Source organism: Carassius gibelio, chromosome B1, assembly GCF_023724105.1.
Source record: "Carassius gibelio isolate Cgi1373 ecotype wild population from Czech Republic chromosome B1, carGib1.2-hapl.c, whole genome shotgun sequence".
Classification (NCBI taxonomy): Eukaryota; Metazoa; Chordata; class Actinopteri; order Cypriniformes; family Cyprinidae; genus Carassius; species Carassius gibelio.
In genome coordinates, this window is record NC_068396.1 from 29,930,472 (window position 1) to 30,002,560 (window position 72,089).

General features: G+C 35.3%; 3 protein-coding genes across 8 annotated transcripts in view; 2 read left to right on the forward strand and 1 right to left on the reverse strand.

Annotated features, from left to right (window-relative positions):
• Nucleotides 1-1,603: 1,603 nt before the first annotated feature.
• On the forward strand, nt 1,604-6,022 carry srd5a2a (steroid-5-alpha-reductase, alpha polypeptide 2a). 2 transcript variants are annotated; one of them, XM_052545938.1, is made up of 5 exons: nt 1,604-1,945; nt 3,880-4,043; nt 4,162-4,263; nt 4,912-5,101; nt 5,668-6,022. In XM_052545938.1, the coding sequence occupies exons 1-4, from the start codon at nt 1,671-1,673 to the stop codon at nt 5,067-5,069; spliced, it is 699 nt and encodes a 232-aa protein (XP_052401898.1). In that variant the 5' UTR covers nt 1,604-1,670; the 3' UTR covers nt 5,070-5,101; nt 5,668-6,022. The 2 variants fall into 2 exon arrangements, with proteins under 2 accessions (XP_052401898.1, XP_052401897.1); XM_052545937.1 differs by having other exon boundaries at nt 1,611-1,945; nt 4,912-5,062.
• A 13,264-nt stretch (nt 6,023-19,286) lies between these two features.
• jag1a (jagged canonical Notch ligand 1a) lies at nt 19,287-47,377 on the reverse strand. Of its 2 annotated transcripts, none has more exons than XM_052545915.1 (26): nt 47,074-47,377; nt 46,282-46,590; nt 41,775-41,832; nt 40,095-40,352; nt 38,784-38,844; nt 37,727-37,857; nt 37,529-37,648; nt 35,045-35,158; nt 34,633-34,746; nt 34,258-34,371; nt 33,676-33,722; nt 31,842-32,015; nt 31,584-31,734; nt 28,990-29,154; nt 28,784-28,897; nt 28,594-28,707; nt 27,422-27,535; nt 27,222-27,338; nt 26,707-26,734; nt 25,841-25,926; nt 25,640-25,753; nt 24,524-24,633; nt 24,216-24,428; nt 23,970-24,101; nt 22,942-23,095; nt 19,287-21,892 (listed from the first exon to the last, which is right to left on the reverse strand). In XM_052545915.1, the coding sequence occupies exons 1-26, from the start codon at nt 47,218-47,220 to the stop codon at nt 21,342-21,344; spliced, it is 3,810 nt and encodes a 1,269-aa protein (XP_052401875.1). In that variant the 5' UTR covers nt 47,221-47,377; the 3' UTR covers nt 19,287-21,341. The 2 variants fall into 2 exon arrangements, with proteins under 2 accessions (XP_052401875.1, XP_052401874.1); XM_052545914.1 differs by having other exon boundaries at nt 19,287-21,895.
• A 21,662-nt stretch (nt 47,378-69,039) lies between these two features.
• The window catches only part of btbd3a (BTB (POZ) domain containing 3a), a 6,119-nt gene continuing 3,069 nt past the window's right edge, over nt 69,040-72,089 (forward strand). For 2 of the 4 annotated variants that reach the window (XR_008152225.1, XM_052545925.1), the window contains exons 1-5: nt 69,102-69,212; nt 69,822-70,019; nt 70,132-70,222; nt 70,419-70,537; nt 71,115-72,089. The exon at nt 71,115-72,089 is cut by the window's right edge. Coding sequence is in view for 3 of the 4 variants with exons in the window: in XM_052545925.1 (XP_052401885.1) it covers nt 69,877-70,019; nt 70,132-70,222; nt 70,419-70,537; nt 71,115-72,089 (1,328 nt within the window). In the remaining variant the exon portion in view is untranslated. Of the gene's footprint in view, nt 69,217-69,821; nt 70,020-70,131; nt 70,223-70,418; nt 70,538-71,114 lie in introns of all 4 variants that reach the window. The other 2 variants (XM_052545926.1, XM_052545927.1) reach the window with 2 other exon arrangements.

Genomic DNA, 72,089 nt, shown 5'->3' on the forward strand with positions numbered 1-72,089 from the left:
CTTTTACATTTTGCATGGTAAATATTTAATTCATAAACAAACATTTGCAAAGTTGTATACCTAACTGTGAAGCATTCTTAAAAGAAGTAAAGTCCTTAGTGTTAATCAATAACAATTGTACCATGTATGGAGAAATTCTTTGAAAAAAAAAAAGTCCCCGCTATGATTTTCAACTCAATTTTATGCTTAATGTGTCTTACTGAAATTAAAAAAAAAATTGTTAAAATGTTGTTGTTGTTAATTTTGTTATATGTTATAATGTTGTTGTTATTGTTAATAATGTTGTTGTGTTTTTTATTATTATTTTAGTTTCTACTGTTGATATTAAATTATATATATATATATATATATATATATATATATATATATATATATATATATATATATATTTTTTTTTTTTTTTTTTTTTTTTTATGGGAAGACGTATCTAGATATTTTCAGCAGAAATCTGGATACAATATATAGATATTTTGATATAATGTTTTTATATATTATTATGAGTAAAAAAAAATGTTAAACTTTATGGTGAATCCTATGATTTCATATGGTACATATACAAAAATTACATAATCTTTATGTATTTGTACATCTGTTTGTGAAGCACTTAAAGAAAGTTAATTGGTTAAGAAAGAAAATTCTGTGGTTCTTTATCCAGCAGTGTATTTTTATGAGCGTTTGTTTTTCTGGTTACTTTTTACCCTGTCATTCTGTTATTATATTAATCATATGAAATGCAACTATTATCTTCCTCCCTGAGAGACAGAAAGAGAGAGATAATAGTGTGAGTAATCATTTATTTTAGTGTTATCAAACTTTGGTATCGCTATTATTTGGCCCAAGTAATTACAGTTAGTCCCTGAATGATAAGTTCAATACCAATGAGAACAAGGTCGTAGGTTACGTGGTTTAATATCCACAAACTACCAGGTGCTGTGAAAATATTTCACATTCGTAGATTTATCTTGATTTAGTCAATATCTTCAAATATCGTTTAGTCAGTTTCTAAGATTTTATGCTCTTACAATACATTTTATATTTTACATTTACCAGTGTTTATTATAAATAATTGTTTATAATAATAATTAGTAATTGTAGTATATCATCCATTTATTTTACCATTTTATAATCTGGGACATAAAAATTATAGAAATAAACAAATAAATTATTTATTTATCTTCAGTTTGTTCTAAATGGTCATTAGAGTCTGATTACCTTCTAGCCAGAAAGAGAGAGAGAGAGAGAGAGAGAGGTATTTTATAAACGCTATTCTGACATTTACCCTGACAATTTATGTGGACTAAATTCAGTAAGGAAGTCTGCATAATTTGTCATCTTTTAACCATTTAGAAAACCTTGGCAAACACCCATAACACCCTTCATGGCAACAACATCTTCAGAAAAGTATTTTTTTGTTTCGTTTCAGAAGTTGTTTGAAAGATTCAGGAGAATTCTAGGGAAAAATCACAGGGTCCCAATGTGTAAATGCTGTGATAGGACACCTAGGATCCTCTCACCTAGGATGGACCTTATCATTCATGCACACTGAGAGCCAATAAAAACTGCTGGGAGGAACCCAAGGGTTTTACACAAGGGTGGTTTCTTTTTCACTATAGAGGGCAGCACAGTGAGAAGGAACACTGCAGTGCATTGAGAAACAGACAGAGGCAGAGATGCTTTGCCAGGAAAACACAGTTCACTATTGTAGTTTGACTTTTGTAGTTGGTGGAGTGCTTTACCTCTTGCGGCAAATTACCACGCACATGCCGTATGGACGTTATGTGGACACAAAATCCCCCGGGATGATGGTCCCAGCCAAGGCAGGATGGTTCATTCAGGAACTGCCATCATTCCTTGTTCCTGTGCTGTTGTTTTTGATGACAGAAAGTTTGCCGGGGATAGGAAGACATTTACTGCTCTGGACCTTTTGCTTGCACTACTTTCAGAGGTAACTTCAGTGCTTTAATTAATGCATTAATGCCAAACACTAGCATTTCAAGCACACTGGCAAGGAACTTTTGTAAAAATGTTTTAGAGTGTTGTATCAGATTAACACACTAAACACTGTTTTGTTCTTGTGGTTTTGAGTTTTGCAGTAGGGAAGTAAGTGGCTCATAATGTACTGATAATTAATAATGGGTGACAATCTCATATTCAATATGCATATTCAATATGCAAAACTAAATATTATATATATATATATAGACTATGTTTGAAATATCTTGTTTTAGTCTAAAAGTGTAAACTTGGAGAAACGGAAAAATCTTTTTTAACCACACCCGGGAAGATATTAAGTCAAAAGGCTTCAAAAGGCTTCTTAAGTCAAAAGGCTTCTTCACATGCAGCCATGTACACTGTACATTTCAGGAATGGCAACCATATTTAAATATGGAGTGAATCGTATAAATGAGTGTGTACGGAACAGAACACTATTTTTTTTGTAGGTTTATTTTTGTGTATTGCTTTTTTCTAGGAGGAACCTGGTCAAGGCTCGTACTTCTTTCTTAAAATGCATCATTTTATTTGTTATTGTGATATATGTGTCACTGTACACATAATTCAATATTGCCCAATTCAATTAAACAGGACTGTGCTTGCATGCTTATTGCCTACATGAAAAATAAAAACAATAATAAAACAGCCGCCTTGGGCATTACCATAACGGCCGAAGAGTGAACTGACTTGCCAGACTCTGTACAGAATGTAACTTTGACTGCTTAATTGTCAGGTTGCTGAGATTTCAGTTCTATTTTTAGCCACATTTCTGATGAAAAATCTTGTTTTCGGAAATGCCACCACCATGTTACTGCAAGCTTATCAAATCAAGTCTCTAATCAAAACATGACATTTACTGCACACATATCCTGTACAGGTGCATCTCAGTAAATTAGAATGTCATGGAAAAGTTCATTTATTTCAGTAATTCTACTCTAGTTTCATAAATTGAGTTGAATTACTGAAATAAATGAACTTTTCCACCACATTCTAATTTATTGAGATGCACCTGTGTAAGTCTGTGGTGATGTAGCGTAAGAAAGAATACAGCGATTTGTTGACTGAAAAAGCAGCTAACACTTTTCCTTGAAATAAACATCCTGCCACGAACAAAACTGCAACGGTGCAACTGAGAAAACTGCAACTGTGGTTGCCAGGTCTTTACCACAACGTTTGAAGTTTTTCAGATTGAGCTTAAATGTACCGTAAACTAATAACAAACAAAAGTTTATATTTCAATAATTGCTATAATGATAATACACCGACCTACTGAAGTAGGCTTGCCTTTAACATACAATGACAAGCAACAAAAGCAGTGGTAATGAAAAGCGAAAACATGAATTGACCTAATTGTTCTCTCTTCCATGCAGTTACACAGTAAAAGGCGAAGGAGACAAGCTAAGCTGAGAAAAAAAAACGCATTAAACAAAGAGCATATTACAAAGCAGAAAACATATCTGAAACAACTCAAAGAAACAAGCAGCCTTCTTTGAGTAAATTGCCCTTACTGTTCTTTATAAAAAATGATAATAATAATGTACACGGATCACCATGTGCTCTCATTTCCACATTTATAACAGACAAAAGACTACACACTGTGTTACTAATAAACACGACACTTAAACAATGCAGTAAACATTCATTACAGAAAATAAGAGGGAAAAAAGCTATCACACAGAGAATTGTTTTTCATGTAAATCATAAGATTGTAAATTATAAGATGACTTGTTCTTTTTCACCTTTCAACTTAACACTAATTTTCTGTAAAATCATGGGATTATGAAGTGCACAGTTTTAAGGAAACAATGCCATCAACCAATTCTCCTTTTTAGCATAGCATTTTCACCTTTAAAATGATTTTTACAAATGCCTCTGTGGCTCCTGCAGGACTTTTGTGTACTCCCCACAGACTAAAGGCAGGCCGTCTCCTCTGTACATTGTGGTGAGCGCAGTGAGCTTCTGCTCTGTGAACGGATTTCTGCAGGGTCACTACATGCTCCACTGCTCTCAGTACCACAGCGAATGGCACAGAGACACACGTCTCATCACTGGTACTGTACATGCTGCTGATACAGCCTCAGATGCTTTTGATCAACTACATGATTCATTTGAATGGAGTCAGTGAATGCTGCTGTAAAAACACTCAGCTGAAATGAATGTCCCTTCCAGGTTTGTTGATGTTTTTCACTGGCATGGCCATCAACATCCACAGCGACTATATTTTACGAAACCTGAGGAAACCAGGAGAGGTCAGCTATAAAATCCCTAGAGGTCAGTGTTATGTAAAAAAAGGAAAATTATGTGGGGGGGAAAAGTTAATAATTACTTGACCACATAGTTATTAGATTTTAATAAATGTTAATTTTACAAATATAAATGTAGTTAGTGTAAATTAATATAAATATTTTTTTTATTTAATATATATACACACTATTCAAATGGATTTAGGAATAATTACACTAGAAAAATAAGAAGTTAATTAGAACACTTTAGAATAGAATTATGACTACATATTTATTATAATACATTTTAATTCTAAATTTGGAATTTAAGTTAGAATTATTATATGTAATGAATAAAAACATTACTAATAACATATACTAATTTATAGATTTAATTAATATGATATTAAATTAAACATTATACACATTAATAATTTTAGAAACACCTTTTTAATTAATAAAAAAAAATCATTATGGGTCTCAAAAAAAAAATAAAAAAATTCAATGAACTGTGGTGTGTTGTTCATGAACTGAGACAAAGATTTGTGAATAGAAAGGATTAAATGAGCCGTGACTTTTAGCCTGTCCAAGAGGATTTTGAAGCTGACTTATTATATAAATATGGCATATCGTTAAAAGTATTGATTTATTCCTGAATTGAGTTCTGCATTCAATATTCAGATTGTGTTCTCTTTAGGAGGAATGTTTGAGCTGGTGTCTGGTGCTAACTTCTTTGGAGAGATTGTTGAATGGTGTGGATACGCTGTGGCCAGCTGGTCCTTTCCTGCTTTCTCCTTTGCTCTATTCACTATCTGCTCCATTGGGCCTCGAGCCTACCACCATCACAGGTGCTGAACCAACTGGACTTTTCTCCAAAATCTACTGAGGTGCCTTACATCAGCACACTCAGATATGAAGGCTGTTCCAAAATACTGCCTTCTAAAGATAACTGCTTTAGATTACATTGTCTAATTATAAGCAGAACTGACTTAAAACCAGAAAATACTGATAAAAGCATGAGCTTTTAAAATCTGCCTAGAACCGTTTTATTTTAGCAGTCTAATTCAAATATAGCACTATTGTATTTTTATGTTCTGATTTTACTTTAATTTCTGTTAAACTTTACATTTTGCACGCTTTGTCACTTATATTTGTTTTTCTTATGCTTATATACTCTTATTAATTTTTATTTATTAGTTATTTTACACCACAAGTTAAACTACATAAAAATAAGAAATGTTGTCTTGACAAGTACCTGAAATGAAATAGCATTTTTTTTTTATTGTTTTATTAAATTTTTTTCTTATTAGTCTTATTCTTTTCTTTTAGTTATCTATTATAAACCTGGTCGAGAATCCAGCATCTGGCACACAGTTACCTTATGGATTATAATAAAGGGTGTATGTTTTTATCTCATGCAAACTTGGAAGTAATTACCTTGTTTTCTTCACAGGTATTACTTGGAGAGATTTAAAGATTACCCCAAATCAAGAAAGGCTGTAATCCCTTTCCTGCTGTAATAAAGTCTGAGTTTTGGAAAAACACAACCTCTCCAGCCACAGAAACAAGATTAAACACTGCGTTAATTAAGAAAGAAAGCTCAAGTGATGATCTTGTTACTACAAGTTCTGCTCACATCCACATCCCAGACAAGGAAACATTTCACAGACTAGATAAGCTGAACTAAGTACATCCCTAAACCAAACATGCTGAAGAAGACTCATGAGTTGACCATCTGTACAAACTAGGACGTGTTTATGTGTTATACTACCGTTTCAGCTATTAAAATATTTCAGTTTGTTATGAAATGGTAAAGTGTCTATTTTTCGTTAATGTTTTTGTTTTTTTATGAAGTTAAATTATTTTATGTCTATTTTTTGTTTCTTAAATGTATGTTTTTGTTTGTAAAGTAATGACCAAGCGGCCAGCGGCAGACAGTGAGCTGATCAAAGCCTTTTTTTTTAAATCATCACAACTTGCCTAAATTAAAATCTATAGATATAAAACAGTTCAAGCATATCAAAATGTTAGTTTAAATATTTAACCTAGATAAATGTGCACTATTAGGCGCATAATCGTTTGTGTGGATAGCGGAAGCTAAAGTGCGTTTTGCAGGACATGGAGGCACCAGTGCGATCACTTGCATTCCTCGTAAAAAAAGAAAGATGAAAGTGACGTGACATTCATACTCAGAATTCATGCTCTGCATTTAACCCATCAAAAGTGCACACACACACACACCGTGAAAACACACCCGGAGCAGTGGGCAGCGTCCGGGGAGCAGTTTGGGGTTATTTTATAACCTTGCTCAAGGGCACCTAAGTCATGGTATTGCCGGCCCAAGACTCAAACCCACAAGCAGTGTAAACAATTTAAAATACACTGTCATTTTTGCTCATAAAGGTAAGAGTAATACATTCAGAACCCTAAAGGGTCTCTTTTATTTGTGTGCACTCACAATATCAACATAACAATGTGCTTTTGTAAAATAAAGAAACAAACAGGGCACGCTTTCTACCATCTTGGTCTTGAACAGGAGCGCTACACAAAGATGAACCAAAACTCAGTGAATACTTGCCTCACATAAATGAGAAATATATCTATAGAAAACTCTGAATAACTACTTTAAAACAAAATAATTCTAATTGAAAACAAAAACTATTTTTTTCATTAAGTAATCCTTAAAGGTGCATTTCTTTCTAAAGTTTCGTCCAATGAGGAGATGGCTACTCAGGATTGTTAAAACCTCATTTTTGCGAAACTAACTAAAAAAACACTGCTTTATGAAATTACATTTATATTTGAATGAAGTATATACAGCAATAAACAACATGTAAACTGCAGATTTATTTGCAAGGATATCACCACATTCTCGGGAGACCAGTTGTATCTGGCAAGAAACACCAGATCTCGTGCCACAAGCTGCATCCGAAAATTGAAATATGCCGCCTTTGGAGGATGCATTTCAAGGTAGGAAGGCAACAAGGCACGTCCAAATTCAGTGTTAGCTTCAGTTCCTGTCTCCTGAGATGCCTTCATCTGGATGATTTTTAAAGGCATCATAGATGTATCCTTGGCTGCCTTTGATATCCCACAATCCTGTGCATTAAATTCTGTGACAGTTAAGACAAAAAATTAAGATTGCATCTGAAAGTTGCAGCTGGTGGTCAGTTTGTGTGTAAATGTAAGTTTTTTTTTATCAATGTTTTCCATATCCATATCATATATCAAAAAAGCTCTTTATATTTAGCTGTAGATCATTAAACCATTACTCTTTCTCAGAAGCCTGTCCAAAATCAGTTTCATGAGGTGCCTTCGTGCAAAAACGCTACCTGAAAGGTATTTGCTTGATGTGAGATCTAAGTCACCTGCCTAAGTTTTTGGATGATGCCGGGGCCCTTATCACATCCCTGGTTTATTAATAAATCATTCAAATATCTCTTTACTAAACTAAACACATGGTCTCGTGCTGTTTCCACCAGTGCTGAAAATCTTTTTCATCCCCATAACTGATGGATGTCTCAAATATTAAAATAAGGAGAAGCCTTAACCACATTCTTGTCTAATAAATGCTTAATGAAATAAAAATGGCTAGTTCCAAACGCATTTTTTCTTTTTCATTTAGCTTAATGTACTAAGATAACAAAATCTGAAATAAAAGTGAATAGAATATCAATATATTATCAATGTCAATATAATAGAATTTCTAAGATATTATACACATGAATAAAAATAAAACAACTAATTTACTAAAACTTTAAACAAAAATAATAAACTCAAATTTGGACACGTCGTGGCATTTTTCCCCCTGTCGAAATAGAGAATTGCCATCATAAAAATCATACTCTCTTCTTGGGCAGAGGAGGCAGAGGAGGTGGAGATGGAGTTCTTCAGCAGTGGACTGGATCTGACCGAATACAACCTCAGTGAACCAACCCGAGGCCAGAGCCCATAACAATCAGCACTTTATAGCTATGCCAAAAGCTCCCGAGCCTACTCATGTCCGTAGAAAAGAGATGACAAACATGGGTCCTGTGGAACAAGGGAAAGAGACGGTTCTTAGCAGTTGTCACTTTAATTATACATTTAAAGTGCTCTATTACACACTTTTATATTATACACTAATTTTGTACTTGATATACTAAAAATTATTATTTAGTACTTCTTAAAATAAACTTAAGATCATCTAAGTGTACTCAACTGCTATTTTGGGACACCATGAATATGTTTTTGCAATATACTCTCTTTGTATAAAAAAAACAAAAACATTTTTAGTCACTGTATAAAAGATGGTTCAAGTGTACTGCAAATGGAAACTTTTTTTTTTAAATATCAAGATTTAATATTAATAAGTTTAAAATTAAGAGGCTATTATAAAAGTGCAATTTAATACAGTAAATGATTTAATTCACTCTGATGATCTTAAGTTTATCTTAAAAAGTACTAAAGAACCATTTTTATAATATTAAGTACAAAATTAGTGCACGAACAAAAGAGCACTTTAAGTTTATTATTTTCACCCGTGCCCTTTACTGGAGAGTGACAACTTGCCCCGGTGTCTCTACATGTCTCTCTACTCTCTACATGTTATTTAATATTTTCATACACTTCAGAACCAGTAATATGTTGTTTACCATTTTGACAGGTTTAGACGTAAATAGGCGGCCTGACAAATGAAATCTCTGTGGTACAATACATTTTTTTAAAGGCCACTATTATTAGTATGGTAAGAGTAGGCATTTTTTCTACAAATGTAAATTCTGTCTTAATTATTTATAGTATATGATTAAGACTATTGTTTTTACATTCATGCTGACTGGATAATACATTTTGGGTGATAATGCCTGTTTATTATTCGAATAGGCGCGAACAAGTTAAAAAAAATTTATACACATTCATATTTTCCAAACAGAAAATTAATCAAATAGGCTTATTTAAATTTAAGTGAAAATGGTCACACCTATGTAGCACCAGCAGAGAGAGCTATTTACTCATGTTAAAGTTTGATTCACCAGGCATCACATTTGTGAGTGCATGCCCTTTAAAAATAATGAGCAATGTGTGGCCAAGGTATGGACATAGAGCAGGGGGTTTGGATGGATATACTGCTTACAGCATATAACGCATTATACATTACGCAAAATTATACATAATGTGTCTCAGGTTGTTGAATGAACTAAGAATTCGTTTTTAGTCGAAGCCAAAAGCTTTGATACAAAGCTAGCCGAGAACACAGATGGCTGACCGTTTTTAAGAAGAAGAACTCTGTCCGTGTCTCATTCTTGTGTAACAAGGTGTTACTGCATTTTTCTTGCTTGCATAATGTTCCAAAAACATCTATAAAATGTAATGACAGTCTCCCTGACATGGAAGAAGATGAACATTCAGTTTTACTGTGCCGTTTGTATTATAGTCTGTGACTATCTTTTATAATGCCTGGAATGTGCAGCATCTGGGTTTTATCTGTTTAAAGACACTAATGACAACCTTTGGAGCTTTTGAAGGATTTGATACTCCAACATTAAAGGCGAGATCATTCCACACAGTTCCGATCCCATGGCATGACTGTAGGAATTCCTGGAAAACTCAATTGACTGCAACTTGGAGGAGCAACAGCTTGCAAAAAGGTTCTAATAACATTTAGCTAAAATTTCCATTAAGAAATGAAAATGTTCTGTTGGCAGTTTTTTCATGTTTTTAAAACGTTTTTTTCTTGGAACATTCTATTTGATCACATTCCAAATATTATTCAAATGTTACTTCTGTATGTTCTATGAACATTCTGAATCAGGTAATAACATTCAGAAACTGTCCTGACACATTTATAACTAAGAAATTGCAGGGGGAAAAATAATTCCATGGATGCTCTGACATTTAAGCCAGTTTGTGTGCTAATGTTTCAAGAACATGATGAATGACTTTGAATGAATATTCTATCAATGTTAATGGAAGAACATTGGAGAGAACCTCATCAGAGTGTTTGCCATAGTTCTGACAATGTTCCCTGATAGATTGATGCACAACTAACAACTTGGTTTCCGGAACATTTAGAAAACGTTAGTTCTTGTTTCTTAGAATAAAACTCTTTGAAATCATTCTTTGATACTGTGTGAAGATCCTTAAAAAGTGTTAGTTGTTTTCATAGAAGAAGAAAAAAACAAGACGAGTGAGAGAAAATAATGGCCAAATTTTCATTTCTGGTTGAATGTTTCCATGAATGCAATCTTCTGTGCTCTCTGTATGAAGTGGGACTGAAATATCCTTCACAATACAGCATTCCCACTCATTTCGACACCAGGCCTCCTCTCTAATTAGCCTGTGTGGTAAACACACTGTATTTGTTAAAACAGGCCAGCGTCTCTGCAGTTCCCATGAGAATTTGTCCTCACACACACTGTTACTCCACAAGTAATCCCACCGAGAGCGTGCCAGGTTCCCCCACAGTGTGTGTGTGTGTTAAGATGACAACTATACCCAAGATTACTATAAGATGTTAAATAAAGATAAATGAGAGGGAGTGTCTGTCTCGGTTTTTTTGTTTTTAGCCTGCATTCATGTGTCAGATTCACAGTCGTAACAGATCACTACAAAGTCACTTCTCAGAAAACATGTGTCGAAGTCATTCCTGGTATTAAGGAGATTGTTTATTTCCCAAAAGTTAGCGGGGTGCTTTATTGCATTCATTTCCATCTCTCTTCAAACAGTTTCCAGTCTTACCATGCCATGAGGAGACAGAGAAAGAGAAAGGGAAGCTTTCGAAGGAATGACAGAGGGGAGTAACAATTGAAACTGGCTATATACTGGCTAGCTCAGGGCTATATGTCAGTCACCTATCACACACACACATACATGTGTAGTCAGTGTGGGAAACTAGTTTGTTACAATGACACACCTAAACTACCCCCCCCCATCCCATTCTAATCCACCAATCAGCAGCGGTTCTCTCGGGGCATGTGCAGACACAGATGTCCTGTTTACACCTGCTACTGACAACCAGATCAATTCTTCAATTTCAAAATACTTCAATACATGAAGTACTGCCAAAGCATTAATACAAACAGCTTTGGAAACCCATTTCTGCCAAATAAGGAAAAATAATAATAATAATCATACTTTGGCCAATAATAATTATGACCTAAACATTTTAAATAATGAGTAATAATTATAAGATAGTATAATTATAGTAACTAACTAACTAATAATAATGAGATAAAAAGTAAAAATTATGACATATTATGATACATAATAATTTTATATTATAATAAATATTATGATTTAATTTTAATTATTAAAACTCATAGTCATCATTTTGACTTAGTTGTAATTATGATACAATATTGACTAATTAGGTTATGCCAAAGCATGTTCTAATGTGGTGGAAATGGGCCTCCATATAAAAAGAAGTGACAAAAATAGTGTTAATGATAAAAAAAAATAAATTATAATGAATGGGTTAGATGCCGGTATAATAAAATGAAATACAATACAATACAATAAAATATAATAAAATACAAAAATTAAATATAAAAACCTGGACTTCAGGGATATTTTTGTTCTGTTTGTTTTTTTGCAGTACCATGAAATGATATGGCATATAAAAAAATCAAACTATTGTTGGAAGATTTATGTGTTACTCAAAAAGTCCCTTTGTTTCCAAGTGAGCCATTTTTGGTTGCCAGATTTTATTCCACCACACAAGATCCCATCATCACAACATGTCACATGACTATATTCAGAGTCCACTCTTGTGTGTGCAAATGCATGTGTGTGTTTGAGTGCTGGTTAGTCAGTGATGTTGCAATGTTATCATTTTGACTACCACTTTTGAAAGACAGAAGCCTCTGGCTATATATCCCCATGAAGAAATGAAGAGTGTGTTTGTGTGTTGGCAGGGTGTGTTCGAGTGTAACACCTGGTACTGCAGCTTCTCCATCATTACTTGAATAGACTGTGGGGCAATTTCCCTGATGACAGCAATGACTTACATCCATTAGTGAGAAACCTTTCTTCCTTCTCTCCCACTCTTTTCCACTTTTCTCTGTTCTTTTGCAGAAAATTTTAAAAGGGTAATGTGCCTAATTTTAATTTACCTGCAAGCAAACAAGGAAACCCCCCACCATCACACACACACACACACACACAGGTACTAAAAATAGTGAAAATACTTCTGTTTTGCATTTTGTTAAATAAACAAAAATGTTATGTTACTCACTAGAACACTACAGCAACAGCCTAGTGTAGCCTAACTGCAGACTCATCTGAATCACGATAACAGTGTGTGTGTTTGATGGACACACCTTTTTTTCCAGGAGCTTCTGGTACGTGATGTAAGAGAGGATGCTCTGATGATGTCGTCACAGGTAGTAATCGTTTGGCGGGAACAAATGAATCGCAGTCAGTCAAACACGACTCTCCGCTGTTCTAGGAAGTGAACACCACTGCTTGACTAAAACGTGACTTATCATCACCTCATTTTTGGATTTGCATTAAAATAAGAAACTTGGACGAAAACTGTTCTTCATTATGAATACCACAGAAATGATCACAGGTGTGGAGATCTGTATGAGTGTGAAAACCTTGATGCAGTGTGCGTTTGCTTGGCTGTACATCTGTGACTCTTGACTTTTGGCCACTTTGTTTTTGATCTTCAGAGGGACTGAACAGGTCAGAGTGTTGCTTTCTCTTGTGCGTGACCCACATTCACTGCAATAGCATGTGGTTTATCAACAGTTTGCACCGTAGGGTGAGATCAAATACACACAAACAGCTCAGTGGTGCTTTCAGTCCACAGAGTGAGCCGGACTCTCAGCACTATATTCTCCATCTAAAACAGGATCTGGATATATATATATGTATGTATATGTATATATTAAAATCAATTCAAGTATATTTGTACAGTGCTTTTTACGATACATATCAACGCAAAGCAACTTCACAGAAAATTAAGTTTCTACAATATTTAGAAGTAGTTTATAAGTGGTGACTACCAGTTTATGTGCATATGACGGGAATTTTCAGAAAAATTAATACAAGACATAGTCAACCAGACGATGAACACTATTAACAGCAATTATATAAATATATATATAAAATATTATATTATATTGTAGAAAACAGTATCATACATATTAAATGTAATAATTGTTGTATCCAGCAGCTTCCCATACCTTTCTTAATAATATTTAGTGCTTGTTAAATATATTTTGTTATCTTTGACTAAATTTTTCCAATTTTTTAGGTTAAATTCACAACTTTGGGTTGAAACCATTGGCTGCATCCGAAAACTTAGGCAGTTGACTTGCTGCCTCGCTGCTGTATCGGGCAATGACTGCAACTTTCAGATGCCATCTTTATTTTTTGGCTTAACTGTCACAGAATTGAATGCACAGGATTGTGGGATATCAAAGGCAACAAAGGATGCATATGCTGCTTTCAAAAATTGGACAGATAAATGCATCTCTGAATTGAATTCGGACGTGCCTTGATGCCTTCCTACCTTGGACACACCTTGTGTGAACATAAAAACTTTTAGAGAAATGTACGTGTTTTTAGTTTGCAATTTCAGTTTGTGCAATTTGAAGGGTAATGGAAAGCTACTGAGAAGACCCTAGACATGCCTCGATTAGGCCATTCGTTTATGCAACAGGGAGAAACATAAATAAATGCTCCTATAAAGAAGTCTCTGGCTTGTGAAGTAATCTGTGGTTTTCTTTTGCTGTGATATCCATGCGGCATGCACTGACTGAATTAGACATTAGATTAAACTAAACAGAACTCATACTGTAACCTCTTCTCTAATAAGCCCCATGTGAAGTATTTAAGTAGCACCATGTACTCTATGTCAAGGATATGACACCGTGGGAAATATCTACATCAGAGAAACCAATCAGACTGTTATCACTCTGACAAATGACACAGCAGTTACGCCTCTCCAGATAAGCTAATCACTAACAGTAAAGCCTTAAAATCTAGAGCGTCTTCCATCGACCGTCTGTTTCATCACACACTTCTTGAAACCAAAGATCCAGCTTTTGTTTTTAGCTCAGATAAAAGAGAATTAAAAAGCATGGCACAGAAATGTTCAAGATAAAGGCCATATTCTCTCTCTCTGTTGTTTTTATGAGCTCTCTTAAACACTCTCATGTTTCAGAGTGACTGAAGGAACTAAAGAGGAAGAAGGAGTGTATCACTGGGTTTGTGCTGCATGATCTGTGCATGGAAGTTTGTGCAATTTTATGACTTTTTTTTTTTTTTTTTACCATTTATGCATATGCTATTAGCATATGTGTTTAGGTTTATGTTGCTATGCAAACAACGAAGAAACACATGGGTCTTTTATTGATACTTGAAGTGTAAAATTAACTTTATATATGTCTTCCACCATAATGAATGGATGTTTTCACTGACCTAATATGTTATTAGCACGAAAGCATGTGCTTTTTATGTTTCTTCCCTGCTGAAAAAAAACTGCATATGCTGGTTGGGAATGTTTTGACGTTGGGATTCTGGTTTATGCTGGTCATTTGGTGGTTTATGCTTGTCCAAGGCTGGTTTATGATGGTCCTTTGCTGGTTTATGCTGGTCCTTTGGTGGATTATGCTGGTCCTATAATGGTTTATGCTGGTCATTTGGTGGTTTATGCTGGTCCTATGCTGGTTTATGCTGGTCCTATGCTGGTTTATGCTGGTCCTTTGCTGGTTTATGCCGGTCCTTTGCTGGTCCTTTGCTGGTTTATGCTGGTCCTTTGCTTGTTTATGCTGGTCCTTTGCTGGTTTATGCTGGTCCTATAATGGTTTATGATGGTCCTTTGGTGGATTATGATGGTCCTATGATGGTTTATGCAGGTCCTATAATGGTTTATGCTGGTCATTTGGTAGTTTATGCTGGTCCTATGCTGGTTTATGCTGGTCCTTTGCTGGTTTATGCTGGTCCTTTGGTGGATTATGCTTCTCCTATAATGGTTTATGCTGGTCCTTAGGTGGATTATGCTGGTCCTATAATGGTTTATGCTGGTCATTTGCTGGTTTATGCTGGTCCTTTGCTGGTTTATGCTGGTCCTTTGCTTGTTTATGCTGGTCCTATAATGGTTTATGCTGGTCCTTTGGTGGATTATGCTGGTCCTATAATGGTTTATGATGGTCCTTTGGTGGATTATGATGGTCCTTTGCTGGTTTATGCTGGTCCTATGCTGGTTTATGCTGGTCCTTTGCTGGTTTATGCTGGTCCTTTGGTGGATTATGCTGGTCCTATAATGGTTTATGCTGGTCCTTAGGTGGATTATGCTGGTCCTATAATGGTTTATGTTGGTCATTTGGTGGTTTATGCTGGTCCTATGCTGGTTTATGCTGGTCATTTGGTGGTTTATGCTGGTCCTATGCTGGTCATTTGGTGGTTTATGCTGGTCCTATGCTGGTTTATGCTGGTCCTTTGCCAGCACATGACCAGCATGAACCAACAAAGGACCAGCATGAACCAGCATCCCAGCGTCAAAAAATCCCTAATCAGCATATGCTGTAAAAAGGATTGATGACAAGTCAAGTCATTTTTAGTATAAATGTATTCAATTATCAGTTGATTTTTATATATGTTAAAGTAGATCACATGCACAGACCAGGAACATGAATTATGAAAGAAAATATAGCTAGTTGTGATTATATGTTGCACTGTGTTAATAGCCCGTAAAACAGCTTAATGTATATGTAAATCACAATCAGTATTTATTAGTCTGTCAATAATCTATCTGTCAATGCAACTGCAGTATGAATTGCTGCCTAAAGCCTAAATGGGAAGGCAGCTGCTCTTTCTGCTATTATTTCCCTGTTTTTTTCCCTCCCTCATTTTATTTTGCACATTCTTCAGTCTAAAGGAAAACTGGCATCACCATTTCTGAGTTCCCACACACTCTTGCGTCTCTGTTTCGCTGTCTCACACACACAGTTGAAGGCTGAGTCATGGTACGGAACTAATTATTGTCTCTAAAATGCGTCTGCTCCGGGTGTGGCTGCCCTGGGAAAGTCTTTCTGCAGGAATGGGCCACTGTTTCCTCAGGGTTTGTGAGTTTGTGTGTGTGTCGTCTACTGAGTTGGTGTGTCTGTGAGAGCCATTTGTTAGTCTGTGTTTAGGACGATGTGTGAGTGCACATGGCTTTTTAAGATCTGACATGTATGCTAATTTTACAATGGTTCTGTTCTAAAACCTAGTGTACTTCCTTGTTGTCTGCTTGCTACCTGATGAGGCAGCGTCCTAACAGACATGAATCTTCAAAAGTGACGATTTTGAAACACTTGGCAACAACTCAAACAAGTAGAACCATTTACATAATCTGCTCTAAAAACTTGACTCACAGTTGAGTTTGTCGTTAGCATGGTGCTAAGCAAACAGAGCCACCAAAATAGATAAAAATATGGTCTATATTTATTGATACATTATGTATGACCTTGATTTTTAATCAACATTTCTCCCGCTTCCTCCATATCTAATGATGTTTCCACTGACCCAAGCGCAATGCATTATGTGATTGCATTATCAATGAAAGCCTTACAGTTTAGCCAACATGAGGCATTATTTTGATTTCAACTATTTAAAACAGTTTTTGTTTTGGGAATGTGTCTATGCTATCTTTAAATAGCATTAGCTCTGGGTTTTGAGCCAGAGCTAATGTTTTTGTGGCTAAATTTGAGTGCAATATTCTCTTTGCAGGAAATGCTTTGTATTTTCCAATCTTCTGCTCTGGGATCACTCTCCTTACAGTGCAAACACACACAAATCGGTTTCTAATATGCTTCCAGAGAACAAATGACTATAAAAACTCCTTTAGGAAGCTCATGTTACATCACCTCAGCGCTGGCAGTTAAACGCGTCGCTGTGTTGTTCTGAAGCGAACATTGAGTTCAGCAACCGTGACAAATTTGTTAACGTGATGGAGCCATTAGTGTTGCAGAGAGTGGCCAAGTCAAGTTTCAGACTTTCCTTCAGCCTAACCCATTTCTTGGGCTTAGAAGTCAGCGAAATGGTCATAGTTGCTGTTCTGATGTCAGCATTTGCTGCAAACAGGAGACAAGGGGTCAGTTAAAGTAACAGTCCAATGTGTTTATGGATTTGTCTATATCTGGGCAACTATGGGACTTTCACAGAAAGCATTTGTTCTGCTTGCTGTACATCCATTAAAATGTAAAATGAGACACTGGGCCCAAAAAGCATTTGGACACTTATGCCACTTTTAAACATGAATGAATGTCATCGCATTCAAAATGTCAAACCAAGCATTATCTGTGCTGCTAGAGCTTTTCTCAGAACTAACTTCAGAAGCCATTGTTACATAAAAAGTGTTTTAGCAACTGGCGTCCGTTTGATTTCCAGTGGATGTATGAAGTCACATGTTCCACTGATGTTAGACAACCAGAAAGTTCTACATTTCAAACTGACAGTTTTCAATTGTCAAACATTTAAAGGTTAACCTCACAGTAGCACTCGACACTGATTACTGTCAGGCTTTCAAAATCCTTCTTCACTTGAATTAAAATTATTATAATTTCATTTTTATGCCCAGCTACCACAAAATCAGCCTTGAGCTCCTCAATATTTTTAGATCATTCTGAGGTTAAATACTATGGAGCCCTGCACATGACATGCACGAAAAAAAAAGAAAAAATCCTGGGCACGATTTACTAATTCGTTCCCTCAATGTGCTAAAACATGCACACGATTACTGTTTTGTTCCCTCGATTTGCTAAATCGTGTGCTGAAACAAATGAGTTAATTGTGTGCACAATTTATAAATCGAGGGAACGAAATAGTAAATCGTGCACACAATTTAGCCTACCATTGTTTTCCTGCATGCCATGTGCGGGGCTCCGTAAATACAGATTTAAAATCAACAAGAAGTAGCAAATATTATTACAAGAAATGTCAATCAGATGTATTTTGTAACCCTATAACTGTAAATGAATAACACTTTTTTCTTCTCTGTAGCTGTAATTGATTACAGTTACATTTATTTTGTAATTTAATAATGTAATGCTGTTACATGTAACAAGTTACTCCCAAACACTGGTTAAGATAAATGTTAAAGTATGACCCCTAAAATCACAAGTGCACCCCTCCCCCGCAGTTACCGTGGTCTAGAACTGACACTGTCTCCAAATACTTTCTGTATGTGTCAATTCAGTGGTATGATTAATTATTAGAGCATTTCGGTCATTTTAACTCCAGTTTTGCATGTTAAATGCTTTAGTGAATCAGTCCTGTTGAGAAGGGGTCACTGCTTGGTTTCAAAGAAAAGCTGATTGGAGGTAGATATCTAGAAGAAGACGTTCTTTGTGCGATGCCTTTGCAAACACGCGAGGCAAGCACGTCTCATGCCGTCTATTTTGGTGTGCATCTTCAGCTTTCCCACGACAGCAGGGAGAGACAGCGTGAGGGGCTTTCATAACCTCTCTCACATGGTCGTCCGCCCCGCTGCACTCAGCTGAGCGTCTACACTCACACAATGTGGACCCTGTTGGGATCAGTTATGGCTGTGTCCATCATGTCAGACATCAGACCCAGGGTTACATTACGGTGCATAAATAAGGAAATATTTACACTTATGCTATTTGCTACATGAGTTACATTTGATACACTTATTCTTTAAATTCCATATATCAGCATTTGAATTTTCAAAGAAGAGTTCCCGCACTTTTTGACCAATGAATTTGCATGGTCATTTCATAAGTAGCTTATGATTACTGGATAAGGATTTTTTATTTTATTTTATCATTCTAATTCATATTAATGTGAACCCAAATTAATCATTGAAGTGACTCAAAATATTACTCACTCACAAATCATACTTCTCTTTGGCTTACTTGTATAAGCAAGTTTCACCCTATTCAAGATTAATATTTATCCAAAGAAATATTTTACACAATACATTTTTATGACTCTGTCATGGAATAATGGACAGCTTATGACTAGTATTCACACCACAGAGTTTGCCTCACATTATAGATATATTATTTGATAAATGTTTTATGGATACAAAAACCCAAACTTCCTTGAACGGTTTCCAAAAAGAAATCAATTAATAATAAATTCAAAACATTCATAAAATTTTATTTGATTTAAGGAATCCTAATGTAAACAACAGAATGAAATTTAATTAAAATGTACGACAAACCCCAGGATGATCTGTTTTTTTTTTATGGTTCTGCTTTTTCATAGAAGGATCTCATAAACACAAGAAGAAAAACAAAACACAACAATTCAACGAATTAAGTGGGACTGAACTAAAAAAAAGCCCAGCAGTCCGACTCTATTGTACAATTAATAAAAGTGGCCTACTAAAGTGATTTTGATTACATTATTGTCTCGTGTATCACATTCAGTTCTGTTTTCTTCATATTTCATATTACTGTATAAACATTGCACTTCTAACACTGCTTGTTCCCTTTTTGGTTAAAGTACATTTGAATACTGCGGTTGACCAGAAAACTCTAGACAAGCGTTGTTTGATATCCTGGGCTGCCAAATTCATTTAACACAGCTATGAGAAGAACATAAGCTAAACATATTCAGGAATGGTTTTAAAGTAAAATTCTATAAAAGTGTATCTGAACAGACAAAGTGTGTATCAAAACTAGACGGAAAGCCATCTTCGTCTCAGGACATTACAAACACAAGTCATGCACATGTTTTCTGAAACAGACATTGCACATTGCATTCTGGATTTAGACACAAACAAACAAACACCCTATTCTTCAAAAAAAATAAACTATTCTTTTGGCATTTCAGAAATAAGAGACAATATTTTCCATCCAAAGATACAAAGGTTGGACACGAGCGGTCACATTCTCAAACCTAAAGAATGTATATAAATAAAAACAAACGATAGGCTGTTGATTGTTAAGTTAATAAATCAAATATACACAATGATTAATTAGAAAATATGTACAATGTCATCTATACAACAACAACAACAACATCAAATCTGACAGTGCACTTCTTCATATAGATAGTAAATCTAAGCATGACCTGTCTGCCTGTACACATGTAAAAAACGAAAAAAGGCAGAATAAATAAAAATGAACTGCTAGAAAGAGAGTGAAAATAAAATCCAGTCAAGAACCCAATAAATGGGAGTTAAATACAATCTTCGAGCACAAGATACACCAGTCATTATCGATTCACAAGCTATTTCTGGTGCATTCATTTCTACATTATGAACACTGAACACAATCTGCACATGCAGTTCAGTTCAACAATCGGATGAAACTCACAAAACTCTCAAGAACTCATTTCCATGTCTAATTTCATCCCAAAATATATATATATTTTTACAACCTTTGTTTAGCACTATAAAAGTTTTATGCAATACAAAAAAAAAGAAGAAGAAAAGCATCATTCAAGCAATTTTATTTATATAGTATCCTGATTTGCATGAGAAATCTTAGTATTACGCTATTTGTACTGGATATAAATGCAGTACTTCACTTTTGGATGGAAAAGGTGCTTAAAGGGACAGTTCGCCAAAAAATAAAAAAATCTGTCTCAGTCTTAAGTGCAGGACCTGTATGAGTTTCTTTCTTCTCATGAACACAAGATGAGATCTTTTGTAGACTGTGTGTAACTAAACAGTTGACGGCACCCATTTACTTCCATATTATTTTTTTCCATACTATGGAAGTCAATGGCTACCGTCAACTGTTTGGATACCAACATTCTTCAAATTACTTTATTTCGTGTTCTACCGAAGAATGGAACTCATACAGGTTTTGGAACAACTCGAAATGATGACGGAAATGTCATTTTTTGGGCGAACTATGCCTGTAATTGTCATTCAGATGTCAACAATGTCTATGAATTCAGGGTGAAATTTGACCTGGACATGTTTTGGTGAGATTCACACAATGAGCAGACTACTGTACATTCTGATTTAGGATAGAAGTTCAGCACAGGGTAACGTCTTCAGGTCCTCCAGATGCCATAAAACAGACCAACCCTTGGTCCGACCCCAACGTCTGAACAAACACTGTCCGGCCTTGTCCTGACACCCGACAGTCAGCGCTCTGATTTCAAAAGATGTCTTCATTCGCTTGACCTTTTGTGACATCGCGTAGCAATGATTGTTACCACCCCAAGCATCGGCCGCTATACAATATACTCCTTTTTGTGCGCGCTGTGTTGTGCATCCAGATCTCTTGGCTGTGCATCCGGAGCTCTGTGCTGTGACTCCAGGTCTCTGTTGTCTCGTTTATTAGTCCAGTGAGGATTTTTGACATCCGTGCCATTGGAGCTCAGCCTGTCGTCCCTGTCCACCAGCATGTAGGCCGGCTGACCTGGAAAGCGCACCTTCTGCAGAGGCTTGCTGGAGTCGTCCTGCACCAGTCTGGTGGATTCGGAGAGATGCGTCCTGATTTTGGCGTTGACGCTGTTCTTGTCGTCGCAGTGCAGCTCTTTTCCCGGCAGGCTGCTGTTGGACGCGTTCTTCTCGATGTGGTTCTTGATCTGGTTGAGCTGCTCGCGGGCGTTGTTCACCGTGTTGTCCTCTATGCTTCCCGTGGAGTAGGGGGCGGAGGGGTTGATGGTGGTCGGGCTGGAGCTTTGTTTGCGTCGATGCCGCACGCACCACAGGAACACCGATGCCAGCGCCAAAACCCAGATCGCCGTCACAATAGACACCAGCAGCGGCACCAAGTAATCTACTGAACGAGAGAACCCATGAATAAAAACAAGCTGGCAAAATATTACATCCCTTCATTGTGCATTTTTCATTTTATTATATTTGATGTGTTAATACAACTGAGTAGTCTTGTGTTGTAGCTGAATAGCTAAAATTAAATGCAAAAAAAAAAAAAAACTATTTATATATGAAGATTTGGGGTTGGGAAAAGTCTCTTATGCTCACCAAAGCTACAAGTATTTAACCAAAAATTCAGTAAAAACAGTAAAATGTTAATTATTTAGAAAAATTTAAATTAACCATTTTCTATTTTAATTTATTTTAAAATTATTATTTTTTCTGTGATGCAAAGCTGTATTTTCAGCAACATTACTCCAGTCTTCAGTGTCAATGATCCTTCAGAAATCAGTCTAATATACTAAAAATGTCTTATTATTATCAATATTGAAAACAGGAAATTTTTCAAGATTCTTCAAGATTAATCTAAAAAAATTTTGAACAATTTAATGCATCCTCGCTGTATTATTATTATTTTTTTAAATAAAAGAAACTCACTAACCCCAAACTTTTCATTGATAGTATATATCTCAGTTAGTTCTGTCAAACGATTACGTAATCATGATTAATTGCAACCAAAATAAAAGTTTTTTGTTTGCATAATATATGTATGTGTACTGTGTATATTTATGTTTATATATAAATACAAACACATGCATGTATATATTTCAGAAAAATGTAACATATATATATATATATATATATATATATATATATATATATATATATTAAATATATTTATATATGATATAGTTTATATGAATATAAATATATACATGCAAATATAAAAAAATATAGGCTTTATGTGTGTGTCTTTATATAGAAAAAATAAATATACACAGTACACATACATACATTATGTAAACAAAAACCTTTATTTTGGATGCGATTAATCAAAATATTTATGTATTTGCTCTGAATTTGCATAAAATGGTGATTATTTTCCATTTATTGCATCCATCATTTGTACGTATGGGGGTTTAATGTTAGGATCTTCCTGTGGTGTCTCACCGTTGGGGTTGTGCGTTTGTCTGCGCTGAACACGGACCTCAGCGATGGAGCCGATGATGGAGCTGTTCGCGCTGTGTTTGCTCACCAGATCAATGATGCTGTCCGTGATGTCTTTCACAGGAACCCGGCCGTGAATGCCATCCTCAGTCACATGCTACAAATCACAATATTTCCTTCAAAAAATAATCCTGACTTAAATAGTTTGTGTCTTTTTTTGACTGAAGCTGCAGTTATAATATTAAAGCAGAACTAAATGCATGGGGTGTTAAAATAATAACATATATAATACCTCATATAATAAAAACATGCAAAATATTTCCTTTAAAATGCATCAACTACTTTTTTTTTTGAAAGCTGAAGCTTATAAGTTATTATTAAATTACAGCAGAATCAAATAAATAGTGTTAAAATGAAAATAATAAAAATTATAATAATAAAATACAAATTAACAAAATATTTAAATTAGTGCTGTCAAACGATTAATCGCAATTAACCACATCCAAAAAGTTTTTGTTTACATAATATATGAAATATTTATTATGTACATATAAATGCATGTATACATTTCATAAAATTTTTGTTTATATAATAAATATATTAACATATAAATTATATGAATATTAATATATACATGTAAATACATGTACATATTTTCAAAATATATACTGTATGTGTGTATATTTATGAATACATAATAAATATACAAAGTACACACATTTTATTTTGGGTGGGAAAGAACTTATTTATTTATATAAAATTTACGACAGAAGCTTGTAAATTATTATTGAATTAAAGCAGAATTAAATGATTGGTTCAAATGATAGATATTATAATAAAGTATATATAAAATACATAATATAAATAAAAAAGTATCATATAATAAACAACAATAATATAAATAGATTATTCATACACCCATTAGACGATAGAAACTATAAAAATTACTTTTCCAGTCATTCTTCATTATTAAAAAGATATTATTCTAGTGATATTTCTAGCCATTGAAAAACTGCATGAATGTGACTTACGATGGCCACATGGATCTCATTACTGGCGGCAGACGAGAGCTCACAGCTCATAGAGATGGAAAACTCAGCTGAAAGGTTTTTAGCCCCATACAGATGCCTGAGCTCACGACACACCTGCTCCACCGTCACTCCCTGAGAGCCCAAACCAGTACACGTCACAAAACATTTCAATATATGTGCATTAATCCAATACATGCAGCCTGATCCCCCTAGCAGCACACTTTTAATGAGTCCCAGCGGCCTCACCTGTGGCATGGTGTCCTTGTTGAAGGTGAAGGTGATGTTGGCGCAGTCGCTCTCGGGGTGACAGTGGGCCCTCACGGCCGGCCGGTGAGCAGACCAGCACTCGCCCTGTGAGGAGCAGGGCTTCACGAAACACTGCTCGTCTCGCACCGGCACACACAGCTGACCCAGAGGACAGTCGCCTCGTCCCGAGCAAGGTTTAGGGCCACACCACAGCTGTGGAAGAGAGGAAGGAAGCCAATTCAGAAACGATAATGAACTGTTGTTCACGATTAACAACAGCTAAAACACACAGGTCCACGCCGAGATACCTTTGTACAGCTGACAATCCCCCTGTGACAGAAACAGGTGTTACAGTCTTCAGCCCACTTTGATCCATCGACAGCAATCCGACCTTCGACCACACATGGACGTCCGGTGACTGAGAGAAAAAACATGGCATTTAAAAATCATGCTACATTTACACTTCACATACTCCACTTTTGACTATTAAGATCTTGAAAAATTAAACCGATGCTTGACTGAAACTTCATTTATTGCTTGTCCCATTATTCACAGTTTGTGATGTATTTGCGAAGAAAAAAAAAAGGATTGAACTTGCTCATTATAATAAGTTAGCTAGTGCATGGTAACTGTTAATTAAGAAAAAAAAACAAAAGAATTTGATTTCTTCTGAATTTAAATTAATAAATGTATTTTTTGTACATTTTATAATTAGAAAAAAATATAATCAATTAAACAAACCAACTCTGAGCTTGTGATACAAAAAACATAATAATATTAGCACAATAGTCACGGTAAAAATTAAAAAAGCTACTACAATATATTCTTTAAATCCTGGTATTTTTTTAAATAATCAAATGCACCGTAATATTAACATAATAGATACAATCAAAAGTATAAAAACTAGTATAATATATTCTTTAATTCTAGAAAAAATTACTGAATAAATGACACCATAATATTAACAACATAAAATCGAATGTTTAAAAGCTACTACAATATATTGTTTAAATCTAGATTTTGTTTTGCAAATAATAAAATAAACTATAATATTAACACAATAGATAAAATTTAAAGTTTAAAACATACTATAATAACATATCATTTAAATAAAATATAAAATAAAAAATAAATCACAATATTAAAACAACAGATAAAATCTAAAGTTTAAAAGCTATTACAATATATCCTTTAAATCTACAGTGAGCAAAAAAAAAAACGAGTTTGATCTTGATTTTAAAAAGAAAAATTACACAATAATATTAACACAGTATATATTAAACCAGCTTGAATAAATAGAGTAGATAGTAAAGTTTAAAAGCTATTATAATATATTCTTTAAATCTAGAAAAGTAAAACCCATCTAAATGAATCTTTAGGGGACAGAAAAGTTCCCCTAATAAATGTATGATTGGAGCATGTACCTTCCTGACACCTGGGCCCGGTTCTGCCGGGGGGGCACAGGCAGCGGTAGCCGTTAATTTCATCGACACACGTGGAGCCGAACGCACAGGGAGACGACTGGCACTCATTGATGTCTGTGGGGTGAGACATGCATGTTTAATACCACTGTAACTTCACCATCTGATGAGTCAACACGAGCTCACGAGTCATTATTCACTCACTGATGCGACAGTCCGGCCCTGCGAATCCACTGGCACACTCACAGCGGTACCAGTTATCACCGTCCACACACGTCCCGCTGTTGTAGCTGCACACACATGACACAAATGATGAGATACGGGGTCAGAGGTCACCAGGACACATGCTGCCTTCAAGTCCTCCTGGGAAATTTCTATTCAAGTTATGTCCTAAAATACACTAAATTGATTGAATTCAAATGTCTCCCTGTCTCTTCCACTTGTTTACAAACACAGAAAGCTTTTTAGTGGTAATGCAAGAAAATATTAGTTTATTATTATTTATTATTTGTTTATTTATACTTTTTTTATTCTTGTGCACCTACAGAGAACACAAATAAATAAATAAAAACGTATATTAAAAATGTAAACATAATTATTAAAACCAGTTATTTTCCATCGTGATTCTTTCATTAAATCTGTTTAGATCAGGACTTAAATATATACTTTTTTTATTTTATGGTGTTGTTTATGAGTGCGTATTTCATAAATGTGACTTGAAGGCATCAACATAATTTACTGAATTTAAATTAAGCTTATTATAGTTTTATGCATACTATTTACTGATTAAATTGCACTGTATTTCATACATTAAAATGGTTTAAAAATATATGTAGGTAAATATTGCAGCTTGTATTTATTGTTATATTATTAAATAGTTTTATAAGTGAAAAAGTTATTTTAATCATGCTTTCAAAAATTTATTAAATTCAATATAAAATCTTTTATCAAATTTATATTAATACATAAAAATATATAAATATATAAAATGTATGCATTTAGCAGAAATATATAAAATATATTATTAAATTTGAAAGCAACAAAATGGATTGATTTAAAATGAAACTTACCATGGTTGTGGGTTGCAATCATTGGAATCTGTAAATGAAACATTAAATGTTATTCCAAAACAGAAACATTCATCTGAAGATTATTGTCACGTTGGAGTGAAATCAGTTTAATTCACATTATAGTCGACCAGTAGATAATTTGCTTTCACCATAGTTATAAACGGCAGATCACAGTCCCACCTCAACGATTATCCATCAACGTTGCGTATGCTAACAATATTTCAGCTGAAACTACTCATCAGACTCTGTACTATTGTCGTCATTTAGAAAAACCTGGCGTGCTGCAACTGAAGGTGAACATGACGTGTGTCTTTTGTTAAAATGTGTGTTAAAATACATTTGCCTATCCAGACGCATCTATAAAGATGATGCTAGTGGCACAGAAGCTGTAAGGAGCTATCCGATGAGTAGATAGTTGGGAAGAGAACCTTAAGCAGCAGTAGGTGAGAAACAGGAGGTAGACAGGAGTCAAGACAGGAAGTAGTAAGGAAGTGGAACAGGAAGTTTTGCCGTACTCTGGCTGCAGGTGAGCCCCTCCCAGCCTTCTTTGCAGACGCAGGTGAAGCCGTCACCTGTCACCACACACGTGGCTCCGTTCTCGCAGGGGTTTGGCAGGCAGCTGCTGTTTTTTGCTGTGGAGTGAAGGGGAAAAGCTTTAGAAAATGATTCAGAGCACAGTTGACCTAAATGTTCAGCCGGGTTGTTAGCGGCTCACCGATGTTACAGGTAGCTCCTCCCCATCCAGGAGCACACATGCACTTAAATGAGTCTCCTTCGTCAGAGCACGTGCCCCCGTTGTTACACGTGGCCTCGTCACATTGGCTCTCGCCTATAAATGAGAAGAAACAGCTGTCAGGCTCATGGACTATATTCAAATCATTTAGTGCATGCTTGAATGATTTATTAGGCTAATTCTGCCACCCTTTCATTGTCTTGTGACTTGCAGGATAATAGCGTTTAAATTAAACCTCAGCTGGCAAGAATTAAACTAGTCAGAAAGTTAGATTCGTTTCCATGAATCAGTTCAAACTGTCTGTTTAAATGAACTGATTCAAAACTCTGAATCATCACTCAAAAATGTTTTTACATGATATTTCATACAATAAAATAGGTTGGTAAAAATACATTTTATTATATTGAATATATATATTTAAGATTTTATTAAATTACAATATTCTTATTTGTGTAAAAAAACATGCAAGATTTTTGCTGTATTTTGTTTTTAAATTAAACACTTTGTTTGACAATATTGGCTGATTGTTGAATTTTTACATTTTTTTATTATAATTTTGTTCATTAAATAACAATAATAATAATATTAATAATAAATATTTTTTACTTTAGACTTTCTTAACAGTTAAATAACAGCAACAGTTAAATAATAACAACAATGATAATAATAATAATTATTATTATTATTCTATTAATAATATCATTTTATTTAATAATTATTAATAATAATTAATCATTATTATTATTCTATTAATAATATCATTTTACTTAATAATTATTAATAATAATTAATCATTATTATTAACAATTAATATTATTATAGTTAATAATTATTTATTTCTTGCTAAACAGTAAATAATTATCAATATTGTTAACTTTATTAATTAAAAATCATTATAAACAATTTTATAATTATTAATGAGTATTTTGTTATTTAGTCTTATTTAAAGTAAAAACATATAAGCATCATTAAAACAAGATAAATTCATTTGAAAAGCAAACATTTTTGCAAATCATCATATAATTCATGCCAGGATGTGGAAGTGCCATGATGATTAACTGACACAAATTAAGCCACTTTTATAATACTTATCACCTTAAAATAAATAGTAATACTTCTCACCACTGGTATGCAAATGAGGAGGCGGGGCTTACGTGAGTGACAGGTCTTTCCCTTCCAGCCGTTTTCACACTCGCAGTAAAAGTCATTGACCAGATCACGGCACACTCCTCGATCCCGACAGGGGTTCATGCTGCAGTCGTCAATGTCTGTTTTGGAAATGCACCGTATTTTAGAGATCAATATGATTAGAGGTGTTTTTAACTGCGTAGAAATGATACTCACTGCTCTCACAGTTGTGTCCCTCCCAGCCATCAGCACAGATACACTGGTACGCGTTGATGTTATCGATGCATGTACCGCCGTTACGGCAGGGACTACTTTCACAGTCGTTGATGTCTGAGAATAAAGAGTGAGATGCGCTGCTGAAAAGTCTGCGAGGTGTTGAATCTAACCACAGCAAAGGACAGTGGGAAAGGACTCGGGCTTACTCTCATGGCAGTAGGTGCCGGTGAATCCCTCCTGACACTCGCAGCTGAAGTGTCCTCCGGCGTGACTTCGACAGCGGCCGTGAGGACCACAGACGTTAGAGGAGATGAGCCGCATGCCGCCCGGAGTGCTGTTAGATGCCACCGCAACCGTGCAGCTGTCAATCACTGCGGGAAAACATGAGCATCAAGAGCCTTCATCTAGAACAGGACAGAATCAAGTCCACCAACCGCATGCATTCAGACCAGCTGGAGAACATCAAGAAGCTAGATTTCTCTCCACAGCATTCCTAATAATAATAATAACAATAATTATTATTATTATTATAGAATTAATAGTATTGATCTTGACAATAACCTTATTTTTTATAATCTTAATCATTATTAAATAATAGTAAATATAATAGCAATAATACACTTTATTATTTATGAATATATTAGAAGTAGTAGTAGTAGTACTAATTATTATTATTATATCAGATTATAATAAATATAATTTTGTCAACATTAATACTATTGATTCTATAATACTACTACTAATAATAATAATAATCATTATTGTTGTTGTTGTTGTTATTATTATTATTATATTATAGTATTAATGTTGATGATAATTGTATTTATTATAATCTTAATCAGTAAAAAATAATTATTTCTAAATAAGTATTAATAATAAATAATAATTATATTACTATTATTAATAAAACATATTTAATTATAAAAATAGTATTAGTAGTGATATTAATAATAATATATGCTATATTATAATATATTATTATTCATTATTGTTATTACTACTATTTTATACTGATTAAGATGATTAAATATGCTTATTGTCAAAATTACTAATAATGACAATAACATGTTTTACTAAGTGATTTATTCAAGTAATAATTAAAGTATTTTATTATTTTCTTAAATTAGATTTTTCCAGGAAATAATTATAAGTGCAAAAAAAAGTAATTATTATTATTGTTATTTCTTCTATACAGTAAAATAATTACTATTATTATTTATTTATAATCATTAATAATAAAATGTTTTAATTTGTATTTTTAAAATATTATTAGTAAATAAATATGAGTATATACTATTTTCATGTAGTCTTACTTTAGATAAAAAAAAAATCGAACTATCCTTTAAAAGAAATAAACGTATTTGAAAAGCAAACAGTCTTCTGAACAATAACTTTTAAAGACATTTGTGCAATATTTAAGATTTAAAAAATCTTAAATATTAAGATTTAACGTGACTTAATATAATATAACATTTTAACATTTTCATCACACTCCAAAAATGTCACTGACAGCTATGATGAAAGCAGACAGCGGCATGCTAAGAATTAGCCAAGCCGTCATGTAGTCTGACTAGCGGTGGGTTTTCCCCTTTCGCTAAGCTCACTTTGAGTTAGCATACGCGTTGTGTAACGATATCCTAGCTGTTACCATGGTGCTCCAGCACAGGAAACCAACAGACTAGAGTTAGCAATCGCTAACGCTACGGTGTAAACAATGGCACGACATCAAACGCGCCGAAGCCTTGAGATGAGGATAGTCTTACGGCTACGCTGACTAAAAAAAGACTGGACTTCTATTTCCAGTGTCCATTAAAACCTCAGAATGTGCCCAGGCAGATAATCTTACAACCGGCACACGAGGCTCGCTAGCTGATTAGCACTCGATGAAGCTGGAGACTTCAGGACACCAGAGCTAACACGGATGTCTTTCATTGAGCGTAAACCAACTAGCTCAGGTTTGTGAAATTAAGAAGTAAAAGAAGTAACAAAGAAGTAAAAATAACATTTATTATCTATAAAGTGAAATAAATAAATTAAATTAAATAATTTTCAATTTTATTCATTAAAAAATAATAATAAATAAATGCATTATATATGTATATATATATATATATATATATATATATATATATATATATATATATATATATATATATATATATATATATATATATATATTAGTGCTGTCAAATGATTAATCGCATCCAAAATAAAAGTTTTTGTTTACATATAATATGCGTGTGTGTGCACTGTGTATATTTATTATGTATAAATAAATACAAACACATGCATGCATAAATTTAAGAAAAATGTGTTACATTTATATATTAAATATATATATATATATATATATATATATATATATATATATATATATATATATATATATATATATATATATATATATATATATATATATATATATGATATAAATTATAGGAATATAATTATATACATGTAAATATTTTGAAAATATATGCTGTATGTGTGTGTGTATTTATGCATAATAAATATACACAATACACACACATATATTATGTAAACAAAAACTTTTATTTTGGATGCAATTAAACGTTTGACAGCATTAATATACATATGAAGAGTTTATCTGCAAAAATAGATAGCTCTGTTTTTTTTTTCCTTTAAAAATCATGTTTTTTATTATGTTATCATGTTCTTATTGTGTTAGTTAGCTGTATTTTTCTTTGGTTATTTTTGACCTAATCAATATATATTTGCAACTCTGTTATGTTATAAGCCATATTTTGATATATACGACTGGATTTTGGAGGTAACCCACCTTGGCATGGTGTGATGAGGCAGTGGTCTTTAAGTTGGGAGCAGTTTTTGCCTTCGTAATCTTCGGGACACTTACAGTAGTAATCTGAGGCCAGGCTAAAACACTGAGCTCCGTTCTGACACGGGCCGCTCTCACAGAAGTCTGTGTCCAGCTGAAGACAAAATCACACAGAACACACACTTTAATACCGGCTCACCAGCTTTATTTAGACACGTGTACAACACATCATTCATGACCAGAAGAGGTTTTGGAGCTCACCTGACACGTGGCCCCTGAGAAACCGGGTGGACACAGACACTGGAAGCCGTTGAGTGCGTCCTGACAGCGTCCTCCGTTCAGACAGGGTCGACTAGCGCACTCGTCCACGTCTCGCTCACAGTGCTCCCCTGCAAAGCCTGCTGCGCACACACATCGATATCCATTCACAAGATCCTGACACACACACACACACACACAGAGAGAGAAAGACATTAGGAATGGTAAAAATGTCAAAATAAGCATTAAATAATAATAACAACAACACTGTTGTTTTCATATTGATGAAGATGATACATAATAATTATTGAAAACTTTATTTAAGGATAATAATTAGTAGTGGTAGTATTTGTATATAGCATAATTTCTTAATTCTGGTAATAATCATTATTAAAAAAGTATTAGTATTAATAATATTAACAATCGTTATATAATCCATACAAAATAATTATAATAAAATATTGTAAAATAAAATTATTGTTATTATTTTTTTAAATGGAGGAAAATTATTTATAATTACTGTAAACATTCATTATAATATTAATAACAATAACTATTATAATTGTTATTAATAATATGATTTGGCAATAATTATTAATAATAATATTTAATAATTTATCGACTTTTCTGCATTCTTACTTTCTATACAATATATTAATAACATCAACAACAATTAATATTATTAACTTTTCTGTGCTATACAGTAAAATGATTAACTGTATTAATAATCATTATTTATATAATTCAACAAATATAAGTCATTTATATTAATAATTAGTAGTAGTAGTAGTATTATTTATATATAGCATAATTTCTTAATTCTGGTAATAATAATTATTATAATTGTTATTAACATTAATAATAACAATCCATCCTTGCTATACAGGGAAAAAGTATTAATATTAATAATATTAACAATCGTTAACAATAAAACTGACAATAATCCTTACAAAATAATTATAATAATATTGTAAAATAAAATTATTGTTATTATGTTATTTTTTCAAATTGAGGAAAATGCTATATAATAATTACGGTAAACATTCATTATAATATTGATAACAATTACTATTATAATTGTTATTGATAATATGATTTGGCAATAATTATTATTAATATTATTTAATAATTTATAGATTTTTCTGAATTCTTACTTTCTATACAATATATTAATTAACAACAATTATTATTTTAATTTTTTTTACTTTTCTGTGCTAATACTGTCAAATAATTAACTGTATTAATAATCAGTCCTTTATATTAATAATTATTAAATTAAAGTCTTGTTTTAAAGCAAAAATGCCTAAAAAACATCCCATATACAAGATAATTCACTTGAGGAGCAGAACAATGTAAGATACAACATACTTTCATAGAACGCATCTTGGATTTTATTTTCTTGGCCCACTGACAAATGACATAAATAATATCACAAGATAATATCGCTCACCCCTAGTAAAGATATTTTACTTTCTATAAGGGACTAATAACTAACAAGTCCATTACAACATGTTTCATTTGATCAAATCAAACACAGGACTGTCAGGCCTGATTAGGTCTTTTCTCGCTGTGTTTTGAGAGCTAACTGGCTCAGACAAAGTCCTAATGCACTCCAGCTGTACAGCACTCGGCCTGGATACAGTGAGTGAATATACAGACAGAAAAAACAATGGAGAGGAGACAAGAAGGTTTATGGTAATCCGATCGTTTCACAAACTCACTCTGTCTTTAAGTTCACTCTCCAAAACATGACTCAGCTTCTGCTATTTTTAAACAGGAATGGATTGAGGTGATAGAAACATCTGCTAAAAGCGCTGGAAAACATTCGAGGCCTTACCTTACACAGTCCTCCGTTAAGACACTGTCCGTGGCAGTCGTTGACATCTGCGGGGGGGAACCCATCAAAATATCAGTTCACATTTCAGAAATCACGCCAAGAAAGCAAGATCAGACTCTATATCAGGCCCAGACAGAGTCATTGTCTGGAGAAAATCTTGAGTTTAAACCAGGTGGAACGTGTGAAACAGGGATGGCTGAGAATACTAGATGCTTTTAGCCGCTGAAAGCTAATAAAATTAATCTAAATATTGAATAAACTTACAAGTGGAAATGCATTTGCCAAATCTCTGATGTTCTGGAATCTAAATATCACTCAGGTCACTCAGTTGTTTTGACCATTTAATTATCAATCAGACAACAAATGTATGTCTGGTCATTAAAAAAAGTCTCTTTTTTAATGACCTGCATGATTTTAGGCATCATTCATATCTATACTACAACTGATAGGGCTTTGCTTAAATGTCATGCTGGGATCTTTAGGAATAAATATATATATTTTAAACTTATTTTTTCTTTTATGGAACATCTGAACTTCTTTTAGAGCTCTGACTGCATTCATTTGAAACCGTGAAATACTTACTGATGTCGCAATTCTGGCCCATCCAACCAGGGAGGCACTCGCAAAAGTATCCGCCAATCAGATTCCGGCAGGAGTGGGCATTGACGCACGGGCTTTCCTCGCACTCATTAGCATCTGAGCCAAAGATGACAAAAGAAATCAGCACGAGCGCAGTATAAATTACAATCAGACTGATACGCACGCAGCCTGAGGAATCTGTGCGTGTGTGTGTTAATGGACTGTAAATGCGCTCTCGTATGAATCAACAGCGGGGGTCTCATGGTGGTCTGCTGCTTAAATTCTTCCAAGGCTGATTCGGTTACCACGGTAAATTGAATTTTTGTACAAACACACCCTAACTCAAAGAAAGACACACACACACACACACACACACACCAATGAGACAGGTCTTTCCAGTCCACTGCACGGGGCAGATGCATTTAAAACCGTCCACCAGGTCCACACACGCGCCGCTGTGATTGCACGGGTTCGGACTGCAATCGTCTTCATCTGAGGAAGAGGAGGAGACGTCATCGTTTAACAGACTCCTGAAATCTGTTTCAGTTATTTATGTTAGAATGACTTCTGAAGGAAAATTCGGCTTTACATCACAGGAATGAATTCAAGAAGAAAACAGTTCTTTCAAATTATAATAATATTTAGGAAATGTTTTTTTTATGATTTTAATGTGATGGCATGCAGTTGCGTGGTTCAAAAGAGCCCAACTCCCAGTCTGATTCTGGTTTCTATATCTGGCTCAGTTCTGTGCATGTAAAGTTGAAGGCTAATCTGAGCAGAGACGGCTTACTGATGTTGCAGGACGGTCCGGTCCAGCCCGGCGCACACTGACACTCAAAGCCCTGACTGGACTCCACACAACTGCCTCCGTTCAGACACGGCTCAGACAGACAGGCGTTCTCCGCTGCGGAGAGAGGTTATAATGTGTGACACACACAATCAAAGCAAAACTGAGACAGGACAGCATTTTCCAAAGGAATGCTCAAATACACAGACATTTTACTCCAAAATAAAACACATGGACCACACATTTGCAATGACAAACTGCCTTTCTATTGAGCAGCACTATATGTCTCACTGTATGAAAAATTAATGTCCATTTATTTAACCAGTTAGTTGGTTAGTAGCCAAGTCATGCCAGGTAGTGTTGTTATTGTTAAGGAAAATAGGTTTTATTAATTGCAAAAAATATATAAAAATAAAAATAAATAAAAATAAAATAAAACAATAAAAAATACTTAAAATAAAAAATAAGAAAGACTATATATATATATATATATATATATATATATATATATATATATATATATATATATATATATATATATATATATATATACAATTTAAATAAAATAAAATAAAATAAAATATGAATACTTTACAAAGAAATATTAAAAAGTTTTGCCTTGGCAACTAACTGATGAGGTTAAGTTAAACTTATTAGTACTAGAATTACCTAAACTAAAACTGAACTAAGAATAAACCTAAATTCATAAAATAATAATAATAATAATAATATAAAATACAAAAATAAAAAATGACAGAAAATACTGATACTTTTACTAAAATAAAAATAAAAAATGAAAATATACACAAGCCAAATCAAAATATTGATAAATACTCTAATAATAAATAAATAATAGCAAAAAAAAAAAAACTATATAAAATAACTAAAATAAATATGACCCAATTACATTATGACTTTTTTTTTTTTACTTATTTAACAGTGCTGTGGAAATAAACATGTTCAGTTACAGCATGCAAGCTGACATTTCAATATTATCTGCCACAATTTTATTTATTGTTTTACAATATTATAAGGCAAATATATAGAAGTCCTCTGTTTCTGTAAAGCTACTAAAAACAGGGCTTTTTCCCAATTCAGAGATCATGAGACGTTCTTGTCAGAGCAAGCAGCGGTCACAGAGTTTAGCAAAGGGTCAGCTGAACGTTCAACTGAGAGAGAGAAGGATCAGTGAAATCACATTGTCTTGAGTTCACAGACAGTCAGGCAGGGTCACGTCTTGGTTTTCCCCTTTCAATCTCCCAGTCACTCCCTCTCTTCGCTCGATCGCTCTTTATCAGATCAGTCAGTGGACGGGAAAGCCCCTTTGGCCTTTCTCACACCGCACAGAGACCACCAACAAAAACAGACGAGTGTAGCAAGAGGCCATGAGCTTGTATTTCCAATAAAACATGACGTGAAAAAGGATAAACAAAAATCGGAGCAAACCAGAACAAAACGAAAACAGCAGAACAAGAAAATATCTCTATTATTGCATCCAGGACGGCCTGGTGAAGTGTGTTTGACAGAAGCCACGCCGTGCCAAACCAAGATCTGTTTTTCCAGCACACATACTCTATGTGACACGATGTGATGCATTATTCTGCCCAAATCAAATGAATGCACACTGCATTCTTCGGCTTGGCCAGGATACGAACTGCTTGATTAGTAAGTGTATGTACGTCTTACTGTGCATACAAATCTCCTGTCCAAAGAGAGACAGATGACAGAATCCACAATAAATCGAGAAAAAGAGAAATATGGACATTAAGGATCCAAAATTAACCCTTTACCAAGTGCCAAATGTGAATAAAATTTGGCACTGGCCCGTAAATAAAACTGAGTTTCTGGCCAGATGAGCTGCAACACGATCCATGGCCTAATTTGATGACTCGCTGATAAGTAACGTGAGAGATTCGGATCAAAAACATACAAGCTGTGCACTCAAGAAAACATCTATCCGACTGTTTTTCTTCTTTGGAAAATTCAGATCAAATTCGAGGTTTTATCCATGATGGTTTTTCTCCAGGACTTCCATGAATGTGGAATATTCCTCCCATCAAACACAATCTCTTTCAGCAGGGGTGCATTCATTAAATCAAGAGTGACGCTAAAGACATTTGTAATGTTAAATAAAGGTTTCATTTCAATAAATGCTGTTCTTTTGAACAACTATTCGTCAAAGGAATCCTGAAATAAACTGTTATTTAAATTAGCAGTAATATTACACACTATTACTGTCAAATAAATGCATCATTGGTGAGCATAAGAGACTTATCCCCAAAACATCTTACCAATCCCAAAATGTAGTGTAATAAATAAAAAGGTTTTTGTGATTCATAATACTCAAACTGAACTCACTCCCAAACCCCAGCCCATAACAAAATGTCCTCATTTTTTGGGGGGGACATCAGCCGTGTGAGGTGTGTGTGTGTGTGTGTGTGTGTGTGTGTGTGTGTGTGTGTGTGTGTGTGTTTGTGTGTGACCCACCTCTCTCACAGTTCTGTCCCGAGTAGCCATCAGGACAGGCGCAGTGGTATTTGTCAGGTCCCGTGTTACTGCAGGTGCCGCCATTCAGACAGGGCTGCCGCGTGCCACAGGTGTTCAAGTCTACACCATACAAAACAATTCAACAAATGTCCCAGACTGAAGAATAGAATAGAATAGAATAGAATAGAATAGAAATACCTTTGTCACAGAGCTGCCCTCCCCAGTTGGTGTCACACAGGCACTGCCAGGGCTCGACGCACGTGCCGTGCACACAGCCGGGATGAGGGATACACTGGTCACAGTACTCGCCCTGCCAGCCGTACAGACACCTGTGAAGGGCAGAACATCACCTCTGAATATACTGTACCACATGAACTGACACATAATGTGCCTCTGCTGCACTACCTAGTGAGCTGCCTACCTAGGAGGATTTCCTGCAGCTTTCTGCCAAAATAAAAGCTTGGTGGTTTAAAATTTGAACATGCAAACTTAAAACATAAAAAATAGTATTTTTAAGTAATTTTGAAGTAATTTTACAGTTGTACTGTAAAATTGAATTATTATTAAAATTAAATTAAATAAAAAAAAATGTATGCATTAAATTAAATTGCATTTATGCATTTAGCAGACGCTTTTATCCAAAGCTACTTACAGTGCATTCAGGCTATCAGTTTTTACCTATCATTATATTTAATATTAATACATTTTATTAAAAAATATATTTAAATTAATTTAATATTATTAAATATTATTTTTATTTTGCAGGGAGAAATTATTTTTACAATTAAAGTATGTCTTATTTTGTATACTATTTTTAACTGCAACAATAATCAAAATAATGTATTTATATTTGTAATTATTATTTATTAAACTTTTAATATATATACAACATTTTTTATCAAATTTTCCAGTCCTACAAAAAAATGCACAAAAACTCTTTATAAAAAAATTATTTAAAGAAAAAAAAAATCACATTTTAAACCACCATTGCAATTTCTATTATAAAAAAAATATATTTTTGCAGCCCTAGTTGTGAGATTATATATGTTGCCATCACAGTGTTTAAAATGAGTCACTTAATAGTAGGCCAGTGCAGAAAATTGTGTTTCATTTGAGTTTACTTATGAGGCTGTGGACTTTTTAGTTAGCATGCTACTTTAGAAGGGCACTGCCTATTTAGACACAACTCAGCTCACTTGATATTGGAAAAGAATCATTAAATCCATTATGCGTCTTAATAAATGCTGTGTGTTACCTGCAGTCTCCAGGCACTTTACAGGAGCCATGTTCAGTGCTGCAGCCCTGCTTACAGATGGCTAAGAAAACAAGAGAGGAAGAGGTTACTGCTATCAGCTCCATCTGTGTGATCTCAGCAGTTCTCTCTCATCACGCCATTCCAGCCGCTCGCAACATCATCTGCCAACATGAGCTCATTTCTCCTCCCCTCCACTCGTGTTTCTTCATGCGGGAGTGAATGAGGGAATAAACACTATTACAGAGATACAATCCACCCTAATACTGTCGCAAACCCACACTGTATTAAACACACTAACACACACACTATAGCTGGCAGACGGGATGCTGTGTGTGCGTGTGAGCCAAAGCTTTGTTGTGATAGTGACAATCTCAAATAACAACATCCCTGTGAGGTCAGTGATTCAGAGCCAGTATGAGTCCAGTCTGTCCAAGCCCAAATCCCATTCCCACACTTTCTGAACAACAAATCTCAGTGATTTTTTCATTGTTTTTTTTATTTGTTTTAAAGGACAATTTGTAGCCCATTTAAACGTTTATACAATTATTTAAAACATATTATAAAAACAGAAAACGATTTAAAATTGTAATTAATCTCCATTAGTATTTCAGGTTTGGGCATTTTATATTTATTAATAACACATATACACCACTGTTCAAAAGTTTGAGGTCAGTAAGATTTTTTTTTTTATGCATTTATTCATTCAGCAATGCATTCAATTTATCAAAATTCACCATAAATACATTCATAAAGTTACAAAAGATTTCTTTTTCCAAATAAATGCGGTTGTTTTGAACAATCATTTTTTAATCTTTGATAAGCTATTCATCAAATAATGTTTAAAAAAACGCATTACAGTCTCCAAAAAAAATATTAAGCAGCACAACTGTTCCCAGTGCTGTTAAAAATGTTTATTGAGCAGTAAATCGTCATATTCGAGTGATTTCTGAAGGATCATGTGACACTGAAGACTGGAGGAATGATGCTGGAAATTCAGCTTTGCATCACAGGAATAAATTACAGTTTACAATGTATTCAAATAGAAATCAATTATTTAAAACTGTAATAATATTTCACAATATTACTGCATTTTTTATTTAAAAAAATGCAGCTTTGGTGAGCAGAAGAGACCTTTTTAAAAACATTGAAAAATCTTACCAACCTCAAACTTTGAGATGGTAGTGTGCACACATAATATTCCCAACGGATACAGACCTCAAATATGAAATGTGAAGTATTTTGCTTCTAGCATGAAATGCATAAATTAATGCACAACAGTACTGTAAATCTGACAAAGGCGCCACCCCTTACCAGTGTTGCATTCTGGGCCAGCCCAACCCTCCAAGCAGGTCTTGTTGCCATTGTGATCGCAGGTATAGTGGCCGAAGAAGTCATCTCTGGGCCGACAGAACTTATTGCAGCCGAAGCCGAAGTAGTGCTCGTCGCAGGTCACCCGAATCTGGTACTGGAAGTGAGCCACGGGGCCGTTGTGTTTCAAGACCTGCCACTGACGGTTTGGGTTGATCATGCCCGACTGGACCGCTTTCTCTATGACTTGACCATTAACACCTACACAGTGAGAGAAAGAGAGAAACAGACACATTAGCAGGCAGCTGTGGTTTAATTAGGCCTCTGTTAAAATACTATTTACACCACCAAAATAGACAAAGAAAACCCTTAAAGTATCACAAATGTTCCCTTTTATGATTTTTACCCTGTATTTCCAGTCTTCCGAAGCCATATCATAGACAAATAGATCTAAATCTTTTCAGCGCTTGATAGTATAAATCACCTTTTGAGGTATGAAATAGAGTAGCTCAGACTTCTGCTTAATATTTTAAACTTTGTTTACAACCGCGCAGAGGAATACCGTAGTCATTTTTTCAGGGCAGGCCAGAATCCAGCACAGCGGTGAGGTATTTGGCCGAAGGGCTGTAAAATGTTAGAGGAGTGTGTGGAGTGTGTGTGGCTCGTGGTTTAGGACCTAAACCTGTCTTTCAGAAATACAGGAGGACAGACATCGGTGCCCGGCTGCCGAAGCTGAGATCTCACTGTTAGCTCTCCTCGCTGTTCACCTGCATGACGCTCCAAACATCACACCATAGTGCAAGAGCATAGTGCATTTCTGCTAGCATACATACACAAATATACTGTAATGTATGAAATAGAAGAAAAATAAACATAATAAAAAAACACTACACTTTATTTTAGGGTCCAATTCTCACTATTAACTAACCATTAACTATGACTTTTGATTAACTCCTTATTGCTGCTTATTAATAGTTTATAAGGTAGTTGTTAAGTTTAGGGTATTGGGTAGGATTATGAATGTCATGCATTATATGTACTTTATAAGCATTAATAAACAGCCAATATGTTAATAATAGACATGCTAATAAGCAACTAGTTATTAGCGTGAATTGGACCCTATACTAAAGTGTTACCAAATATATATATAATATTGATTTCTTATTGTTTGTATGTATAATACATTTTATAAAAAATACTTGACATGTTACTGCTATAACTTGTAAGCTCCTTGACATGTCTGTGTTACGTATAAGTCAATATTTGCACTTCTGTTCAGATTTGGCACACACTTATTTAGATCTGAATGAGATAAATAATAATAAAAAAGATTATACACACATTACATCTTTGATTCTACACAAACTATTGCAAGCAATGACCCACATTTCTGACTTACTCCCTGCTGCATGTGTGTAAGATTCTCTCACACTTACAACAATGTGTTTAAAAGACTGATGAATGCAAGCAGGTGCAGGCAGCGGTTTGGTAACAGGAAGTGTATGCCAGCCATCCACAACACACACACACACACACACGCAAATTCACAGAAATACACACATGCTGCATGCTGCCTTCAAGCACGCTCTCTCTCATTGTCACTTTCTGATTGTTTACTCTTTTTAAAGATACAGAATTATGTGTGTGTGCGTGTGTGTGTGTGTGTGTGTGTGAGATACTCACTGCCAGTGCTTGAGTCATTATTGAAGTCCAAGGCCTCCACAATCAACGTGTATGACCTCTGAAAGAAAGAAATAACACATTAAATCACCATCACACACAATCTCAAAGAATCGCTTTAAACTGGATTCTGTTCATTTTATGTTCAATCACAATGACCCAGTAGTGAAAGAGCTTCGGGTCAGTTGACAGAAATGTTACTCGCCCCATCGGCCCAGTGTTGCATTGTCAGTAAATCTCACATTGGGTGAAATTGAGAAGTTGACAGTTTTTGTGTCTTCTTTGAACATTCGTGTTTCAGATTCTGCTGATCTAAGTTATCTCAGTTGTCAAAAATGGGTGAGATTTAGTCCAAATTAAGAGAAAGACTTCAAGGTGTAAGTCTGGGGTTAAAAAAACTGATAAACCAGTAAGTAATGCGCTCATCATATAATTTTACACCAAAAGGCTTTTTACTCATTTTAGAGCTAAGTGGTTAAAAACATGCATTCTATAAAAGTCTATTCTAGACATTCTATCAATGCTAGACAATGAGATTTAATTTTAAACATTTAAATTGAAGATTCAAATGTGAAATGACAGTATTCTGACATATTTTAAACTGTGTGCAATGTCTGTGATAGCGATTATGAATTTTCAGCAGTCTTTCAGTGTCACGTGATCCTTCCGAAATCATGCTGATCTGCTGCTCAAGAAACATTTCTGATGAATATCAATCTTGAAAACAGTTGTGATTTCTAATACTGTTTTTTAAAACATGGATGCGTTTTTTCAGGATCCTTGGATTTATAGAACATTCAGTGAATTAAAGCAGAACTTTCATATTTTAGGTTAGGTGTTTAGAACCAAACATTCCAGAATGTTTCGCGGAACATTAATACAGCGCTGTAATGAATGATTGATCGCTCTGTGCTTTATCAGGAGACATCACTGAACTACTTTTCACTATTCACTGATAAGTAACAGGACAGACAAGAGAGTGAAAGAATGTGTGAGAAAAACTCTCTGCGAGATGTTAGATGAGAAAAATGTGAAACTGACAGAAACAGCTTGAGAAATATTGTCAGAAATACGAGCTGATTCTGAGAACAGACAGCAGAAATATTTAGTCCGTCAGGGCTCTCTGAGATGACCTCACACACACCAGTAATGCTCTGCAGTCTGAGGGATCTACAGGCCTTTATGAGCTTTAATCCATCCATCCACAAACACACAAATGAAGGTGAAGTCAGACGAGCGAGGGCATTATGAGTTCAAACTCACACACAAGAAAGACACAAAACGTTCAACAAAAAACGACCATAAACTGTAGGTCGTTTGTGCAAGCACCTTATTACGACCTATATTTACATTTTAAGGTTAAGCGCCCTCTAGCAGGCGTAAAAATAATGAGAGTATCGCGTTGCGTCTGTCGTCATGAAATGACGTATAACGTCATTACCAATCAAAACGCACGTTTAGTTAAATGCAATGTGTGGGCTTCTTACACCGATCTCACAGATTTTCCTACATATTTTACTACTGTAGGTGGCTTATTCGTTCGAAGTACCACACCTAACCCCACCCCTAAACCTAACCCTCACAGAAATCATGCTAAATTATGATTTATTGAGAATATACATTTTCATGCACGTCCGTTCCCTGGGATCAAACCCATGATAGCATGATTACAAATCAAGGTATAACGCAATAATCTACCATCTGAGCTACACCAAACGCAAACCAGAAGGCAAATAAAAGAGTACAAAACATTAATATGAAAATAACCTTTTGCCAATAGCGGCGCAATTGTAGGATACGCTCTGATGGGTCGTATTTCAGGGATTTGGACAAACGACCTATACCAGCGTATTGGTTGGAGGACAGGTTGAGCAAAATAGGTTCTTAACAATAAGTTTTAGATGAACTCATGGAACCGTCAAAGATTTTTTAAGAGTGATGCAAGAAATATCTACAGTACAATCAATCTTCTAGTCTTCTTCTCATCCAAGTTCACTACCAGCAGGACGCTGGTTACCAAGACTCCGTCAGAAACATCCAAACACACACCCTGCATTTTCATCTGACCACTGCTGATGATGCGAAAACGAACAACAGATAGATCAGAACACACACACACACACACACACACTCATGCAAAGACCCCCTGTGTTTCTTTGTAAACCCGCTTTGTTGAACCGCCGTCCCACAATCCAGCGTCGCGGGCTGTGTGCAGTTCGATTGCTAGGTAGACTTGTGACGGAAAAGAAAGCATGCAAGATGACAATGTCTAATTAATCTCCATTCAGAGCGGCTGTGAGGCAGGTCCAGTCCACTGTGGTCGACGTGGGCAGGGGGTGAGATGTTTGAGCGCGGCTGTCAGGGTAACCAGCCCTAATTGGACTATCAGACTGACTTGTTTTGACCTCGTACTGACAGCTCTGCCTCAGGAGTTGTGAAAGTAAACAGGCTTCAGCAAAATCAATTGCACCATTCAGATTCAGAATGGAGAAAAATAGATGCAACAATCAGATCTGCCTTGGCGATGTAAAAAAAAAAAAGTTGTGGCTGACTGATAAGAGATTTCTAATGGTTGACCACTATAGGACTATCACACTGTTTAGTCAAGGTGGTGGTCACCGGTCAAAATATATTAAAAGTGATTGCAAAATTAACACTTATTTTGCACAATCTTTACTCATATACACCCAAAAATTATATATTATTCATTGACAATTTTGGGAACTAACTAAAGGGGGACTAACACTTCTGTCAATCAACCGTACCTGGTAATAATCAGCAAATGTCAATAAACTTAAGATGGCCAAAAAAACTAACTATATGTTGGTCTATCACAAGCAAAATATATTCATAACAAAACATCTTGGATTAATAATTGTCCAGTCTTTGGCTATTTTGAAAGTATCAACATATAACCGTGTGTAACAACCATGTAATAACCAAAAATAACTATGTAATATAAATTCTTTTGTGAATTTTAAGCGAATGTATTATAGAATATGTGTTGATTTATTATTTGCTATTGTATTGTCATTTTCTATTTTGGCATACAGCGTTACGTTGTCATAATATTTTATAAGAGCACTGGTCATATAAAACCCTCACATTTGAATGCATGTTTAGTTTGAAGGTTACATTATTAGATGCGTCTCAAAACCTAGTGGACCAACCAAGACAGCATTCATTTTCCAGCATCATACACATGTTTTCAACTAGCGGGGCACCTATGATGCCCAAAAATGCTGCTTAGGTAGGCATCTCACTATAGGTTTCATTAGAGAATTAGAGATAGAGAGATAACCCCCTTTAGATGATCAATGGGGGTCTGACTGGATATCTTAAAGCAGTTTCCTGTGGCCATTGTGTGTAAAACAGCCTCTGAATGTCCATCAGTAGATGCTGGAGATAAACTCAGGTGTTTTATAGCACATTGTCCTGCTGTTTTGAGAATATACTGGCCCACTGGGGTGGGGTAACACAACCCCTTTCCAACCTGAGTGTCGTCATACAGGAATGCCATAAACGGGACAGAACCGCTCTGTTGATTTGTGCTACCCTGTCAGATTTTGCTACCTCCCTATAAAACAGTTGGTAGCATAATTCGACAGCGAAAAATGCTACCTGGCAGATTTAGCTTCCAGCCTGATATTAATGTGGTGTGAGGCTTTATTAATGTGTACACTTAAACCCTAAACCTACCCTTACAGTATTAAAAATACAGTGTTGGTAGCATAACACCGGCATTCACGAACAACAACTGTATATCAAAATCCTGAGAAATGTGGAGTGTGTTTTTACAAACAGAATGAGACGCTGGTTGTAGGTGACACAGGGGCAAGATTTCACACATTCACATTAGATATTGGGGTATGTTGTTGTCACAAAAAATGTACATTTGTGACCCTGGAGCACAAAGCCAGTCATAAGTAGCACAGTCATAATTGTAGCAATATCCAACAATACACTGCATGGGACAAAATTATTGATTTGTCTGTTATGCCAAAAATCATTAGCATATTAGGTAAAGATGTTGTTCCATGAAGATATTTTGTAAATTGCCTACCATAAATATATAAAAACGTAATTATTGATTAGTAATATGCATTGCTAAGAACTTGATTTGGATAAATTTAAAGGCGACTTTCTCAGTATTTTTTTTTTTTTTTTTTTTTTTACACCCTCAGATTTTCAAATAGTTGTGTCTCAGCCAAACTAACAACCCATACATCAATGGAAAGCTTATTTATACACTTTATAAATCTCAATTTTAAAAAATGTATCCTAATGACTAGTTTTGTGGCTCTGGGTCACATTTTTTGGCCAATAACAATGGCTCTTCTGAACAAATAGTCTACACACAAACTGAGTTTCACAAATAAACCCAGCGTGGGAAATAGGCTATGTGGTAAAGAGTGTGACAACTTCCCCCCTTCTCCCGTGATCCCAGACATGTTTAATCAGATTACGATTTCCCAGCGGCTTTTCTACCAAAACCGTCTTCTCAACTCACCGGCCAGGCGAAGCTGAAGGGCAACACGATCCTGGATTTGTCGCTCGCGCCGTCGAGGGGCTTGACAGAAAAAGTATTCCCACCGATAACGGGAGTAGATCCGCTTCCGTAGCTGCACGGGCCTCCCGAAGACACCCGCGACTGATACTCCTTCAAGCAGACGCGGAAAAACGTATCGCACTCATCCGCCGAACATGAGCCGTCCGCCGCGACGCGCGCGCCGTCACAGCACGCGCCGCTCTGCAGCTCCCCGTTCAAGTTCTGCATGGACAAAACCTGCATCTCAAAGTGCCCCGATGCCTCACATACCTGCAACAAAACAACATGCAAAATCAAGAGGACAGTATTTGGCACATGGGACATCTATCTTTGTCATCTATGTCTATCCATTTGAATGTATGCGCCAAAAACGTGCGCAAAAATGTTCTGTTGTCCTCAATTGGGTGCATTAAGAATCAAAACATCTAAAAAGAAAACCATTTAAAAGCCCTTTAACTCAAATTACTTTTCAGTTCTATTTCAGTGAAAAAATTTCATTGCACACAATTCTATTTTTTTGCGTTTGCGTATCCGTAGCAAGCAATTTGATGGATAAGGGATGACGAATATTCGGGGAAAAAACCCGAGAAAATGCATAAGGCCTATAACAATTTTTGAAAACTGCAGAAAGAAAGTCTTAAAATCCAAATGAATCGACTGAGATCGACTCAGTAATTAGTGTCATCCGATGATCCACAAATGCATGTTGACATTACGTCGTATAAACAGTTGTGAAAGCCAAACCCCACGTACCCTCATCCACAGACACCGCAAAAGCACATGAACGCACAGCACCGCAAAACTTGGACTCCGTCTCAGAGTCATGCCTCCTCTGTCAGTCTGCTCGCTGCCTGTGAAACTAAACTTCAGCCGAAACACGGCTCTCATATAGTGCCTCATGCACTCCGGTCCAATAGAGGACAGATCCCTGATGCCCCTTTTGAGCTTCTATTATCCGCCCTCTATTCTTGTATTGTCCTCCTGTCTTTACAAACAATGCCCACGGACTGGAGAGGAAAAGCTGCGAGTGCGGCCAGGAGAGCGCTCCATCTATACATCGCGTTCACGGGGAGGGGCGGGGCCCACACTAGCGAGGATTACATATTCATGAATGGGCGGGGCTATGTATGCAAATGACATCCACCTTGTTTTCCAAAGCGATTCTTTTTTGTTCCCTAATTATTTGATCATCTGACTTTTTTTTAATCATGTAAATATAAAATAAATATTAAAGGGTGTCAGATTTCAGTTATAAAATAAAATGACATGGAATACATTTAGAAATAATAAAAATGAAATTATAAATTTAAAATGTATTGTAGATTTTTAATTGTACTGTACTATGTATATATGTATATATATATATATATATATATATATATATATATATATATATATATATATATATATATATATATATATAAATTAAATAAGAAAGAGTACTGGGATTCAGTTTTAAAATAAAACAAAAATGAAAATAAAATAAAAATTAATAATTATATAACAATGTGTTTATGTACAAGGCTACCATATAATAATAAATATATAATAAAATCAGTTAAATATTAAATTAAAAAAGGTATCATTATTCAGTTCTAAAATGAAATGAAATACAAAATAAGATAAATTAAAATGAAATGAAATAGTAACTAATCATTTAATGTTAAATAAATACATTCATATGTACAAGACTACAGTATTGTCATAAATAAATAATAAAAATCAGTTAAATATTAAATAAATAATAAAGGATTTAATTATAAAAAATAGCATCTATAAATAATAATTAAAGTAATAAATAATAACTGATATGTAAAATTAATAATTTTATATGTGCAAGACTATAATAATACATATATAATAATACCAGGTAAATGTTAAATAAAATAATAAAGGATGTCAGAATTAAACAAAAATATATATATATCAAATTAAATTAAAATAAAATGTGATATGTGTGTGTGTTTGTGTGTGTGTGTGTGTGTTTGTACGAAACAACCATATATAAATACATTTATAACAAAATAATTCAAATATATTGACACGACTGAACCTTAGTCCATTTAATTTGTAATTGCAATGTAACAGTTTTTAAGAATACGGTTTTAATGTTTCATTGTCTCAATCAGCACTAAGTCACAGTATAAGACAATCTATTGTATTGATTGTGCTTCCTCCACTTATAATGTCATTCATATAAAATTAAGTGATGCCTATCCTGTCCAGGTTTGTACATCTCAGACAGCACACACACAATATCTGTTTTTTCCCATGAGCCTGCATAGACATTATCTGAGCGTGAGCATGACAAAGAATGTCAGTGGAATCGCATTAGCCATCGCTCTCTGACCTTTTTTCCTGCTGTCTCTGCCTTATTGCATTTTTAACTACTCAACCTGATTGCATTCTAATAAGGTTCATTTGCTACATGTTTCGACGCAGGTTATCATTGTGACAAGTCCTGTTAATATGCATATATTATTCATAAGCAAGAACCCTGAATATCACAACACAGGACCCCTGCTAGTTCTCCATTGTTTTGGGCGAAGAAACAGCCTCAGTCTCTTCATGCCTGTAACGGCAGCTGGTCAGAGACGGCTCTTTCTTGGAACGACAAACTGCTCTTTTCAAAGCTAAGCGTGAAATGGTTAATCATCTCCAAGTCTGTGTTCGAGGAGTCCCAAATGAAAAGAACATGACAGGAATGAGGGGGATGGAGAAGAAAGGGGTCTCCTGTGAAATAGAGATGGAGGAAGGAAGGGTTGATAAAGGTGGGGGTCTTTATTTTTAAATTAGAGCAGCTGGGTCCCAGTCTCCTTAAAGAGTGGTCATGAATAGATTATGGCACAGGCCGGAACGGCTCCGCCCACCCTGCATTTAGGACACGCCCCCTCAGCCTCTGCTTGAGAATGAAGTGCATTACATTGACAAGGAAGAGATCAGGTATGATTCATCCACATGTGTAAGAAAAGAGACTCATAATATACACTGTTTGAAAATTATGAATGACATCTCTCGAACCAAGTGATGGAAAATACAGGAAAAAACAGTATGAATTTTTTTTTATTTAAAATCAATATTTTCTATTCGAATATATTTAAATAAAAATAATCCATATGATGTAAAGCTGTATTTTCAGCATCATTCCTCCAGTCTTCAGCGTCACATGATCCTCCAGAAATCGTTCTGATATACTGATTTAATGCTCAAGAAACATTTCTTATTATTATCAATGTTGAAAACAGTTGGGCAGCTTAATATTTTTGTGAAAACCTTGGACCCCTACCCCCCTCCTCCTCCCCAATATTCTTTGATTGATGGGAAGTTAAAAGAACAACATTTATTAGAAATCTTATTATAAATATGTTTATGTCACGTTAGTTCAAGTCAATGCATCCTTGCTAATTAAAAGTACTGATTTCTTTTAAAAAAATAAACATTTGAACAGTAATTCACAACTAATCAGTTATGATCTCTTTAACCTAGTATCGCTGTTCTGTAGATTTCCCCAAACCGGAATTACCGGAATTAATATATACATATATATTTTTTACATTTGACCCTAATTACTGTTGTTATTATGCACAATTCTTCCATGCATGTTATTCTGATTTTTAAATATATAAATTATTTATTTAAATATCAAAATATATATATATATTTTATTTTATTTTTCTAGTCCTTTAACACTTTACCACCAAGTGTTTTTTTTATTTTTTTTTATTTTTCATTCATTCTATATTTTGTCAGGTTAAATAAAATGGATGAAGGATCTAGGGATTTTTTTTTTCAAAGAAAGCCCTTTTCTCTCACATATTTTACTTTAAAATACAATGCATTATGGAAGCAAAATTGTGAATGCTGTTTATTGACAAATTGAAATCTCTTTCCCTCTCATCTTCCATATCCCTTTGTGCTCAAGAAACAACTGAGGTGTGATACGGCAGTGTTGACAAAACTCTTCGGCTAAATCCAGGTGTCTATCAAGCATTTTATCAAGGATTCTCAGACTCTCCCAATTCCTCAGAACTCATAAACACAGTGACATCATAGCAGCTCAACCACGCTTCATCAAATGTGATATTGGCATCCCAGTACGCCTGTAGCCACAGGCAGCGATACGCTGTCAAGAAGCCAGAATCTGACGCTTTCTCCTTATGCTACACTAGGCATTCGGTTTTACTTTCCTGTATCTTCACGCCTTATTTATTCATGCATGACCCAGGCAAGGGCTGCCTCACCCTCATGAGAAAAACTTTATCAGTTGGCGTTTTTTGTCTGTTTGCATGTTTGTTTATTCATTTGTTTACCTTTGACTTTGTTTTTGGATTGATATCTGGGATGTTTTACAGTAATGGGGTGCTTTGTGTTAGTGTGCGTGTGTGTTAGTGTACGAGCTGAAGTTCCCACAGCCTCTCCTCTACTTTCTTGCTCTGACCTGCGTGTCATTTCCCTGCAGGAGCGACGTTGCGAAACATGTCAGTAAGAAAAAAACAAACAGTTAATGAGCAACTATTGTTACATATTAGATCTCCAATGGCTCAATCGTGCTTCAGATTTCAAACAGACACCCAGTGACTGTGCACTGCAAAAATCATTTCCAGTTATAATAATAATACATATATAAATATCAATGTATGTGTGTGTGTGTGCACGTGTATATATATATATAAATATATGTATGTATACACACACACACACACACACACACACACACACACACACACACACACACACACACATTATTTGGTATTGGTATTTTAAAATTGAATTAAATTTCTGAAATTATCTCATAATAAATGGGACAAAAACATATTTATACATAATATTCTAATATATTTGTATTTATAAAATAAATTAATTGCTAAAGTAAATACACTTTAATTTAATTTAATTTAATTTATTATTAATGTCAACAAGCTATCAGAATTTGGGACAAGAAAACATTTATATAAAAATTAATATTTTAATTGGTAAATTACTTTCACTGAATTATGAAATCTGACATTTATTATTTTTGTTTTCTTTTATTTCCTTGATGTTTTATTTATTTATTTATTATTATTTTAAACCAGTCCTCCTAATCCTGGGCCGAAGAAAAATGATTGGCGATGTTTAATGTTTGAGTGCGTGCTGAGGAAAGCTTTGAGTGTGCTTGAAGGAGAAACGCAGCTAATTGCAATTCCTTCTTTGTTTTCTGGAGATGAAATAGCTCAACACAAGCCAGACACTGTAAATACTTTTAACTGGACCATATGACGAACACATTTTAGATCTCTGTGAGCTTGGCCAGATGCTGTCATTGTCTTTAATGAAAAAGTGTTGCAGCTTCTACAGTTTTCTATTTATAGCTGCGCTGTGTAGCTGAGAGCAGAAGTGATGAGTTTGTGTTTCAGGAAATATATTCTCACACATACCTTTATAACAGATAAGCAGATATAAGATAAGATTCTCAAGAACAAAAGGCTTAGAAATGTAATGCTGTGCATTTCCACAGATACCTAAGACTTTGACAACAACACAGAAAGACTGAAGTAGTATGACATGTAATAAAAGATATGAGGTCACGGGTCAAAGTTCACATACATGCTCTTATTATACAGTGTGTGATTCATCCTCATTGCATTGCATCACCTCTAAAACAATCATCCTTTTTGGCCAATTTCACAAAGTCATTGTTTTTCGACCTTTATTCACCCTCAGACTTCTGGAATGTGCCGCCTACCTTTCAAACATTCCCAATGAAACAAGTCCCACCCTACATTTTCTCATTGAATATCTTGTTTGACTGACAAATATATGTCAGATTAGGACATTTTATAGGGTGTTTATGAATCATGACCCATTTGTCCTCACAATGGACAATTTTTAAATTGTTATCACAGCTCAATCAGTGGAAGAGTATGTGTGGGATCTCAAGGGTGTGTGTGATTATATTCTACTAACTGTGCTGAGAATGTGTGTCCTAGACTCCCCTTAATCTGTAATACATAGTTTATGTGACTGACAGTAATTACTCTGACTGCAATATGACCTCAGACAGAGATACATGACTTTTTCATTAACGAAATGTTGTCTTGTACTGGTCAATAAAATATTTAGAGTTAAATCTCATCTAATTCCTAAATTCATAAATATTGAGTTACATATTGAAGTTCAAAAGACCGAAAATGATGAATCATTTTAGTTCTTTCATCTGAATCGTGTTCATTTGGCGGATAACAACAGCCATCTCTCTTGGCCATGAGTTTGCTGTCTGTTTCACAACAGGTGTTGTTCCCACGAGACTTTGCTGAATCTGTGACCTGGTAAAAAGACATCATGCGGCGAAGGCCACGCTTTGTTTCAAGATGTTTTGCTGTAAAACTCCCATCCGTTCCCAGTGAAGTGGGACACGGGACCAGCTCGAGCCGAGACCTCGCACCGCGGGCCGTGCAGCTGCGCTCGGCGGGACGCATTCACCAGCTTTTCCTGATTACACAGTAATGAGCAAATAAAAGAACGGGAACGCTGTGATTCACTCGCCACAACACAGGACAGTGACATAACATCAGTAAGAGAATGCTCAATAGAATCAGAAAATGTTATTGCATGTGTGCATTTGTTCTGTTAGACATGTAATTTGATCTCTGGTTTGTGAGCTGGACCTTATTATTTGATTTTGAACATGTTTTGCTTCAAATCTACTAATAAGCAGTACAGCAAATCATAAGCTTATTATGAAAACCATTTTGTGTTAAAGTGGTCTATATTGTGTGATTGTGGAGAAGAGACTGCACATGAGAGCTGAAATCCTCCATCCCTGATGTGTAAGGAAGACATTTCACACTCCGAATTCAGATCCAATGCTGCAACAGGTTCAGCAAGCACATCTGGACAGGAGATAAGAGACTCAGGAATATCATCAACCAAGTACAAAATGACACGAATGCATGTAATATGTTTACATAAAGTTTACGTACACTCTTAAAAACAAAGTGGCCATCAGAGGATTTTCACAGTGATGCCATAGAAGAACCAGTTTTGGTTCCCCAAAGAACCTTTCAGGGAATAGTTCTTAAAAGAACCATTTTTTCTTAGTGTGAAGAACATTTTAATAATCTAAAGGACCTTTTTCTGCTAAAGAAGCTTTTGTGTATTCTGAAAAGGTTCAAAGGATGGTAAAGGTTCTTTGTGGAACCACTGATGCCAATGTATGCAAATAATCTCCATCAAGCTAACAAAAATATATTCTCAAAGGTTTTTTTTTTTTCCTGATGCAAATGTTAGAGAAAACATTAAGGGAATGTTTAGCGATTGCAAAAAAAATGTGAGAATGATACTTTTGAATGTTCTCTGAATCATAATGAAGGACAGGAACTATCCATTTTCTAAATGTTCTCTTAACAGTACTGGAGGTATCCAAAGAACATCAACTGGTCACTGGAGTTCCTCAGGGATCCGTTGTTATTCCCCTCCTCTTCTTCATATACACTACATCACTGGGACCCATCAAACAGGCACATGGCTTCTCCTACCATTGCTATGCTTTTGACAGCTATACCTTACTATCTTTCGTTTCAACCATATGATCCAATGCTATCTATCTATCTATCTATCTATGTGGATGGACTAGTGGTTGCCATATGATAGAATAAGGAGAGCCAACAGCTGTGACAAACGTGTATTTATGGGGCAGAAATCTTTTGTTTGTATCCACCACTTTGTTAATAGGTTGTGTGTTTGTTTTTATCTGTAAATTCTGTAAATAGTCCCATAATTAAGTTTGCATGAGAAAATATAAAGCTGTATTTGATTACACACACACACACACACTTGACCTATACTGGATTTTACAGCATATTTCTCAAAAGAACATTGTGTTTTTATTCGATAATCTCATTGAAACGCATCCAGCTGAATCATTCAAGCCATGCAATTTCCCACGAATATTCAAAAGTTTTGCTTGGTGACATCTGTGTGAAAAGTTAATTTATTTGTGAATAGTGTTATGTGAAGTGTCATTCCTGAGCCTCTAGGCCTAGGGGCACCAAAATAATTACAAGTTTTTGTATAAGTAGCCGGACTGTGTCAGTCACAACAAGCTTAACCAATGGCGTGTGTTTAGGGTGGGACTACCTGTTTATTCAACCAATGGTTAAAGGGGTCTTCGAAGTATTTATTTATTTATTTTAGTTCTGTTAGGGGCTGTTTTAGTGCTGCAGCAATTACACACTTAAAAAATCACATTACCTGAGGTCAGAAATGTCCTTAAGGGAAGAAATTTGAAAAGTTTTATTTTACTGAAACATCCACTGATGGTTATAATATTAAAAATGTCAAAACATTGTATTCTTCTTAGATGCTAAATTAGATCACTCTTATTGACAAATTTTGTAATTCTTGAATTTTTGTTGAAGGAAATAGTGTATGATGCAAATCACAAATGCACATACAGTACACAAAATTGAATTCAAACTGTGTGACTCCCATGAATTGCACGCACATCTGGTGCAACAGCATACTGTACGTCCAGTTGACCAAGAAAAGTGATTCATGATTCATGATGCTGACTTTGTTAGGATTAACACGTATGTATTGGGCCTATACACTGTGGGGATATTAACATTATTGTAACACATTTGTTAATTTGGGAGTATAACTGTTGGTTTTGGTGCTTACTCTCACAGACATACACACACTGAGCAGAGCATGGAGCCTCACTACAGGATACTGACCCTGCAATCCTCCTCTAGCCACAGAGAAAGGTCAAAGGTCAAAGTTATGCGGTGTCCTTCTAGTATTTCCTATATATATATATATATATATATATATATATATATGTGTATATATATATATATATATATATATATATATATATATATATATATATATATATATATATATATATATATATATATATATATATAGAAGGATCATGTGACACTGAAGACATTGTAATTATGCTGAAACAAACAGCCCACACACATGCTCATTTGTTGTGGTCACTTTTATGTGCAGGTCTCTGGAACGGCAAACAAACAGGTCTCTGGAAACTCTCTCTGCCTTTGTTTCTCTCAGCTTTACTTTCATGTCATCAGACACATCACAAATATGCCACAATGATGACTGTGAGAATCCTCAGAATTTGACCACTCTTCAATCTAAAAACCACTCAGAATATGCTAGCAAACTCATATCAGTCATTGCCTATTTTCTTCAGAGAATGCAGAATTCTTTAATGAAATAAGAAAACAACCAAATTTGTATCCGCAATACACTCTAAGACTGCATAATTCAATGAGAAAATGAGCAATACATTTGAAAAATATTAATAATAATAAAAAGGTCATTTAATACCATTACGTATCAGGAACTGCAATAAATATTAATCTGTGTTCATATCAATGTTATATCCAAAATTGCACATATTTTTCACTTTGAATTACAAATGGGTTTCTGGTGCTTTAGGAGAACAAGATATTTCTAATAAATGCTTGTAATGTGTTACTGAATCATAGTTACTGAATGAATTAACTGCATCTATTTACATTCATTGATTAGCTTTATTGCAGGTGAATGATTGTTCACTATAAAAACAATCACACTCTTTCTGACCCTGTGTGTGTGTGTGTGTGTGTGTGTGTGTGTGTATTGGCCAGCTGCCACATCCCAGTTCAGTTTGGCTCTCAGCAGGGACGCAGGGCATAGATCACAGACCTTACTGTTATTACACACACAAACACACATACACACACACACACACATTCGCTTGGACCGACACATTCATACACACCAATCACAGAGTGGATGAGCCAGACCGTTTTGATTGGGTGGAGTTTCAGGACACTCTAGGAGATTTTGGCTTCATCTTTTTGTTAGACGTTACTCAATAAAAATAATTGTGAATTGTCCTCTCCATTTTGTGTAATTTCCTCTCACTAAAATGCTATTTCAGTTTCAGTGAAGGATCAGAGGGAGTTTTTGATGATTGCCCAAAATGGCTGATGTAAGATTGGTTCATTTCTCCTGTTTTTTCACAGACGACAGAAAGCTACACAGGTTTGGAGCGACATGAGGTATGAACATAGTGACAGAATTAGTCTTTCTCTTGCTCATGTGTGTCTGTGTGGTGTAATCAGATCTGCAGTCGCATCACCATATAATATAATAATGCTAATTACAAATGAAAGCCATCTACACACAGAGAGAGAATAAGAAAGAGTCCAGAAAGACTCATTTCAAGTCATTTTCCCTTGAAAACAAAATTCTTCCTCCTTCACACACACACACACATAAACACAAGCGTTTAGGAATGTCTGACCACATGATAACAGCTTGTAATGTTACACGTATCAAACAAGTCTTATGTGGTCAGAGCTGTCACGGCCTGGGGTTTTCATCTTGTTTTATGCGCTCGCAATCGTGTTTTGTGTTTATGCACGCCTGAGAGAAAAGCAAAAACGAGAGAAGAGAGCGGAAAAGCAGAGCGACATTGAGGCCGACGGATCAAAAAAGCAATGCAACTGTGTTTACGAGGGTTTGCGCGCCTCACAGTGCGAGAGGAAACCGCTTGTTCATGAGTCACGACGACTTGATCTCCATGGCAGCCGCGTTCACTCTCACTCTGGGATGGTAACCGGAGCCATGGAGCAATGACATCATCATCTGAAATGTCACAGAGCTCAAACCCAGGAACACTTTTCTTGAAAAAATTACAACACACAGATGAACTGTTGATGGTTATAAGAGCGAGAAAGATCATGAGCTCTGTCCAAAATCAAATAAGTGGCCTTGCTACCATTTAAAGGCGCACCGTAAGTGAAAAAGGAACCTTATAAGTGAACGAATTAGAACTTTTTATGAACAGTTTTACGTTTATATGAATTGTAAACTGTTTTTTTTTCTTTAATTTTTTAAACGTTTTAATTTTCTATGAATGTACACTCTTAAATGTAAAGATTCTTTATTGTAAGGTATGTTTACACTAAGAACCTTTAAAATCCATTAAGTCTTTTAATTGCTCAAAAGGTTGTTTATAGTGTAAAAATGTTCCTGCTTTTTTAAAAGGTTCTTCACACAAAGAAAAAAATATATATTTTAAGAACTGTTCACTGAAAGGTGACATTGTTAAGAAAATCCCTTATGGAACCCTTATTTTTAAGAGTGTATAGAAGAACCATTTTTGGTTCCTCAAAGAACCTTTCAGCGATCAGTTCTTAGATCTTCTGGGATTAGTGCTGCGTTTCCCAAAAGCATAGTAAGCCTAAGTTGATTGTAGCTCCATTGGTAAAGGTTCTTTATTGTCATTGATGGTTCCATGAAGAAAATCCATTGAACCCTTCCACTCCACAAACATTTCTTTATAGGTTTCTTCAGATCATTAAAATGTTGTCAACATTATAATTAAAAATGGTTCTTTTAAGAACTGTTCAATTCATTTCAATTCAATTCAAGTTTATTTAGCGCTTTTTACAATACAAATCGTTACAAAGCAACTTTACAGAAAATTATGTTTCTACAATATTTAGTAGTAACTTATAAGTGGCGACTGTCAGTTTGTGTACGTATGACAGGATTTTAAAAAAAATTAATACAAGAAATAGTCAACCAGACGATGAACATTATTAATATTATTAATAATTAATAATTAAATGATTTTCAAAAGACAAGTTGCTGTCTAATATAACACCCAGATTTCTGACTGTAGAGGAAGTAACAGTACATCAGTCTGGTTGCAAATTGTAATCTACAAGATTCTGTGTAGTGTTTTTTGGTCCAATAATTAATATCTCTGTCTAATCCGAATTTAATTATTTGTCATCCAATCTTTTAAATTTTTAACACACTCTGTTAGCTTAGATAATTGAGAAGTTTCATCTGGTCTCGTTGAGATATATAGCTGAGTATCATCAGCAACAGTGGAAGCTAATTCCGGATTTTCTAATAATATTATCAAGGGGCAACATGTATATTGAAAATAGAAGGGGACCTAGGACGGATCCTTGTGGTACTCCATATTTTACTGATGATAAATGAGATGACTCCCCATTTAAGTAAACAAAATGGTAGCGATCTGTTGCCTGATAGATTCTTTGAGGAACCAAAAATGGTTCTTCTGCTCTTTGCAAATTTAAGAATGGAAAGGTTCCGTGGATGTTAAAGTTCCTTCACTGTATAGATGCCAGTAAAACAGCCTTTGTTTTTAAGAGTGTATATGAGTGTGGATTTGAATCTGGAAACGGCAACTGAATGAAAATCCCACACGGAGAACTGAGGCGAATAATTACGACCACAAACCAAAGAGAGGAAACCAAACGAAACCATTCACCCAAACAATCATCTCTCTCGGTTGTGATATCACTGTACAACATCTCATAAGACCAAAATGAAGGGCTTTCAGATGGTTATGACGCAATGTGTTCTAGTTAAAATGCAGATAAACAATATAATTATTTCTAATGTTAGACAAGACATGCACTGCAAAAAGTGATTTGTCAAAGTTGTATATGAAATAGTTTATTGAAGGATGTTTTACAAGAACTATTACAGTCTTTTTACTTCAAAGTTTATTTTTAATTAATTTTTTGAGTGAAGGGTCTTTACAAGTAATTATTAGGAAAGCATTCCTGTCTGAAGCATCTTGTGTGCACAGAAATCAGTCAGTGCAAACTCTGGCCTCATTTCACAGTGTGCATGGAAAATACACAGGTACGTCTGGCCAAACTGAGATGTCCTTTCACAGTGTGCAGAGAAAGACAGACACACTAATATACACCTTGCTAGGCCTACAGAGTAGTTTGGTCTGTGCAGTGTTGACTGTTCATTCTGCAAGCCCTTTTAGCAAATGCATGAGGAAAATTTCTGACGTTGAATCCAAAGACACACACACACACACATACACACATACACAGGTATGCTTTGTACATTACACAATTCATTCACAGTATGGACAGAATGTACAGAAGCTGTAGTATTTTGTAAGCTGGGGGTCAGAAAGTTTAAAATAAGTCCCCAGTGAGGCTTCATTTATCTGATCAAAAAACGAAAAAATATCTTTACAATTTAAGATAACAATTTTCTATTTGAATATATTTTAAAATGTAATTAATTCCTGTGATGTAAAGCATCATTACTCCAGTCTTCAGTGTCACATGATCCTTCAGAAATCTAAAATGCTGATTTGATGTTTGAAAAACGTCTATCTGAAAACATTATAAAATGTCTTTACTGACACTTTTGATCAATTTACCCCAAACTTTTGAACAGTAGCGTATATATCAAGACTTTTTAAGTGTATCTTATGTGTCTAACCACTCTTTGTAGTCGCTGTAGTTTGGAATCTAAGACGTTCCAAACATCTGTCACAGCAAATGACGATAAACGGCTCTAAGTGACTTTCCATTGGTTGGAAACATTTGCTCATGTGAATCTCAATGTTTTTTGACAAGTTATAATGGGTATTTCACTGTAAACTGATTTTTTTCGGCTACTGAACGGCTCATTTAGGCAAAGAGGAAGGAACATATCAAGCCCCCTGTTCCCCTTCACACACACACACACACACACACACACACACACAAGACTAAATTAAAACAACACACGGCCCTGAAAAACACAAACGTGAAGTATTTCTCTGGCTTGTTTGCAGTCGGTGATGCACATCTAATCCTTCCACTGATGAGTGAGATGGTTTCCTCTGATTTCAGAGCTTTGGAGGTTTTTTTTTTCTTTTGCCATCAGTGCATTTAAACAAGTAAACCTGCTATTCGCTTAAGATAAATCTCTCAAAGCCTGCCAATAGTTACACACATTTCCGTCCTGAATTCTCATTACTGGAATGAAAAAGAAATGATATTTACTTCACATTTACATGTTAAAGTAAAGTGTTTCATTGCAGTCTTGGTTGTAGAGCCTATAATTACACAGATTTAAACTGAATTTGTATTAATTTTAATAATAATAATAATTTTGTTGTTTTTATTCTTTTCTTCCCAAATTACTGTTAAGAAACTAGATGTTTTACTCATTTTTTCTATTTCACTATTTGTACTAATTTATAGCAATTTAGTAAAATGTTATTATGTGTCCATTTTTGTTGTTTTTAGCATTTATAAGCACATTTATATTATAATACGTAACATTTTACATGTGTAAGAAAGGTAACATTTTAGTATATTAATTTCAAGGTGTTGCTGCTGTTTTTATTTATAAGCACATTACATTAATGTAATACAATTTAAACGAAAATACAAATACTAATAAAATGTACAAAGGTGTACTTAAAATGTATTGTAATAATATTTTCATCCTGTTGACAAAAATGCTTTTGCATTACAGCTGCATTACAAATAATAATGTGTAGTAATTTCATATTACAAAATAAATTCTTGCTATATCTTTTGTTTAATTTTTTTGATTTACTGGACAAAGGGAGCTGGGGCTGTGAGTTGGTGCTCTAATGTATCAAGCATGCCGTGAAAACAGCTTAAACAGAGAGCTGGAGCTGAAAGAATGAAAAGAGAGGGGAACCGATCGAAAGAGGGATTGAGAAAAGAAGAGAGAGGAGCCTGAGAGGGGGATTAGATGAGAAAGCAGCTCCCTGCGGCCCGAGGCTGTGGATCGACTGATCGCGCTGAGGCCACTTCCTCTCCTGACGCTCTGTTTGAGCCACAGAAAGGACTGGACATTCCTCCTATTGTCCTAAAGCAGAGGACACCACGAGCTCAGGATCCCATGGGCCTCAGGGAAGAGAGACATAGAGAGAAAGAGTGGGACTGCAACTTTTAATACACATGCAAAGAACTGATGCGCCTCATGGAGTCAGATTTCAACCTGCACCAAGTTGTATTTTATCATGGCCTCTATGATTAAATTGCAAGCCTGACTGATTAAAAAAGGAAAAACACTCTGTTCATAGCACGTTCTCCTCTCTGAGGATCTCATTAATGCCACTTTTTGGGATTTAAGAGGCCAAATAATACTCCATACAGTTTAGCAGCGTATTCTCAAACTATTTGCCCAGTCCAAACCACACTAATATGTCAAAGTAAGAGGAAGTCCCAAAGCGAGACAGGAAGTATTCTGTGAAATACTGTTCTCCATCAACCCCTGAAAAACACCTCTGATACAGTGAAGAAACAAGCAGATCGGACGATGGTTTTCGCATCTAATGCATGCCTTTAGTATGCACTAGGTGATTCAACACAGCTAAAGATGAGGAAAAAAACGAGCAATTCCTTCTCTGCACTGATTGAATAATGGATGGAGGTCTTTCCCATGGCTCTCTGTGGTAATGGCTTCTTCATGCAGCGCTGCAGTGAATGCATAGTTTCCAGCCAATGTGCCATGCAGCGTCTCCACACGGGCCAGAGTTCAGCCCTCCGGTGAGTGATGGCCCGCTTCAACAGTCTTTGGCACTTTTTTTGTAACCTCTTTCAAAATTTAATTTTTTAGCCTCTCTTTTCCTTGTTCTCTTGCAACCTCCACCAGAGGAAAATAATTTAAAATGTCATATTTCAGAACATTTCCATTTCTTTAGTTTTCCCAGTGGGTCTTTAGTGCCGGTTTCACGGGTCAAAGCCGCTTTGTAAGCAGATCGGGTTCTCCAAAGTGAAATAGCCACTCAAATGGGAAAATATTTCAATTATGAGAGAATAGAGTCATGGTGATGTTTGAGTAACACTTCATGACGTCAATAACCGAAGAAATTAGGGGTACACCACATGCACCACATGCTGACATCTTGTTGTTTTGGCATCACCTAGGCCTTAAAGGATTAGTTCACCCCAAAATGAAAAATCTGTCATTAATTACTCACCCTCGTGTCATTCCAAGCCTGAAAGACCTTCGTTCATCTTCAGAACACAAATTAAGATATTTTTGATGAAATCTGAGAGCTTTCTGGCCCTCCATAAACAGCAACACAACTGTAATGTTCCAGCTCCAGTAACATAGTAAGGACATTGGTAAAATAGTCTGTAATAATTCTCTCATCATTTACTTACTTTTAAGTTGTTCTAAACCCATGTGAATCTCTTTCTTCTGTTGAACACAAAAGATAACTTCAAGAATGTTGGTTACTAAACAATTGTCCCCATTAAGTTTTTTTCCATAGTATGGAAGTTAATGGGGATCAGCAACTGCATGACAGCATATGACGACTGTATGGCAGCCTGAAGGAAGTACCTCTGTTACAGTTACATTCAGAGTTGGGGAAAGTTACTTTACTATTGCATTACTCCATAAAAAGTAATGCATTACATTACTTTTGCATTCCCTTTTCTCACCTGAACTGGGTTTGCTTATTTATTTTTAACAAAAAAACAAAAACAAAAAATTATTTTACAATAAAGGTGAAATGAATGAGCCTCAGGCTGCAGGAAGTACCTCTGCCTTTGCACTTACTCTCGATTTCTCTCAACATGGGGACAGGAGAGGTGTCGCACAGTAGAGAAATTACCGTATGGAAAGGAGGAGAAGCTTGCAGACAATCTTACATGCTTCTAATTGACTTGTCTCCGTTGAATCTAATGGGGTCGCTGTGTACATTTCTTTTACTGTCTATGCCTTTTTCCAGGTTTTAGCAGACAAAAATGCATCACGCCTGCAGCACCTCTGTTGTTTTTCCATCTTCTTTGAGTAATTTTTAAATCAACAGCCCAACTGTGATCCATCTAGTGGACCCAACAATAACTGCAGCCGATGCAGGAGAATACCTGCATTGACAAACTTTATGTGAAACATAGTGGAAAACTAAATGTATAAACGGTTTTATCTCCTGGTATAACAATTTTGCATAATGAAAGTGAAAGTAACGAAAATGAAGTGATGTGACCATGCATACTTAAAATAAGTGCTCTCATTTTTCCCATCCAAAGTGCACACATACACAGCAGTGAACACAAACATGGAGCAGTTGGCGGCCATTTTTTTTTTTTTTTTCTGCGGCACCCAGGGAGCAGTTGGGGGTTCGATGCCTTGCTCAAGGGCACCTCAGTCATGATTTTGAAGGTGAGAGAGGTGTATATTCACTCCCACAACCTACAATCCCTGCTGGTGCAAGACTCGAACCTGCAACCTTTGGTTACTGGACCGACTCTCTAACCGTTAATATGATGATTAGTTCATCAGCTCTTAATTTCTTGCTGCATTCTAAAGTTAAATTGGTGATTAAGAGCTTGTTAGTTTGGCCCCTTGTTGAAGTGCTTTCTGAAATTCACATGGAGAAAGTGAAAAACACTTCTGGTCTATAGACTAAAATCTTGCATACACACCCGAGCCATCTCTCTCCTTTTCCTATCAAGAAATGGCAAAAAGCCCACGAGTCTAAAAATATCTCATGCTAACATTCAACAGCATGTTTGTGTGTATTTATTTAAGTGAGTCCCAGTGCGAAACAGTGGACGCATTTGCATACTGGCCTCATTTAAATCCCATTTAAAGTCATTAACGCCTCTAATACTGGTCCAGAGAGTGATGGCATGTCTGTTTGGCTGCTCTTTCAACTGTCAGAGTGCCCTTATGAGGACGAGGGCCCCTGAATGCCTATGAATGCTACATTTATTAAAGCAACACCTGTTTGAAACTATTGACATGACAATAGCAAGACACTGCTAGCAGTGCAGAAGCAGATTATCAGCAGCTGTTCCAGCGCTCCTCTGAATAGAGATCTCCTCCTCTTGAAGGAGCGAGAGAAGGGCCTTCATCCGTCTCTATTGTGTGGCAGTTTCTGATTGGCTCTGTTGTTGCTAATGGAGTATATAGTGGTTTAATTGAGTGGAGTAAATACACGGAGCACATCAATGGAGCGGCAGGCAGATGCTGGTGGAAATAATAAGGGACGGTCTATTCTCAAGTATTCAAAACTTATTCAAGACTCCATTATCCCTTTCAACCACGCGCAGGAGGGCGGAGAACCACAGCACAGATGGCAGGGTGACCGTTTGGCCCAGAGAAGAGCTTTCTGAGATGCTTTTCTTTCAAGCATAATGCAGAGAAAAGTGATGGCTCTTTATTGACCATTCATCGGTGTTGAACACAGGTCCCTACAGCTGAATGATTGACCAGCGGAGGACAGAAAGAAAGACCCAGAACTACATTTGCAGACTGGTTTATGCTGGTTAGTGCTGGTCTGATCTATCTATCTATCTATATCTATGAATTGTGTATTTGGTTTTGTTTTGTCTTTTTACTTGCTTTTTTGATTAGTTTAGCTTGTTTTTGATTTTGTTTTTTTACTTGAAGTTTGGTCTTGTTTCGTTTTAATTGTTTTTTTTTTTAGCATTTTACTTGCTAATTTTTTTAATCTATTTTATTTTACTAGCTTTTTTGTTCAGTTTTTAGTTTTGTTTGCTTTTGTTTTTTATTTGTTGTTTAGTTTTGATTGCTTTTTTTGTCTTTTTATTAGCAGTTTAGATTGGTTTATTACTGTTTAGTTTATTTTAGCTTAGCTTTCTTTGCTTTCATCTTTTTACTGGCAGTTGATCTCGATTAGCTCTGTTTAGGTTTGTTTTTACGTTTGTCATTTTTCTTGCTTATTGGTTTTGTTTTGTTTAGTCTTTTTTTATAGCTTTTTGTTCAGTATTGTTTACTTTTGATTTGTTGTTTAATTTTTTTTTTTACTTGCAGTTTAGTTTTATTTTTTTACTGTTTATTTTATTTTAGTTTATTTTTCTTTTGTTTTGTCTATACTTGCAGCTTGATCTTGATTAGTTTTGTTTAGTTCTGTTTAGGTTTGTTTGCTTATGTCCTTTTACATGCTTATTTGTTTTTTTTTTAATTTAGAGATTTTTGTTAAGATTTCTTTGCTTTTGGTTTTCTTTGTACTTGCTGTAGTTTAGTTTAATTTTGATAGGCTTTTGTCTTTTTATTTGCATATTACTAATTACTAATTTGTTTATTACTAATCAGTTTTAGTTTAGTTTTTACTTGCAGCTTTATCTTGATTAGTTTTATTAGGTGTTTTTTTTTTTTTTTTTTTTTTTTTTTAGTTCTGTTTAGTTTTGTTTGTGTTTTACTTGCTGTTTAGTTTAGTTTGTCCTTTTTTTGTTTTGTCTTTTTTTCCTAAGGTACAGAACTGCCTTTTCTTTGAAGGAATCTCTAGCAAAGGTGTGTAAGAGTAGCACGCTCTCATAATGACTGTCAATGAGAGACACACACACACAGCTTGAGATTATGACAATGGATGATGTGACAAAGAAGGGGTTGGATCAAGACACAGCGGATCCCAGAATGCGCCTGGATGTGCAGCCCAGCCGTCTGTTCCTCTCACTCGCAGCCAAATGAACAATACGAGCCCTCACTAAACATACTACAATACCCTTCGAGAAACACTGTAACCACCCTTTCCTTCTCCACAACACATACACTAAGCCCTGAGAAAGCCTGTGCACAATACAAGGGGCAGGAACTGACCAGCCTATGAATACAGAGTCTCCTATTATCACACCATGTGTTCAGTCCAAACGCTGCGGTTCCCAGGCATGAGACGTATTATTCAATTCAATGAATGCCACTTGACAGAATAAGAGAAAGAGAGAGGCTATGAATAAAGAGAGTTAGTACGGCTAATTCATCCTTTATCTCCATAAACAGCATTTCATTGTAATAGACTTCTAATTGACTTTGGCCAATCTGCTCGCTCAAGGATTTGAAAGGGATCTTGGGGGGTTTGGGGCTGAATGCATGTGCCGTCACTCACAACAAAACAACATTAAATGTGACACCATGACAGGACTGTTAGGAAGAAAAGTACATTGAGAATAGAGCTGGGTAATACTGATCTACTTATAGAAAGAAGTAAAGAAAAAACATTTAAAGAGTTTTAAATATTAGTGGAACATGTTGAAAGCATGCTGAAATATATTTTGAAATCAATTCTAAAATAAACGTATATATACACTGTGGGCTCTGGTGGGCTCAAATGATCATAACTCAGAGCAATTTCTCAAAATCATAAACGTTTGGTACAAAATGCATTTCGCAAAATGACAGATAATCAAATAAAAGAAGGAAAAAACTCACAAAGGCCAGACTTAAAATCGTTGTGGAGAAGGAAAAGTCTTACCAACCCTGTGTTCAGAGTCTCTGATATCCCACAATACACTTGGGGCATAAATCACCGCCGCTCACTACAGAGGAAAAAGAGAACATGAGATTTCATTAGCAGCCACATTCAACTAAAATGATACGATATCTGTATTTGCAGATACTGTATAATGTTATGGCTGCAACGCCATATGAGTTGTGTAAATATAACTGCATATGTTGTTAATCCCAGCTCATTATCTGTGGTTACTAAAATATAAATTGCAAATACAGTGGTCCCTAAAAGCTATTGGAGATTTATACCGCACATAAAAATGTCAGGATATTATTGATAAAAAAACAAAATACCAAACCAAGTGGCCTATATTTGTAGGAAAGACAGCACAGCCACACTTGCCATACAGTGAAACTCAATTAAATATATTTGTGAAATAGAAAATGCATTTAGCTTTAGACCTTAATTTACCAAAATATATTTTAAACATGCTTTTCAGGGCAAGAAAATAAACTGGCAATAAAAAATCTTATTATAATAAACCTTAATAATAATAAATCTTATATAACCTACAATTAGGCTAAATGCAGAATGGAATGGCCTATTAGAGATCAAAACTAAATTTCTAATCATTTATTCATGTTTTTTCACATAATGTAATATTATATTTTTTTAAACATTGTAAATTATGGTCCTTTTGCAGATTTTTGTTAAATTGAATAATGTTAAAATGTAAAAAAAAAAAAAGGAAAATACTGGATTATATATATATATATATATATATATATATATATATATATATTAAAATGTAAAAAAAATAATAATAATACTGGATTGTATATATAATATATATTATATTTTGCATACAAAAATAGTCAAAACAAAAATTGGTAGAAAATATGGAAGTATATTTTGATTCATATTTGATAAAAAAAATTGGCCATTTTTTTGTATGTTTTGAAATTTTAATTATTTATTTATGATAATATTTCATAAAAATAATTTTAAGCTAAAATAGTAGATATGCTGTTGAAAATGAATGAAAATAAGTTTTTAGAAAAGGTTTAGCAGGATTTGTTTGTGAATACAATGAAATTCATCCACTTGGAAGTGTGGCTAAGTGTCCAAATACTACGTGGGCACATTCTGGTTTCTTTTTGTGTTGTGCATGATTTTGTGTCTGCCATAACCAGATCAACCATCCTATAAAAGCAAACTGATGTTTTAATAAACTCATATTTTAATATGACATTTCACAAGCTTTACCACAGCAGTTTAATCTCAGACTTTATGGAAAAGCAAAGAAAACAGACCGGCTCTATGAATAGAAGAGTAAACATAGTATGAGACTCCACATAACAATCAAAAAGAACAATTTTGTGTTCAAGCTGACCATAACTACTGTAGACAGGCAAACAATGGTCATTTCCTAGTTTAAAAACCTCTAAATAAGCCTAGAATCGGTCTGAGAGATACAAATCAATGTCCAGACAATAAAAGTGTGGCTTGTTTATGAACCCCTTCCCTTCCGCCTGTCGGAGTCTGACTGAGAGACCCGTTACCCAGCATCCCCCAAAAGCCCAGGCCTCTATAGTGTAATTAGTAAATCATTAGGTGAAGCCTTTGCATCATCGTTGCATTCCTCTAACTCTTTTTGCTGTTAAGCTCCAGTCAAGCTGCTTTCCAGGGTCGATGTTCAGTCAGAGGTTTGCTGGCCATGGGATTCCAGCGATGGGTCTGAATATTTGTTATTTTATCACTAATAAGAGAGATTCTTTGAAGTCTGTGAATTTCACACACTGACCTCCATGTTTGAGGCTGAAGATGCTTAGGATGATAGTAGACGTCTAAAAATGTGGCTCAAAAATCCAATATCTTTTTGCAATGCATGTTTTGTAAGTGGCAAGAGAGACTGTTATAAACAATTTACATTTCCAATTATTTGCAACTGTATTACTTATACAAGAATGTTTTGAGCTAAACGTTCTTGTATTATAATTATCCATTAATTCCATTGTTATATATATATATATTATATATTTTTTATTATTATTCGTTTAGCAGACGCTTTTATCCAAAGCGACTTACAGATGAGGACAGTGGAAGCAATCAAAAACAACAAAAAGAGCAATGATATATAAGTGCTATAACAAGTCTCAGTTAGGTTAACACAGTACACGAAGCATGGGATTTTAAATAATATAATATATATATATTTATATGAATGTGTGTGTGTGTGTGTGTGTGCGTGCGTAAAACAAAAAAATAAATGTGCAATAAATAAATAACAAAAAGCATACGTCAATTTGGCGTCAAAAAAAGAGACGTCATTAAAAGCTTATCGATTATTCTAAAACCTTGCATTTAGTGCCACCTGCTGGACGTATATATCAATAAAAATATATGTTTGAAATATGAAATATATGATTGGCTTTAAACAAATTTGGTAACGATTTGTCTCTCAGCTTATATTTGTAGTTTGTGAGAAACATCTAATCACATCACAACATCGCTGTATTAAAAGTTATCTTCTACGGTTTCCCTTAACATCAGTTTCTGTTTCTAAATATTAACCCAACTCAAATAAAATATGGAAAGTACATAGTTCCTACTGTTAACTCTCTCTCTCTTTCTCTCTCTCTCTTGCTCACAAATAATAATTGTAGAATTGATTTGTGAAGCGCTTCCACCGCGCATGCGCAGTCGATCAGGCGGATGTTGATGCGCAAACCAGCTGCAAACTTTCCTCACTCGATCACTAAACCTGCTGCATTAATCAGCCTCTGGTAATTACTGCTATTGAACTGTTATTAGTTAATGAGCGCAGGCATGTCGTGATGGTGTTTGAGTTTGACGTTTTGGTGTTATTGTAGGTTTGTGAGCCCGATGGCTGCTTTTGTTTATTTCCTGTTGCTTGCATCTGAATTCAGATCATCATCTGTTATCATTGATGTTACAGTTATCAAACCATTTACTTAATGCAGTCTAGATTCTATATCATTCAGACACTTATTTAACGGTGTTTTTGCTGTTGTGTGATGTCGGGAGGATTATCGCAGCTTTAGCTGTGTTTGCTAACTGTTTATGCGAGGCTAGGGAGGAATGTGAATTCACTTTTTTTATTATTATTATTATTATAATATATATATATATATATATATATATATATATATATATATATATATATATATATATATTTTATATGTGAATTGCTTCTCTTAGCACCAGTTTAATGTAGGTGATGTTTAAGATAACATGGATAAACATATATTAAAAAATATATATAATGGTTGCTAATGACAGTTTGATTGATAATCTAAAAAAAACTCTAAATGCATGTTATTAACGGTAAAATCAACGTTAAATACATACAAAGAGTAATTTCAAGCATTTGTATCAAATGAGTTTGTGTGTTTGTATTTATGTAATAAATTATTTTTGTGTCATCCTGAATATCTGGAGTGTTTTGTCTTTTCAGGTTGCCAGATCCTCTGTCATGAAATCCTCCTGATTAATTGACATGTTTTGGTAAAATGGCCGCTGAGCTGTTTCCTGCCAAAAAACTGGCCACTGTCGCACCCAGTGCTGTTCAACAGATCCAGCAGCAGAACGTCAGCAACAACAACACCATCCAGGGATGTAACTGGCAAGGCTTGTACCCCTCCATCAGAGAGAGGTGAATCACTCTTTCTCTTGTGCATTGCTCTGTTATGCTGCCTACATAGACAGCATGTGATGTTGCATTGATGGCACTCGATGTAAGGGTCTCGTTCGTTTGTCCTCTGCAGAAACGCAGTCATGTTCAACAACGAGCAGATGGCTGATATTCATTTTGTGGTGGGACCTCCAGGAGGAACCCAGAGAGTGCCGGGACACAAGGTACAGAGTCTTACAAATACACTGACAGTGAATCCAGTTAATACAATAAAGGATCAAGTCAATGCAACAAGTTAAAGAACTAAAATGCATGTATATAATGGAAAATCATATTTTTTTCCCCCTGTGTATGACTGGGACATGTTCTTGGGGGATGCTTGTAATCTCTTTTTGAGGCCGTTGTCTTTCACTCTTTCAGTATGTCCTGGCTGTGGGCAGTTCTGTATTTCATGCCATGTTCTACGGAGAACTAGCTGAAGATAAGGATGAGATCCGGATCCCCGATGTGGAGCCCGCGTCATTCCTGGCCATGTTGAAGTACGGCTTTCAAAGCTATTAATGAAACAAAACATTTTCACACATTTGTTTTGTGATGGGGTCATAAAGATAGCACGTGAGGTCCTAAAGTCTGAGAACACTAGTGATTTATTCTTTCTAATAATATAAACAATATAAATATAAAATAATTCTGTATTTATTTATTCTTAATTTTATAGTTTAATATTTTAAAGTACTAAAATCATGTTGTGATGTGTTTAAAGATGGAAATCTAAGGTGAGGTCCAATAAAGTGAGGTTTAATTTTCTTTAAAGAACTTTTTTTTTTTTTATTAAAAGCATTTAAATTCTACTTTATTATATTATAACACCTCAAATTGTTATGTTATGGGGACTTTAAGGATCAAAATATTATTTATTTGACAGGAGTTTTTATGAATATAGGGAAATACATTTTCAATTAATTTATTTATAAACATTTTTTTTTTTCGTAACAGATGATCTGGCTATCAGTTTAACAGTTTGAGTGAATGTTTAGTATTTGGTTTGTTTTTCATTTGTTTAAATGACCGCAGCATTCAGTAGAATTTACAGAATTGTTTGCGTTCGGTTTTCAGGTATATCTACTGTGATGAGATCGACCTGTGTGCAGACACCGTTCTCGCCACGCTGTACGCCGCCAAAAAATACATCGTTCCCCACTTGGCCCGCGCTTGCGTCAACTTCCTGGAGACCAGCCTGAGTGCGCGAAACGCCTGCGTCCTGCTCTCTCAGAGCTGCCTGTTCGAGGAGCCCGACCTCACGCAGCGCTGCTGGGAGGTGATCGACGCGCAGGCCGAGCTCGCGCTCCGCTCCGAGGGATTCTGCGACATCGACGCTCAGACTCTGGAGAGCATCCTGCGGCGCGAGACGCTCAACGCCAAAGAGATGGTGGTGCTGGAGGCGGCGTTGAGCTGGGCCGAGGCCGAGTGTCTCCGACAGGAGCTCCAGCCCACCATCGAGAACAAACGGCTTGTTTTGGGAAAGAACATCTACCTGATACGCATCCCGGCGATGGCGCTTGATGATTTCGCCAACGGTGTTGCGCAGTCCGGCGTGCTGACGCTCAACGAAACCAACGATATCTTCCTGTGGTACACAGCGGCCAAGAAACCGGAGCTCAAGTTCGTCTGCAAGCCACGCAAAGGGTTGACGCCGCAGAGGTGCCACCGCTTTCAGTCCTGCGCCTACCGCAGCAATCAGTGGCGATACCGCGGCCGCTGCGACAGCATCCAGTTCGCCGTGGACAAGCGCGTCTTCATCGCCGGGTTCGGGCTGTACGGCTCCAGCTGCGGCTCGGCCGAGTACCAGGCCAAGATCGAGCTGAAGCGCCAAGGCAGCGTGACGCTCGGCGTCGCCATCATCAAGTACTTCTCCGACGGCTCCAGCAACACCTTCCCCGTCTTCTTCGAGCACCCGGTGCAGATCGAACCCGACACCTTCTACACGGCCAGCGTAGTTCTGGACGGGAACGAGTTGAGTTATTTTGGCCAGGAGGGGATGACGGAGGTCCAGTGCGGGAAGGTGACCTTCCAGTTCCAGTGCTCGTCAGA

Coding starts and splice junctions, on each gene's coding strand:
- srd5a2a (XM_052545937.1), top strand. CDS start 1,671: ATGCTTTGCCAGGAAAACACAGTTCACTATTGTAGTTTGACTTTTGTA. Junction 4,264..4,911: donor CAGCTATAAAATCCCTAGAG/GTCAGTGTTATG, acceptor TGTTCTCTTTAG/GAGGAATGTTTGAGCTGGTG. Junction 5,063..5,667: donor CGAGCCTACCACCATCACAG/GTGCTGAACCAA, acceptor TTTTCTTCACAG/GTATTACTTGGAGAGATTTA.
- jag1a (XM_052545914.1), bottom strand. CDS start 47,220: ATGAGGCACTATATGAGAGCCGTGTTTCGGCTGAAGTTTAGTTTCACA. Junction 32,016..33,675: donor TTAACGGAGGACTGTGTAAG/GTAAGGCCTCGA, acceptor TGTGTGTGTCAG/GATCTTGTGAATGGATATCG. Junction 29,155..31,583: donor CCTCATCACACCATGCCAAG/GTGGGTTACCTC, acceptor GTTTTCCCGCAG/TGATTGACAGCTGCACGGTT.